At 41.3% G+C, this 72089-nt stretch overlaps 1 protein-coding gene across 4 annotated transcripts; it reads left to right on the forward strand.

The window, feature by feature from the left end:
- Positions 1 to 2965: 2965 nt before the first annotated feature.
- OGFRL1 (opioid growth factor receptor like 1) lies at positions 2966 to 55585 on the forward strand. 4 transcript variants are annotated; one of them, XM_073626758.1, is made up of 8 exons: positions 2966 to 3415; positions 29544 to 29633; positions 32918 to 32996; positions 36968 to 37046; positions 39555 to 39621; positions 41658 to 41804; positions 45431 to 45576; positions 50536 to 55585. In XM_073626758.1, exons 1-8 carry the CDS (start codon positions 3230 to 3232, stop codon positions 51305 to 51307), a joined length of 1566 nt encoding a protein of 521 aa, XP_073482859.1. In that variant the 5' UTR covers positions 2966 to 3229; the 3' UTR covers positions 51308 to 55585. The 4 variants fall into 4 exon arrangements, with proteins under 4 accessions (XP_073482859.1, XP_073482858.1, XP_073482861.1 ...); XM_073626757.1 differs by having other exon boundaries at positions 2967 to 3415; positions 32915 to 32996; XM_073626760.1 differs by lacking the exon at positions 41658 to 41804 and having other exon boundaries at positions 2969 to 3415.
- Positions 55586 to 72089: the final 16504 nt, after the last annotated feature.

Raw genomic sequence — 72089 nt, forward strand, 5'->3', positions numbered from 1 at the left:
GCCTTCTGAACTACAGAGATGCTGAGTGGATGAGTTCAGGAGGCAGAGTCAGTACAGGAATCGGTGCTTGCAGGCAGTAAGGTACCATGGGATATGTAGTCCTTACAAATCGAAACAGCAGAAGAAGCTGCAAAACATGCAGGGAATACAAGAAGCTATGGAAAGAGATAGCCAGCAGACTGGCAGAACTCACAATATGAGAGGAGATTTTTCAAGAAAGCTTATATTGGATTGTCAATGATAACTCTTGTTTGTATTGATATTACAGCCCTGGTGTTATAAAATGAAAGTGTATGCTGTGATCATAGATTTCCTTTAAAGTGGTACTAAACCCAGGACCCTGCATTCACTATATATGGTCTCCCACAGTACACAGAACATGGAAATGCAATTATTTAGTAAATAAAAATGGCTAAATACCTTTTCTCATCAGCAGTTATAGCAGTCTTGTGACTTTTTTTGTTTATATAAAAACAACTCTCTAGCAATACACACCAAACTGAACAGGTGCAGCTTGTCCCAAAGGAGATGATTTGGGGACTGTGGAAGACGGGAGGATCAGAGAAGACCGGATCATACAGGCTTTTTACACAATGCAGAAGATTAACCCCGTAGATTCCACAGTGAGTATAACAAGCATGGTTTACTGCATATACAGACTGATTTTACTGTTGTGGGTTTAGTAACACTTTAAGGAACATGCTGTGGCATTTGTCTTATTTCAGTCTTGACCATTTCAATTTAAGCACTTCAGCTCCGGAACGTTTACCCCCTTCACGACCAAGCCATTTTTCACGAAACAGCACTGTGCGGTCGTGCGGTGCTGTACCCAAATAAAATGTATGTCCTCTTTTTCCCATAAATAGAGCTTTCTTTTGGTGGTATTTGATCACCTCTGCGGTTTTTATTTGTTGCACTATAAACAAAAAAAGAGTGACAATTTTTGAAAAAAAAAATATATTTTTTACTTTCTGCTATAAAACATACCCAATAAAAAAAGTAAAAAAAAAAATCAAATTTCTTCATCAATTTGAACCAATATGTTTTCTGTTACATATTTTTGGTAAAAAAAATCCCAATAAGCATATATTGATTGGTTTGCGCAAAAGTTATTTACAAGTTATTACACCATTCTGCCTGTATTAGGGCCAGTTCACACCACATGCATTCCAGTGCGTTTTTTTTTTCTGCATCAAAAATGCATAGAAAATAGATTATATGGTTTTCAATTGCATAGTTCACACCAGTGCTTGCAGTTCCATTGCGTTCCAGTTCCAGAAAAAAAAAGTAGAACATGCTGCACTTTTCCTGCACTGGACTGTACTGGAACGATGTAAAAAGCATCAAAAACGCACTGGAATGCACCGGAGCACACCAAAAATACACTGAAACACACGTGTCCCTATTTAAGATTAACAAAAAAGAGGGGGGGGGGGGAAATGTACTGGACTGCATGAAAAAAGCACTGGAACGCATCAAAAACGCACATGCAGAAAAGCATCTGGAACGCATTTGAACTGCGTTTCTAGGTTGTGAACTGGCCCTTATTTAGGACCAGTTCACACCACATGCAGTCCAGTGCATTTTTGTTCTGCATCAAAAACGCATGGAAAGTAGGTTTTATGGTTTCCAGTGGCAAAATTCAGACCAGTTCAGTCAGTTCCAGGGCTTTTCAGTTCCAGAAAAAAAGTAGAACATGCTGCATTTTATCTGCACTGGACTGTACTGTAACGCAGTAAAATGCTTTAAGGGCCAGTTCACACCATAGAAACGCAGTCCGGATGCGTTCCAGGTGCTTTTCTGCATGCGCATTTTTGATGCGTTCCAGTGCGTTTTTGATGCGTTTTTGATGCAGTCCAGTGCTTTTTTTCCCCCCTCTTTTTTATTAACCTTAAATAAGGACAAGTGTTTTGCAGTGCGTTTTTGGTGCGTTTCGGTGCATTCCCTTGAGTTTGTGATGCTTTTTACAGCGTTCCAGTACAGTCCAGTGCAGAAAAAATGCAGCATGTTCTACTTTTTTTTTCTGCAACTGGAACGCACTGGAACTGCAAGCACTGGTGTGAACTATGCCATTGAAAACCATATAACCTACTTTTCATGTGTTTTTGATGCAGAAAAAAACGCACTGGACTGTATGTGGTGTGAACTGGCCCTAAAAACAAACTGAAAACGCACTGGAATGCATCAAAAACGCACTGGACCCTAGTAAAGTTAAAAAAAAAAAAAAAAAAAAAGGTAAAAAGAAGAAAAAAAATGCTTCTGGAAACGCATCAAAAACGCATCAAAAACACATTAAAAACGCGCACGCAGAAAAGCATCCGGAAAAGATCTGAAGTGTGTTTTTGTAGTGTGAACCGGCCCTAAAGTTAAGATTAAAAAAAGGGGGGAAAAATGCACTGGACAGTATCAAAAACGCATTAAAACACGTCAAAAACGCGCATGCGGAAAAGCATCTGGACTGCGTTTCTATGGTGTGAACTGGAAGTAAGGAGAACAGTTTCTTGTGAAAGAAAGCTCTGTCTGTCTCAGAAAAGGATATGAAATCTATTTGATCCCAGTGTTGCATTCGCGAGTAATTGTAAATGAAACGATCAGAACGCTGCCAATTGAAGAATGGCATTTGGTACACCATGCCGGTATCGAGGTGGTTAATGTGCATAGTAGATGAAGCGTCTCATGCTGTATACGGCTACAATCACATCAAGTATGCCGTATATGAAAAGGGACATCCCCGGCGTCCCTCCAGATGTGCACACACCAACAACTGTCTAAACTGCACAGTAAATGAAATGGCTCGTGTGCGGTCTATTTTTGTGGGACCCCCAACCCAAAGGAAAACACTGCACCCAGGGCAGCTGCCCCCCTTGCCCCCACGCCTGGGACATAATAGCCTACCAGGGAAGTGTAACTAAAATCTGTTTTCCCCAATGCTGATTTGTTACAATGTTCCCGGATACAATAGGACACATCACTGTGGGTGGAAAGTCCAGACAGCTGACTGGGGAGGATTGGCAGAGTAATCCCCAGTCAGGGCTTTTATTGCTCCTCCTCTGATCAGGGGCTGATTAATAAAGGAGGGGATCACCTCTCTCCTCTACTATCTGTGGCAGCTCAGCACATACAGTACTCAGGAGGCCAGTGTGTGTGTGTGGCCTGGGGGCTCAGCTACAGCCGCACTGTGACATGACAGTCCCTGCTGGGCTGCCACAGTACTAGCACTGCTCTGCCAATGGGGAACCTCCTGAATGGGGTCAGCTTCAAGGAACCCACCACTGTGGAGGACTGTGACTCCACCTGGGAGACGGACTCCGGGGGAGACGAGGAGCAGGGGGACGAGGATGAGGAAGCGGACAAGGATGGCTTTGAGGACAGCGGAGCCGAAGAGCTGGGATCAGAGGTTACGGACAGCAGCCAGGTAACATCCCATAGCAGCATGTGCACAGCATCCATGCACTTTTATACATATGTGTAACCAGTCCTGCGTAGTCCTGCGGACGCTTGCCTGTGTATATACTACAAAGCCTGAGCTTTCTAATATGGAGTTATGTGGTTAGAGAGCAGAGCAAGTAATAGGCTACATAGATGAGTACAGACATGTATTGGAGAGGGGGGATCATTCTATAACTAATTCTACATCACTAATATTAGGCTATTCATCAGATCTTTAGCATTGCCTGGATTTAGCGCCTGCCCATTCCTTATAACCCGTCACTTTCCCTTTGTGTTTAGAGTGCACATGGCTGGATCAATAAATATACATGTGTTTTACCAAAACATCACAAACAATGGCAACATTGGGCTTACCAAATCCCCCCAAAAATGTCTTACCTAGCCTAAAATCAGCTCTTTGATGTCAGTGGAAACACCGCCACTTATGACAACATTGATTATCCTGTTTTATTACTACAGTTATTAGTAGATTGATTGCACATAATAAATGTACACCGACAAACATTGCTTGCTGCATTTCTTTTCACCGATGATAACATGAAACGTTTCCGCCTGCTATTAAGACTTTTTTTTTTAATCATGTGATTAATTGTTTGGACCTTATACGATCTTCAGTTGTTCAGGTGGATCAGCGCCAACTTTTTGAAACTGATCGTTATTGTTACGGTGGGTTGGAAGATCAGGGGGTATTGAACACAGCTCCCAGATTGATGTATCTATGATTTCCTACACAATATGGGCAGACAGCACCTCCCTGGACCACCTGTATCTGTCAAATGTGCCCATCGCTGTGGATAATTAAATCCGTGGCAGCTCAGGCTTTCTGTTGCCAAGAACACCGGGCAATCTGCAGACGTATGGGTGATCTGGCCATCCTGACATGTTCATTTGTCTATTTTGTGAGCAGCATTACATAGTTCTCATTTTTTGGGAAGGAGTTCCTTTAACATTTTTAAGCAAATGTATTGTGTGGTGTGTGGGGTTTTTTTTTATTTTATTTTTTTTTTAGTTTTTGTACGAGGTCAGGGACAGTCACAGAACATCTAAGTTGAATAGGACATTTTAAGTGACACTTTAAGCAATATAGAAGATTTCTGTACTTTCAACTATATATAAAAACTGTTTTATATATATATAGATATAGATCTATATATCTATATATAGATCTATATCTATACATAGATATATATATCTATACATATATATATATAGATCTATATATATATATATTGATATATAGAGATGACAGACCTGAAAGCAATGCTCTGTTCACATCTGCACAATCTTTTTGCTTTGTCAGTACTTTCGACATAGTCCTGCTTGCTGCACTTTTGATGTGGTTTTCAGAAAAAAAATATGTATTTTGTTGAATTAAATAGTAATGTACAGTATGTAAAACACTTCCAAAACACATCTGATCTGCACGTTGATGAATACAGCCTTAGGCCAGATTCACGTTTCCATGTTGTGGCAACGCATGTAACATGCGTTACTGCATTGCGGTGACATTCATTTTGATTGGTACCCCAACTCGCAAAAGCAATGCACAGTAGTCAGTGCATTGTATTAAAAAAAAAAAAAAAAGTGTGATATGCAGTTTTAGGCACGTTGAGGTGTACTGGCTGCCCATTCATTTTTGTATTGGCTGCCTTAATGCAATGCACATTATAACCTAATGTGCGTAAACGCACCGTAAAGAAATAGATGAGCCCTTAATGTTACTATTGACAGTGGATTACAGTATGTTATGGTCTTGTTATCATGGTCTTGTTATTGATAATGTTGATTTTTACCTGTTTTAGAATAGCTGTGCAGGCAAAAATACAGTATTTTACAAAAGTGAGTACACCCCTCACATTTTTGTAAATATTTTATTATATCTTTTCATGTGACAACACTGAAGAAATGACACTTTGCTACATTGTAAAGTAGTGAGTGTACAGCTTGTATAACAGTGTAAATTTGCTGTCCCCTCAAAATAACTCAACACACAGCCATTAATGTCTAAACCGCTGACAACAAAAGTGAGTACACCCCTAAGTGAAAATGTCCAAATTGGGCCCAAAGTGTCAATATTTTGTGTGGCCACCATTATTTTCCAGCACTGCCTTAACCCTCTTGGGAATGGAGTTCATCAGAGCTTCACAGGTTGTCACTGGAGTCCTCTCCCACTCCTCCATGACAATATCACGGAGCTGGTGGATGTTAGAGACTTTGCGCTCCTCCACCTTCCGTTTTGAGGATGCCCCACAGATGCTCAATAGGGTTTAGGTCTGGAGACATGCTTGGCCAGTCCATCACCTTTACCCTCAGCTTTTTTAGCACAGCAGTGGTCATCCTGGAGGTGTGTTTGGGGTCATTATCATATTGGAATACTGCCCTGTGGCTTAGTCTCTGAAGGGAGGGGATCATACTCTGCTTCAGTATGTCACAGTACATGTTGCCATTCATGGTTCCCTCAATGAACTGTAGTTCCCCAGTGCAGACAACACTCATGCAGCCCCAGACCATGACACTCACACCACCATGCTTGACTGTAGGCAAGACACACTTGTCTTTGTACTCCTCACCTGGTTGCCGCCACACACACTTGACCCCATCTGAACCAAATAAGTTTATCTTGGTCTCATCAGACCACAGGACATGGTTCCAGTAATCCATGTTCTTAGTCTGCTTGTCTTCAGCAAACTGTTTGCGGGCTTTCTTGTGCATCATTTTTAGAAGATGCTTCCTTCTGGGATGACAGCCATGCAGACCAATTTGATGCAGTGTGCTGCGTATGGTCTGAGCACTGACAGGTTGACCCCCACCCCTTCAACCTCTGCAGCATTACTGGCAACACTCATACATCTATTTCCCAAAGAGAACCTCTGGATATGAGGCTGAGGACGTGCACTCAGCTTCTCTGGTTGACCATGGCAAGGACTGTTCTGAGTGGAACCTGTCCCGTTAAACCACTGTATGGTCTTGGCCACCGTGCTGCAGCTCAGTTTCATAGTCTCGGCCATCTTTATTTAGAGCAACAAGTATTTTTTTCAGATCCTCATAGAGTTCTTTGCAGTGAGGTGCCATGTTGAACTTCCAGTGACCAGTATGAGAGAGTGAAAGCGATAATACCAAATTTAACACACCTGCTTCCCATTCACACCCGAGACCTTGTACCACTAATGAGTCACATGACACCGGGGAGGGAAAATGGCTAACTGGGCCCAGTTTGGACATTATAACTTTGGGGTGTACTCACTTTTGTTGCCAGTGGTTTAGACATTAATAGCTGTGTGTTGAGTTATTTTAAAGGGGACAGCAAATTGACACTATTATACCAACTGTACACTCACTACTTTACATTGTAGCAAAGTGTCATTTCTTCAGTGTTGTCACATGAAAAGATATAATAAAATATTTACAAAAATGTGAGGGGTGTACTCACTTTTGTGAGATATTGTACATAAACTGCCACTGCCCCCTTTCCATCTGAAAATGCCTAGCTCTCATGGTAATCCAGTGACTTCAACATTTGAACACGTATGCAGATCAGGAGTCCTGACTTCACTAAGATTTCATTGGCTGCATGTTTTTCTCGATAACTGACTTAAAAGAGAATTGTGAAAAAAAAACTAAATCCAAGGACATGCTGGTAGGTTAATTGGCTCCTGTCTAAATTGACCCTAGTATGTGTATGCAAGAATGTGAGTTAGTGACTTTAGATTGTAAACTTCTTGATTGCAGGGACTGATGTGCATGTACAATATATATGTAAAAGAGCTGCATAAATTGACAGTGCTATATTATTATTATACAGGATTAATATAGTGCCAACAGTTTGCGCATCGCTTTACAATATAAAGAGAGACAATACAGCAATAATACAATTCAATACTAGAGGGTTAGGAGGTCCCTCCTCCTGGGAGCTTACAATCTAATAGGGGGCTGGTGGAACAAAAGGTAATAACTGTGAGCGATGAATTGATGGGAGAAATAAAAGATCTGGTTATTAGCTGAAGGCAGGATAGGCTTCCTTAAAGAGATGAGTTTTCAGGGATTGCCTACAAGTGGACCAAAAAGTTTGGTAGGAGATAGCTGGACAGATTGGGGTAGGGAGTTCCAGAGGATGGAATAGGCTCTGGAGACGAGCATAGGAGGAGGAAACAAAGGAGCTAGAGAGCAGGCGGTCTTGGGAGAAGAGGACAGTTTGGGTGATATTTGGATACAAGATTGGTGATGTAGCTCAGGGTAGAGTTGTTAATGGCTTTGTATTGTTAATGTTTTGAATTGTATTCGTTGGGCAATGAGAAGCCAGTGGAGGGATTGGCAGAGTGGGGTGGTGGACAATGAATGGTTGGTAAGGTGAATGAGTCTGGCAGCAGCACTCATGATTGACTGAAGAGGGGATAGCCTGCAAATAGGTAGGCCTGTGAGGTGAGAGTTACAATAGTCAAGGCGAGAGATAACAAGGAAGTGAATAGGTTGCTTAGTGGTTTAATGGATTTAAAAGAGGCAAATTTTGGACATGTTACGGAGGTGAAGTCTACAAAATTTGGACAGCGATTCGATTTGGGGCTGAAAGGACAGGTCAAAGTCCAGGATTACACCTAGTACCCTGGCATTAGGGGAGGGACTGATATGTGTATTATTGATCTTGATGGAGAAGTCAGGGGAGGGGCACAAGCAGGGGGAAATATTATGAGCTCAGTTTTTGAAAGACTGAGTTCAACGAAGTGGTGTGACATCCATGCTGATATGTCAGTTAATAAGTTGGTAATACAAGAGGAGATCGAAGGAGTGAGGTGAGGAGTAGAGCGATAAATTTGGGTGTCAACGGCATGGAGATGGTACTAAAAACCATGGGAGTTTCTCAAGTGACCAAGGGAGGAGGTGTAGGTGGAAAAGAAGAGGGGTTCAAGGACAGAATTTAGGGGGACCCCTACAAAAAAGTGGAAGTGGAGAGGAGGAGACAGAGAACATCGCCGATCGCTCGGTTTTCACAGCTCCGTGAGCGGAGAGCTGCAGACTGTCAGTCACAGCTCTCTTCTCCCTCCTCGCTCATTGGAGCGCTGAGCTGTGGAGGGGGCAGAGGGACCATCTCAGGCTCTCAGCCAGTGTTGCCAACCGTCAGTATTTTTACTGGCAGCCAGTAAAAAAATGGCACTTTTTCTTTTGCCAGTAAATGCCAGTGACGGGAAAAGGTTGCCAGTAAAAAACATGGCTGTGACGCACTGTTCAGAATTGCGCGTTCTGATTTGGAGCCCACTGAGACCATCCATGGGCCTGCTTTAGTGTGTTTGGGCAGTGCCAGCAGAAGTGGGTCTGGCGGAGGCAGTGTCTGAGCGTATGGTGTGATGTCATGGTGCAAGGGAGCTGAGAGAAGAGGCCAGAGCCTCGTGCGCGGGTCTGTAGGATGGGAGCAAGGCAAACCGGGAGCAGGACTGTCAGTGCCTTTTGGACTAAAATGGACTGAAGGGACCACCTGGTGTAGTGGGAGACTGTCACTCTTACTCAGTAGGGAACGTGTCATGTCGGTGAGGTGTCATCATTGTCTGTGCTGCTGCTCACTGCTGTCAGTGTCACTGTGAGAGTCAATTTCCTGAGTCCTGTCCCTGAACTGCTTACTTACTATATCGATAAAAAAGAAAGAAATATCCTTTTTGTCTAAATATCTACCTTAAATCACATTGCTAATTGCATAATGTACTTGTTTGTAGTCTAAATACTAAAATTTGCACTTAAAACTGTAATTTTATAACTTGCTAGTAAAAACTTGGCTGTGCCAGTAAATTTTGGGTGCCGTGTCAGTAAATTTCAATCTGGTAAGTTGGAAACATTGCTCTCAGCGGCTCAATGAGAGGCTGAGAAGGGTGTCAGTCAAGGCACCTGGCGGATCCAGACTCTGTGGTTGGGATGACGTGGTGCCTGGTCGGACATTGGTGACGTCAGCAGAGAGCGGACCTCAGTTCACTCTCTGCTGAAAACGGGTCACAGGAGTGCAAAACGAATTGCACTTCTGTATACCATAGGGGAAGTACAGCTAAACAGGCTTTGGCTATACTTCTCCTTTAAGTTGTTCAGGATGGAGGGGTCCCGTGAATGCTTTTTAAGTATGGGGTGATCAGCGCATGTTTTAGATGGAAGGGGAAGGTGCCAGTAGAAAAGGAGGGATTGAAGATGTGAGTTAGCGAGCAAAGGATAGAAGAAGAGGGTGACCGTAGCAGTTGTGAGGGAACAGAGTCCAGCAGACAGGTGGTAAGGCGGGCTTCTGAGAAAAGTTTAGCGACTTCTTCGGTAGTAGTGAGGTCAAAAGAGGAAAGTGTTAAGGGTGGATTTGTACAAGGTATGTTACATGGAATAGATATTTATGCAGTGTAGATGCCACGCAAATTGCATCAATCTTGTTTTTGGAAGCGGTTAGTAATCTCTTGAGCAGTGAGTGAGTTACTGGGTGGAGGTGATGGTGGAGAAAGTAGAGAGTTAAAAATAGAGAAGAGATGACAAGGACTGGATGAAAGAGTGTTAATGAGAGTGAAAAAGTAGGTTTGTTTAGCAGCAGGGAGGGAGGGATTGTATTTTAAAGCAGAACTTCAGTAATTTTTTCATCTTCCCATCTATTAAATCTTCTGTCCTTGTTGTTTTAACTTTGGATAGTAAAACATTTTTTTCTGCCAGTAAATACCTTATACAGCCCACTTCCTGTTTCTTGTCTGGTAAAAAGCCTAGGCTTATGACATCAAGCACAGCTCTCTCTCACTCTTGTGAGAGTTTGTCAGGAATGGAGGGGGGTGAGTCATAAGAGGACCAATGAGAGCTGCAGAGCTGGAGGGGTGTCTGTGTAAATCCAGGAAGTGAACAGGCAACTTCAGCTGCCCACAGTTAAAATGGTTGCAGCCAGACACAGTGGGGGGAGATTTCTGCAGCATATTTGGTACAGAATCACAGTATATATAAAATAATATGCAAAGTGGTTAGAGGGAAGCTTCAGAATGGCAAAGATGTTTTTATTACAAATTATGTGAGCAGACTGCAGTTCCTCTTTAAGAAGGCAGATTTATATAGAGTGAATACTCGCTAGGATTTGGTTTTGTGCCACAATCACTCCAGAGCACGGCTATGTCTCTAAAGATTTCTGTTTATCATCTGGTATATAAGTACCTTTAATAAATGAATAAAATAAAATAAATTTAAAAAACCATACATATTCCCCAATATGGCTGCAGGGCTGTCCCCTGCTGGCTCTAAAACTGAAAACTGAGCTATCACATGACCGCTGATTACTCAGTTCTTAGTCTTCTCTGGACATAGAGTTGTAACTGTCAGTCACCGCCTCTCTGCTCTGTCCCTCCAGCGATAACTGAAGCACCAAGCTGGGGAGGGGGAAGGAGCAGGGTGCTGAGAAGTGCCAGTCAGGCATCTGGATGAACGCAACCTTAAAGTGGCTGTAAACCCTTATAGACCACATTTGATTACATGTAAGCCTATACTGAGGCTTACCTGTAGCTACCATGGATATCTCCTAAACCTGCACAGTTTAGGAGATATCCCCTGTATCTGCATGAGCCGACGTCATCAGCACATGCGTACTGAAGCAATGGCACGTACGTGCTGTTTGCTTCAGTGAGTGTGCCGTTACCGGTGGCTCCCGTGCACATGTGCGGGAGTGATGTCTTCGTGGCTTCGGCCAATCACAGCGCGGGAGCCGCGATACCCGGAAGTAAGAAATGTCGCCAGCTGGTGCTGTGTACAGGCACTGCATTGGGGGCTTCGATCTCAGGTGAGTATAACATAATGAGCTAGTATGCTATGCATACTAGCTCATTATGCCTTTGTCTTGCAGGACTTTTTTTTTTTTTTTTAACTGGGTTTACAACCACTTTAAAGAGGATCTTCAGTCATTTAAAAAAAATTCAAAGTCAGCAGCTACAGTACAAATACTGTAGCTGCTGACTTTTAATAAAAGGACACTTACCAGTCCGGGGATCTGGCGCCATCCATACCCAGGCCAGTTCTTTGCCAATTTATCAGTCTCTGGCTCTGCCATGTTGACTAAGTGAAGCTGGCTGTGTCTCTCTGCAGCTTCACAGCTGGCTCCCCACTGCATATGTGCATACTGATAGAAAAAAAAGACTGCGCTGGAAAAATAAAAATCCTAATAGTAAGCTGCAACACAAAGTGAAATAAACACAATACAAATGGGAACAAAATATGGTTGCGCTCTAAACCCTTAACCTTATAAAACGTGATAATGAATGATCAGTTAGTGAAAACGCCAAAGAAACAGTCCCAAATAAAAATATATAAATAGTTAACTCTGTGAATAATTCAATAACTGTAAAATGGTCCAATGACGGTAAATCAAACTTTCAATCAAAAAATCCTTATCAAATGGTGAGTAAACCAACGTGTGAACAGTTCAAAGAAATTGGTGTGACTTTTGCTTGACAGACACCATGAATCCACCACTGTAAGAAATGTGCGCTTACCAGCTGCACAGACAGGAAATGCCTGTGGGCTGTGGCTAACACCCAGCCAAGGGCCTTTTCCTCAGTAATGTTCCGACATCAGTCCAGTCACCGCATCAGAGAGGCATCTAATCCGGACTGTAGTTGGACGAATCCTCCACTCCAGGCTTGTGCACAGCTCAATATATGATGTTACGAACGTGGTTCAGAGAGAAATAATAAAAGTGACCATAGGTAAAACCCGCTTGGTGCCCCATGACGACATCAAAACTGTGACGAAACGCATCGGGAGGAGCGATGTACTGACGTCACCGCGCGCTACGTCCCGTTGTTTGTTAGCACAGGCGTGTGTATTGCTGCCGGCCGGCCGCATATTTTAACTTTTTGTGATTTACGCCTTACTGGCATCTGTGTTTTTAATATTTAAATAAAACCAAGCGGATTTTACCTATGGTCACTTTTATTATTCCTCTCTGAGCCACATTAGTACCATCATATATTGAGTTGTGTACAAGCCCGGAGTGGAGGATTCGTCCAGCTATGGTCCGGATTAGATGCCTCTCTGATGCGGTGACTGGACTGATGTCGGAACATTACTGAGGAAAAAGCCCTTGGCTGGGTGTTAGCCACAGGCATTTCTTGTCTGTGCAGCTGGTAAGTGCACATTTCTTATGGTGGTGGATTCATGGTGTCTGTCAAGCAAAAGTCACACCAAGTTCTTTGAACTGTTCACACGTTGGTTTACTCACCATTTGATAAGGATTTTTTGATTGAAAGTTTGATTTACCGTCATTGGAACTTTTTACAGTCACTGAATTATTCACAGAGTTAACTATTTATATATTTTTAGTTGGGACTGTTTCTTTCGAGTTTTCACTAACTGATCATTCATTATCATGTTTTTTAAGGTTAAGGGTTTAGAGCGCAACCATATTTTGTTCCCATATGTGCATACTGTGCTGTACCCTGAGAATAGTCCTGTAACCTCATGGGACCTGTGACATGTCCCAGGAGGCTGCGAGCGGTGAGGAGGGGCCAAACTTCACTAAAATAGCCTAGATCAGCGGTTCTCCACACCTGTCCTCAGGACCCACCAACAGGCCAGGTTTGCAAGATAACTGAAATACATCACAGGTGATATCATTTGTTGCTCAGTGATTGCAGCATTCTAGTCTGCATTTCTCCAAGGTAATACTTAAAATCTGGCCTGTTAGTGGGTCAGGAATTGAGAACCACTGGCCTAGATGATCCCATTGGAAGCTGTAGTGGGTACCTTTCAAAACTAGGTACCTGCTCCCCAAAGATATAAAAATATTTGCATTAGTGGCAGGGGGAAGGAATAGCGAAACTTCCAATTTTAACTCTTTTTTTAACCAATTTTATTGGTTGAACTAGATGGACCTGTGTCTTTTTTCAACCAGACTAACTATGTACTGTAACTACTGTATGTAACTGATGTTCTGCTTTAAAGTTGGGAACAGAAAGAGCCCGGCATCCCTCAATTTTTTCAGACAGGTGAAGCATGTCTGCCAAGCCAGGTGATGCATTTCCAATGCTACCTACTATGCCATGGGTCGCCTTGAACAGGCAGCAATATGGTGGGTGTGTGGGTATACCCAGCATCCACAGATGTCTGGAGTGTAAATGGTGGAGCATGAAGCAGTAGGCAAACCTGGGCCTTCTCAGGAGTATTACAGCAGATATACAGTAATTTGGTCAGCAGTGCTACTTCATGCAGTCTGATTCCATCACGCTGGCTTCCACAATTCTGGTAGATTTGGACACCAACAGCTCCAGGGTAAATTAGCTTTCTTTTTTATAGCTCTCCTTCCTACTATAGATATACTAACAAACAACTGGCCATGGAATCCCACAAAAAATGATTCCAATGCTTGTATATAAAAAATATGTATAAAATATAATGGTGGGTGTCACCACAAAAAGTTATTATTATTGGGGAAGGGAGAAGTGTTTTTTTCTCAGTAAAAATTATGATTCGGTAGCTTTAAGTTGGCATCTCTTGCCACATTTTCTCTCTAATTTTGTTACATCTTCCTACTATACCCATACTGTGGGGAGGCACAGTCAGAAGGATATCCTCTCTTTAGGTGTTGGTTGTTTTGGTTAGGCGTGTTGGCATGTATTTTACAAGTGCAGCTAAATGTGTTGTGTTTTCCCATTTTACATTGGTATGGCAATTGGGAGTCAGGGGCTGAAGCTGTAAATTCCTCTTAAAGTGGTCGTAAACCCTTACAGACCTATAATAAGTAAATAATAAGTAAAGTAAATAATAAGTAAATAATAAGTAAACCTATAATAAGGCTACCCAGGATATCTCCTAAACCTTCACTGTTTAGGAAACACCCCCTGTATTTGCATGTGCCAACGTCATCGGCACATGCCCACTGACACAAACTGAAGCAACAGCACGTATGTGCCGTTGCTTCAGTGAGTGTGCCGTTACCGCGCGCATGCGTCGGAGTGACGCCATCGCGCCTCTGGCCAATCACAGCGCCGGAGCCGCAATACCCAGAAGTAACCCCCAGGAGTGATGTCGCCGGCCGCTGCTGTGTTCTCTGTGTGCTCTTGTTTTCAATGGGAAGGGGCGCTTTAGGAGCGGTGAGTACACCGCTCCTATAGCGCTGCAAAGGACTTGCAGGACTTTTTTGACCATCCTGCAAGCGCACCGCTCCAATGTGAAAGCCCTCGGGGGTTTCACATTGGAGTGGATTGAGCGGCTCTTTCAGGGCGCTTTACAGGCGCCTGCAAAGCGCCTCAGTGTGAAAAGAGCCTTAACTTACAGGCTCCTTGGGTAAGCCTCTATAGACAAACCTGTGTTTAATGATTGCTCGTTAACACATGCAGGTGTTGGAATTCTGATTATTGCACTGATTAAACTTCCAGGCTCATGTGTTTGTCACCTTCTTTATGGGTATCAACAGCTTTAATGGCTAAGTTCACAATTTTTTTTTTATCTAAATTCCTGTTTCCCTATGTACCAATATACTATTAATGTACCATTGCAGAAAATAAACTTTTTTCTCTGTCTTCTAGGGCAGGCTTTACCTTAGCCTCCAATGTCTCATATAGAAAATGCTTCCATTTGTTCCTGCTATTTGTTCTGCTATTTGTAAGGGAGAAACTGTTAGGGTCATTTCACACGGGCGGTCCGCCCGACGGACTCAGTTTTGCTCAGCGGGGGATTGATCTGTTGATCCCCGCTGAACAGGCAGATGACAGGTCCGTCTCCACTCATTGTGCAGAGACAGACCTGTCAGAGCTAGGGTTGCCACCTCATCCCTCATCAATGGGGGATTGCTCTGCTGATCCCCGCTGAGCAGGCAGATGACAGGTCCCAGTCTCGCTCTCCTCTATGGGGAAATCGGATGAAAACAGACCGCCATCCTTTTTCATCCATTCATATCTGATCCGCCAGACGGATGGAAAATAGGACCACCATCCGTCTGGATTTGGTGGACAGGATTGGATAGCGGAGGATGTCAGTGGACATGTCACCGCTGACATCTGTCACTCCATAAGGGAGATTGGAGGGTCCGATCGGGTCCACCTCAAAAACTGACAGGCAGATCTGATCGGACAGCCTGTGTGAAAGGGGCCTTAGTGAGGCTTTATTTCAAAAAGTTCTGCATGATTTGTTTTTTTTTGTTTTTTTTCACTTGTATGAATGAAATGCAACACTGGTCTTGTGTATTATACAGGACACTTTAACTTTATGTATTATTTTACATACTTGACACTAGAGTCCGATCTGTCTGCCGCAGTGTCGCAGTCCAGATAAAAATCACAGATCGCCGCAATTACTAGTAAAAAAAAAATAATAATAAAAATGCCATAAATATATCCCCTATTTTGTAGACGCTATTTTGCGCAAACCAATAAATATACACTTATTGCCATTTTGTTTACTAAAAATATGTAGAAGAATGCATATCGGCATAAACTGAGGAAAAAATTTGGGTTTTTTTTGTTTTTTGGAAATTTATTATAGCAAAAAGTAAAAAATGTGTTTTTTTTTCAAAATTGTCGCTGTTTTTGTTTATAGCGCAAAAAATAAAAACCGCAGAGGTGATTAAATACCACTAAAAGAAAGCTCTATTTGTGGGGAAAAAAGGACGTCAATTTTGTTTGGGTACAGTGTCGCAAGACCGCGGAATTGTCAGTTAAAGCGACGCATTGCCGTACCGCAAAAAATGGCCTGTTCATTAAGGGGCAAATCTTCCGGGGCTTAAGTGGTTAAAGACTTGATTAACTGCTCTACGTCAAAAGTCATTTATATGCTTACCCGTCCATGTCAAAAATCCTATGTTGGCAAAACTAAAAGACCGCTATGAGTAAGGATTGGTGAGCACATGAATGAAATGAAAGAAAATGAACCAAAAAACCCCTAGCAAAACATTTCAAGGCAATGCATGGGGGTAAAATTGATGCCATGAAGGTAAAAGGTATCTATGCCTTCAGGTTACCACCCAGAAGAGGAGACTTTGATAGAGTTATCCTCAAAAAGAAGAGTGGTGGATCTATAAACTTGGGGTTCTTGTACCCCAGGGGTTGAATTCAGATCCCAATTGCCATTTTTTTGGAGGAATAAATAAACAACTAATCAGACAATTGATTTAAAGAAATGAAGGCTAATATGAATCTCTCCATCTAATCAGATATGTTTTAATTTTAAAATTTTTATTAATTTACACTATCATGTTTTTATGCATTTCTAGCTGTATTAGTGGTAAGCGCATTATATGAGAAAATTAGGAAAGTAACTTCCTATGAATAAGGAAATCTAAAATGCTCCACTTTTGACATCAACTTAATTACAGCAATGCAGCCAACTTCTCTAGTTTAAGAAAGACAGCAATGTCACTTTAAGACAGAAATCTACGACAGGTCCCCTCCTCCTGGGCCAAGCCGGGTATTTAAGGCAAAGGAGAGGTGCGGAACGTCATCCTGATATAGCTACGCATAAAATAGCGAAACGCATTGACGTCACCACAGTGTCACCGGCGCGAAAACACTGGACGCCAGATGGACATGCGCAACAGCTAGGGAGTCTTATGCCGCATACACACGGTTGGACTTTTCAGCTACAAAAGTCCGACAAACTTTCGACGGACTTTTGGAGGACTTTCAACCGACTTTCTAACGACCGGACTTGCCTACACACGATCACACCAAAGTCCGACGGATTCGTACGTGATGACGTACACCGGACTAAAATAAGGAAGTTGATAGCCAGTAGCCAATGGCTGCCCTAGCGTCAGTTTTTGTCCGTCGGACTAGCATACAGACGAGCGGATTTCTGGGTCCAGCGGAGTTACGACGTAAAGATTTGAAGCATGTTCCAAATCTAAAATCTGTCAGTTTTGCGACTGGAAAAGCCCGTTGAAGGTCCGGTGAAGCCCACACACGATCGGATTGTTCGCCGGATTTGGTCCGTCAGACAAGTCCGGTCGAAAAGTCCGACCGTGTGTACGCGGCATTAGGAATCCCAGATTAACGGCATTGCACAGTCTACACAGCTATATACAACGCGGATCTGTGCTGAGACAAGCCGTGTAGGATCAACTGCTCCATACAGTCTTGCAATCTGACTCCATAGGAGCTACTTCTCATACAAGACAACGCACAAATCATTGCAGTCTCCAATGAATGCAAGGAGAAACTGGAGCCAGTGGGAGACCAGATAACCTCTATTCCGAGGTGGAAGATATAAGGAGGTCGTTCAAAGCATGTATCGGGAGGCTATCCAAGGCCTAGGTAAGCACAGCCAGCTCCGTATACTCCCTGATCAGCATATAGACTGACACTCTATTTTTCCTTACAATGACCTAAGACTTTCCTTAGCAGTGCCATATCCCCTAATCAACTAACTGGGTGTTATCAATCAATTCTTGTTGGATAAGGGACTCTTACCTGAGCCAGGATTTTCCATATTTTTTGCTGATTGATTTTTGATATCTGCATTTTGATCTTAAAGTCATATTGGAACTGTACATTTGTCAGTATCATTGGCAATATATTTCCAACCAGAGACACTCAACGTAGGGAGTATTTAGGTAGCCATAAGGTACATGTGAGTTGCACACTCGACATTGTACACTATTGCGGGGTACCGCACTAGATGTGTGCATCCGCATGGACATTTGGACCGGGTGACTTTAGTGTGACATTGTTTTTATTTTTTATATTTATCATAATACCATCTATTTAATAAAGTATGTTTACAACTAGCCAGCAAGTTCAGTTTTCTGCCGTATTAACTGCTTGGTTATCCACAGGGGACGCTCTGCTTCCACCATTTGGTGACCACCCTTCCTTTTTCTCTACATATGTTTAGTTACAAGTAGTGCTGGGGAAAAAATCGATTTAAATCTTGAATCGAGTTAAGAGGTCAAATCGATTCAAAATTTAAGCAAATCGATTTTTTTAGATTTTTTTTTTTTCACTGCGCCGGTCCCGAGGCGCTGCGGGCATGAGTTTTTAGGTGAGGCTGCAGCTACGGCCGGACGCCGCGGACTAGGCCGAAGCCGCGGCCTCGCCTAAAAACTCATGCCCGCGGCGCCTCCGGACCGGCGCTGACACCGCGCCGGGCCTGAAGAGCTGCGGGCAAGGAGTTTTTAGGTGAGGCCGCGGCTTCAGCCTAGTCCGCGAGGCCGGACGCTGCGGACTAGGCCGAAGCCGCGGCCTCGCCTAAAAGCTCATGCCCACAGCGCCTCAGGTTCGAATCGTGAATCGAGTTTTTTTTAAGAGAATCGAAGATTTTTTTTTTTTTTTTTTTAAGAAAATCTCCCAGCCCTAGTTACAAGGCAGTACATCTTATTAAGGTGTTTGGACACTGGGTGTGAACTATAATTACAATTATAGTATTCCAACCCCCTTTTTTTGTCACAGAAAGATGTATTGGTACTCACACATGGCTAGGCCAAGAGCAATGGACCCAAATTACCAGCGGCACTTGAGGGGGGTAGCACTACATGTGGGTGCTCCTCCAGGATTTCTCTGCTTGATGTGCCAGTGAGCCAGTTAATGAGCCAGAAGAAGGTACCATGGAGCCTACAACCACTGCAGAATGGTTTCAAGAGCAGAATGGCCAACCTGAGCTATGCGGTGGTTGCTTGATATACTTGGGAGCCCCTGGTCTAAAGAGCAAGTGAGACAGGCATTAGCAGCGGTGGTTCCAGGTCACTATGAAGTTGATTTACACTTTTTTTAAGTGTAATTTGCTCTCTCAACATAACACACTTTCTATAGCCTTACTGTCACCTAGCGTACATACACGTTTGCTTCTTACATATCATTCCCTAGAGGTATATAAATTTTGTAATATTCTCTGTGCAAAGTAAATTGTGTAATAAACCCTCTAAACCTTGGCCTTTTTTTCCCATTTTGAATGCAACATTTATTCCTTCAGTGAATTGTATTGCTCTAGTAAATATGAATTAGTGGGAGATCATCTTGCAAATCATCATGTTGTACAGATTCCTTTTCCAAGTACTAACGCTCTGTGTGCGTAGTGTTTTAGGTGAACTGCTGTTGGTGATCTACAATAGTACACCATGAGGTTGATTTATTAAAAGTAAATGTTCACTTTGCAAGGAAATTTTCCCAGAGCTTGGTAAATGAGATGAAGCTTTGCTGATTTCCATCAGCCAGTCACGTGGAAGCAAAAGTGCTATATATAAGTATTTTTTCCTTGCATGTGATTGGGTATTCTTTGCAAGTTGGAATTTTACCACATGCACTAAGCTCTGGGGAAAGTTACAAATGCAACTTCTTCGGTAACGTTATATGTTTAGAAAACAAGATTCCAAGAACAGTATGCAGCTACAACCTTTTCTGGTTATTGCCTACTATCCTTAAAGTGTCTGTCTAGGCATTACCCAAATGTACTTCCAAAGCTCCACTCCCACACCCAATCCCCCAATAGATTGATTTGTGTACAACCAGCCTGTTTCTCTGGCAGGGCTGATCTGTGTATTCTGACAGTAGAGAAGTCTCTCAATAAGTCTACAATTACTCAGCGTGAGGGATTCCTTTATCCAAATCAAATGTGTGGACGGGGGAATCAAGTAATTTTCTTTTGTTCAACCAACTGGTTGAATGAAAAAAAAAATGACTCATGGCCAGCCTTAAACATGCCCCAGAACTCTTGATTTTGACATTCCCCATGCCATTTCCCTACACAAAGTGTGTGGACGGGCTCCTGGGGGTCAAGGCAGCTGCATTGTTTTGCTAGGAAAAAAATGCATGCATGTGCAGTAGGACAGTGAAGGGTGTGAAACAAGTGAATGTCTTTAGTCCAGCAGGCAGGGCTGATCATGCTGCCTGGGATTTCAGTGCAGCTAAGGCTGGCCATACATAGTCAAATTTCGAAAGAATTTTCTTTTGAAAATCTGAAATTTTTGTTCATTTTGTGATCCGATGGTGCCACCATTGATTTTGAAATTCGACCAACCAAGCATTCAATTTCACCTCATGTTGCTACAGAAAATAATTTTCGTGGCTTGGAATCTTCTTTTGTTGTACATGCGCATTTCTTTTTCGATTACATTTCTTGCACAATTCTCCCATCTTTGTTTAGAAAATCGTATGTTTTTAAAAAAAATTCCAACATGGCCGATTACTCAAATTCGATAGCCACACAAAAATCTGCTGTTGCTGCAGCCCACTAATGGTGGGAAATTAGAACGAAATCTCTTAAATAAGATTTTTGAAAGAAAATTCTTTCGATATTCGACCCATGTATGGCCGGCCTAAGGCACTATGTTGTGGGCTTTCTGGCAGATCATTATGTGTTTTTCTTTATTTGCAGTGTTTTTAAAGGGATAGAGCATGGTGAAATGTACACACTCTATCTTATTCTTGAAATGTAATGCCCAAACACAAGAAAGTGTCAATTTCTACCTCTTTTAGCCACTTTGTACCAACCAACATTGGTACAGTGGTGATACTAAACACACACTGTTTGATTTACATTGCCCCTTCTATTTCTGTATATGGATGATGGCACTGCAATTATTTTAATAAAAAGAAATCTAAGCACCTTTTTTTCTAATCAATATACAGCTGTCACATGACCTAGCTCTTTCCCAGCCTGTCTGTAGGAAAACATAAGCAGGAGGAACTTCTAGTCCTCTGCTGCTGGTCACATGTTCAAAATAAAAAATAACCTTTGGAATACAGAGTAAAAATAAATAATTTATATAAATAAACCATTTTAAATTGTCATAAAAATATATATTTGAAATCAAACCTTTATTATTTTGGCAATAACATGGTGTGGGTGGATTTCTACCAGTCACAGGCTGTGTCATGCCCCTCCATCCTGTGTTTTAGAAGAAGAGGGAAGTGAAGCCTCCATCAATCTACATGTAATATCCCTTTCCCATTGTGTTTAGCTTGTTAGTTGGCATGAAGGAGGAGGGAGGGAGTGGACTGTCATTTACCACTGTGTATATGCCCACATATGTAACTCTATAGTCACATGGGCTGCTCAGATGTGTTAGGGAGGAAATGCGCAGAATAGAAACTCACTGAAAACTGAGCATGTGCAGAGCTGCCAACACTGCTCTGCAAAATCCCTACCTGAATTGGAGACTTAGACAAAAGGGGGAGATTGAGCAGGATCAACCAGGTTTTTTTGCAGAATACAGAAAACTAATCTCATAGTGACTGAGTGAGTATGAACAGCATGTAATACAGAATTTATTCATAGTCTTTTATGATACAGGTTTAGTGACACTAATCTTTGCTTTGTTTTTTTTTGCATTTACAATTTCATTGGGTAGAATGGCACAATGCAAAGATGACGTTTGTCACATTACTGCAAACCATCACAGTTTTAGAGGATAACTGTAAAAAGTGTTTGCCATGCTCTTTTTTCATCCACAGACTTTTAGAATAGGCCAATTACCAGAAACTGCTAATGTAAACAAAATAAATAGCATGCATCAACATGGTTTGTGTCTGGAGAATTCATATAGCCGTCGATTTGATACTGGAGATTAGGTGAGGGAATATTTGAATCACGTAACCTATTTAACACTACATTGCTGATAGAGTGCTAAAGAAACATGAAACCATGAGTCAGTTAAATAAACAATGCTATTTATGCAACCAATATACAGTATGTGATATATGGCATGACCCATCTAAGCAAAGAAACTATTAGCATTTGAAACTAGTACTCTATGCAATTTTGCCAAAGTAAAACTATTACACTATTTATATTGTATGTGTTAGTCAAAGAGATCTGTAAAAAAAATATTATTTGTTTAATTAGGTGGGAAGCTCATGGATGAACTTCCATCCTACCTTTCATTTATGTATCATTTTTGTTGTGAAAAAAAAATGTCTTTACCAGATTTCACAGACCATTGGCTGCAAAAATGCCTATCATCCCTTATAAAATTTACAGCTTAATTACCGTATATATAGGATTGATTTCTTCTTTTTTTTTTTTGCTACTTTATATCCTACTTTTAGGGGGCAGATATGAATTAGAGGCAGAGATGCATAGCATAAAGTAAAGTATAAAATAAAACACAAATACATAATAAAAAATGATATATACTGTATATTAGCAGTATACAATAGGTCCATCTCAAAATCACTTATAAGGAATGACCTGATGGTCACCAGAGCACCCTGGAAGGGATGATGAGTATTGCTGCAGATGGCTCTCAGGTTGCTGCCCTTGGTGGCACTTGGAGAGGTACAGATGACAGTAGGCACAAACAAAACATGGTACAAAATCAACACAAAGTTGTGGTCTATAAGGCAAAAGGTCAGGGCAGGCAGATAACAAGAATCATGGAGAAACAGGCTGAGGTCATAAATGGTACAGAAGCCTGGGAACAGATATTCAGACAGGTCTTTGCTCCATGACTTTCAAGTGCGCTCAGTAGGTTTCAATAGATTTCCTGGGCATGACCTCAGAGGATGTGTCCAGCAGCACTTCTTGCTAAGAACCATTGGGGAATGTGAAAAAGTCTAAATACTGGAACCTGAAAAGAACTCTTTGAAGTTCAAATGTGGTTGCACCAATAAACAGGCATCAAGCATGGGGCCCAGTTGCAAAACAGCAGACTGATCCTGCATAGAATCAGCAGCCACATGAACAGCTGGTTTTGGAGACCATGACCTGTGACTCTCATGTATAAGGACAATGTACATTTCCAGTAGCTCTGGAGGTGGTGTTTTTTTCATCTGAAAGTTATTAGAGGTCATAACACTCTAACGTGGGCCTTGAAAGCAGATCATATCATAAAAATAGATACATCTTGGTAGTCATTGTTCAAAAAAAGCTTATTGATTTCTTTCCTAATGGTTTCCCTTAAATTCTCATCAACTGATCGCTCAATCTCCACATTCCCAGGTCATAGTCCAGTGAAGAAGTAGTGTATTTAAATACATAGATAAAATACAGTGGTAAATCCTTGGAACAGGAGTACAGTCAGATTTGTCAATCTGAGTAAATACCCTATTGCTACTTAGGAAAAAAAATACATGTATGAGTATTGGATACTAGAGAGAAGAAGGAAAAGCAGGAACCCAATGGATGCAAAGCTCTCCGGGATTTGGCAGGAAATATTTGATCCATAGTATATGGAAAGACTTTTGTGCCTTTCAAAAGGAGAAATATGAATAGAGGAATAAAAAAAAGCATTTTCCTTTTAAGTTTTTTATCACACCTGTAATATGCATATGATGTGGAATCTTCCGTAAACAAAGACGCAGTGCTCTATGGGTCCAGCATAAAGACTTGTAAACCTATAGCCAAGTAAAAAATGAATTTATTTGTTGCACTCTTGAGAAAAAAAAAAACTGTCAATGATAAAAAATTTGTAGGGATTTGCAGAGGCAATCATAAAAACAAATAGTCATTGTAGATATAATGTGAAAAAATAAACACTGTACCACTATGACATCCAGGTGGAGAGGGGTTAACATCAACATTCACTTCAACTATCAGCCAGTGGTCAAACTGAATGGATTTCTGGGATGAACCACCTGGGCAGGGAATCCAAATTCACAGCTGTCAGCACGGTAGCTGATCGCGGGTGTCAAACCCGCTGTGCTTCGGGAGGTGTATTGTAGTATCCACCGCTGGGGAATAGAGCCAGAAAAGCCGACCAAGCTGGCTGGGGCCGGGCACCTAAGATGACGTGGATGTCGCACCGGAAGAGGAAGTAACCAGGATGTCGATTTGTCAGGGTGGACCGCATGCTCTAGGTTGCTGTGACGACCATGGCTTACATGTTTTGCACGCCCGTGCGTTATCAAAGTTGACTTTGATCGTGTTTATTTTTTCACATTATATCTAGGATGACTGTTTTTATGATTGCCTCTGCAAATCCCTACAATTTTTTTTTTATCATTGACAGTTATTGTTATTTTCTCAAGAGAGCATCAAATAAATACATTTTTTATTTGGCTATAGGTTTGCAAGTCTTTATGCTGGACCCATAGAGCGCTGCTTCTTTGTTTCAGTGTTTTGTTATCCACCTTTTCCAGTGGTTGGCGGCTGCACTGGGCTTTAGCTCAATTTATATTTTCCAGGATACATACATCCAGGGCTTTTTTTCTCAGAGAATAGGTGCAGGAACTCCCCCCATCTGAGTCACCCCTTGTCTCTGCCCCCTACCCACCTCTGACCACCGTCCCTTAATTCCACCCCCTACCCACCTACCAGTACTGCACCTTTTAGAGAATACAGAACCAAGTATCATTTTGTGATGCTAAATCATTTGTATGGAACATGGTAATGATAAAAAGAAAAGCAGTAAAATAGATCCCCTGCAGCCAGCAACAATAGAATCCCAGCAATAGATCCCCACACAACAATAGACTCCCCAGCAACAATAGACTCCACCCCAACAACAATAGATTCCCTGCAGTAACAGTGAACCACCCACAACAAAATATCACACCCTGTAACAAAATATCCACCCAAACAACATTAGACCCCCCCCCCCCCCAGCAGCAACAACAGATCTCTCAGCAGCCAGCAACATAAGACCCCCCAGCAACAATCCATTCCCCATCAGCAACAATAGACCCTCACACAAAATCAGATCCCCACCAGTGACAATAGATCCCCCAGCAGACAACATCAATAGACCCTCCAGCACACCCACACCCCATGATATTACATACATTCAGTGTTGGAGGTGCCAGAACTGCATTCCCCTGCGTTCCCGGTGAAAAAAAGCCCTGCATACATCTACATAGATGGCGGACAGTTTATAGCGCTCAAGGAACTTTTGTTGTGTTTGTGGGTACTTCCGGACATAGCATCTGATATATATTTTCATGACACATGCATGCAGGTGAGGTAGAAGGTCAGTGTTACACTTGTGGGATGCAGTCATCTGCACTTCTCCCCAAAAAGTGCTTGCACCATTTTTGTTCAGGCATCATGTGGGTTTGGCTAAAATCCACCTCTCATGTTCCAACTAACTATAATACAGGTACAATGTTACAATAAGCCATCTTTGAGTGAAAGGGAGCAGCAGACTGAACAAATGTCACTCATTATAATCAAACATTTTACCACACACTGTTAGTGTTTATGGAAAAATTTGAAATGTGAGACTTCGCTAAAATCCTGCAATCATATGCAACTTAGTCTGGTGCTAAATAACGGCAATGTTTGTCTCACTTAGAGGATTAAACTTCCAGTATAATGCTGCAGTATAATAAATGTTTGCTTTTGGGCTTAATAACGTTTAAATATAATTTTAACATTTACATATTTGCATTTTGCATCCAGTTAAAAATTTGTGTATTTATTATTGTAGTAAATGATGGATTGTTTGAATCACACGCAAGTTTGGCAGGAACTGTGTTGCCTTACTACAGAGCTGAAGACAGCCAAGAAACGGACGGGAGCCCTGCAGCTGCTTGAGAACTTCTGATTGCTATCTACGCTGCCAGCCACCAAGAGTCAAAGGGTTTTCCACTATGTAACTGAAAGTGAAAACCCCCTTTAACATATATTTGCTTATATGCTTTCAGCACTTGAGCATAAGCTCCCTAAGGGAAGGCCCTACAACATATAAACTGTCAGTAAAATACTTGGAAAGAATCCTTATTAATTAGAATATATGCTAATCTTGTATGTTTTCAGTGGAAGCCTTTGTGGAGTTATGCTTTAAGGTGTTCAATTAAACATTTAAACTTGTGGAGTTAATGCCTCAAGCTCATGTCTAATAGCTGTTTGATTTATTGTAACAAATGCGACATATGAAGCAGATTTCCTTGCAGCATATGCAAGTCTATATATTCTTATCAGAAATTTCTCTGTGCTAAGCTGTATTTTTTACTTATCATTTCAACTTCTGCTAGTCTCAGGGGATAGAGTGACTCATTTAATATACCATGAAGGATTTATATGTACGAAAGAGAACTGCACTTTTGTAGCGTAAATCATAGATGCATTACAATAAACTGGCTAAGCATTTATAGCATAAGTGCATCTCATCTTTATGATAAAAATTAGATTATCGGTTATGTTGTTGACATATTTGGCTTTTTCAATGTCAGGAACCCTTCAATCATAATTTCTTTAAAGCACATGCCTTCATAAACTGTGCAGAAGAATTTACAACTGAAAATATGTACAGAGCAAAAGGGGGAAAAAAATTAAGTGTTTTCTGTACGTCCTTTTATTTAAAGGAGGTAGGTATCCCCACCATCTCTTTAGAAGTGCTTGCTCCTTGGTCATACCTACCAATCAGTTGTGAGCTAGTCTGTGAAGAATGCAAAACTCATTTTGAAAATATTTTTTTATTGACTGTACAGCTTTATTTTGAGTTTTCTATTGGTGATAATATCTGCTATGGTTGTACTTTATGTGTATTATTTGGGCTTTGCTTACAACCCATACACGTGAATGATGGGACCCTCCATACACCTAAAATAAATTAGTGTATAATCAGAATTACAATAAAAATATGAAAAAAACAATGCTGCCAGCACAGTTGTCAAAAAATGTGTAATACAGTAATTTAGTTTAAATGTTGGGTTTAGATTAAGGACGAAGTTTATGGCTTACAGTAAAGCTCGGTTCACACTGGGGCGACTTGTCAGGCGACCTAGTCGCCTGACAAGTCGCCTCCCGTTCTGTGCTATGGAACCGTTCTAATCGGAGCGACGCAAGTCGCTCCGACTTAGAAAAAGGTTCCTGTATTACTTTGGGGGCGACTTGGGGCGACTTGCATAGACTTCTATGCAGAAGTCGTCTCGCAAGTCGCCCCGGCAGTCGTTTGCAGGTCGCCTCGCTGAGGCGACCTGCAAGTCGTGCCGCCCATGTGTGAACCGAGCCTAAGTGTAATGCCCCGTACACACGATTGGACTTTCTGACAACAAAACCGTGGATTTTTGTTCGAAGGGTGTTGGCTCCAACTTGTCTTGCATAAACACGGTCACACAAATGTTGGCCAACAATTACGAACGAGGGTTTGATATGCCTGTCTTGCCACGATCGATGTAAGCGCTTATTTTATTCCTTTTTGCACCCGGTCTCTATTTTGTCTTAGGAGCCAGAGTGCTTTTTATTATAAAACTTTTTATGAAAATTTTTTTGAAAGCTGATTCACACTATGCGGAAGTTTTCTTTTTAATCTTTCAATCTGAGGGCCGTATCCTCTCTGTGAAGATTTCTAATTGGATTGACATACAGTCCTATACTATGGAGAATGGAAGCCAGTGAGACTGGATTAGGGTGACCGGTGAGTGCTCCTACCGCTTCTCTATTTGAGTTTGGATACAGTGCTGCATCTACCAGCTTCAGCCACTCTCTAAGCCTGTTCAACTCTCAGCCGCTGGCTAGTGAGTCCATCGATTCCGGTAAGGGTATTTTCACCTGTCCTTATCTACACCACAAGTCTGGTCACCAAACTACACCGAAGCCAGTCCTAGCTACGAGAGACCCATAAAACAAGTTCTAGTGCAGGCCATACTGGTCATTTCCCTGATATATGTTTCAAGAACTTTCTATGAACTTTTATTTTAGTTTTTCACTTTGAACACATATTTATTTTTAAGTTATGATTGTAACACCATTCATATGTATGTATATCATTTTTGATAATTTTATTTGAGTCGCGCATAGTGACTTACAGTTTATGTATCATTTGGTTGCTCTTATGCATAATTAGATATTCCACACATGGGACTATTTCACAGATACACAGGTTTTATTATATTACATGTGACCTCACATGTAGTTGGTAGAAGCTTTGTTTCATTAAACACTTTATTGTGCATTGTATGACCTCCAGACTAATATTTTGGTGGGTCTTGCTCAATAATGAACATTACGTTCTTTTTAGCGCCACACTTTATTATATTTATGGATTTACAATTGGTCTGATTGTTGTGTCTGTTGCTTCACATACTTTGGTTGGCGCAGTATTATTTTTTTGATATTTCAACAATTACGAACATAGTGACGTACAAGACGTACCTGATATCTCCATTACGAACGCTAGTTATATTTCCAGCTCGTACTTGATTCCGAGCATGTGTGGACTTTTGTCCGACAGACTTGTGTACACACGGTCGGAAAGTTAGACAACAAACATTTGCTGGTGGAAAATTTGGGAACCTGCTAGCCAACATTTGTTGGCGGAAAGTCCGACAACAAATGGTCGATGGAGCATACACATGGCCAACAAGCTCACATCCAAAATTTGTTGTTGGAAAATACGATTGTGTGTACGGGGCATAATTGATGGTTAATATTAAGTATTACTTTGAGTGGCTAGGTTAGGGGTTAGATTTCGTTTTTATTTATATATTCTTGGGAGCCACCCTTGTTGTCTTCCATCTAAGAATATTAGTTTCCTGTCTGTGTGTTATTTTTATAGTTTCTTTGACCCGGAAAAGGTTCACAGGTTAGAATAAATAAAGTCAGAACTCCTAACCTACATACTTGCCCTTTCTCAATGTCTCATAAAGTATTGAAGCCACTGGAGTAGCATGACAGCCAGGCAGCTAGCATTTTCAAAAGAGAGGTCAGGAATGTCATTACCTATATTTTCTCGTTGCTTTTCATTGATTTATACAAGCATGTATTATTTGAAATAATTGTGTGCTGTGTAATCTGTAATGTGGGCACATCAGACTGGGGACAGTGTTGATAAGGTCTGCCAGTACAGAAGACGGGGTTCCAATGTAAGCCTCTACTTGGACTGTATACTGTTGTGAGCCATCAGGTAGACAGTATGGCATAGGAAATGTTTGTACAGCACTGCACATAAAGACTGCTGGGAAAGATACTAATTGTTCCCTAGACAGATCTCACTACACTCCTGCTTTCCTCAATGTACCTGTGTCATTTGCATTATTCTGAGTCATTCAGTCTAACATCATGGGGGATCAGACAGATCCCACTGTTTTCAATTTAAATAGGAAGACACACATATAATGAGAACTCCCGTACAGAAAACCAGTTCAGGAGACATGTGGGGAATATTTTGTTCAGTGATAATGATCTGTGTATATTTTCTTCAATGGGAAACCATATTTAAACCTTTAGGTAAATGTGTTGCTTTCCCACAGTGAAATCTATGGGGTTTTTATTACTATGCTTTTAATCTTTCAATCTGTATTTTTCAGAATGACAGCAATGCATTGGAACAGAACATCAAACCAAAGAGAAGCTTTTATGCAGCAAGAGATTTGTACAAGTATCGACACCAATACCCAGTAAGATTTCTATGACATCCTTTTCCTCTATCCATTTTTTTTTTTCAAAGTGTCTTCTTTGTGTTAAAATAGAACTAAACAGAAATGGTCACAATTGTTCATTTGCAAAAATCATAATTTCAGCTCTTGAATTGTTATAACATGTACCCTTACCTCTCAGGGACTATTTAAACAATGACTCCAACCTCCCCACTTTTAGGATGTGTTCACACTGATGCCAATTGGATGTGGGTTTCCCCGCATTCCAATTTGCATGTCAGGAGAGTGTGACCGGTTCTCAATGGAGCCGGTTCACACACCCCCGGGGCGGTCACAGTCCGAATTGCAGAAGGGTCCTGTACTTCTTCTGGTCCATATCAGGTGAGAATTCAGCCAAAAATTCAGACCTAATTCACACCTGAAACAGTGAACAGACACGCACTGGACCCCTGCTGTGAGCCACGGCCGCAGCTAGTGTGAACCCAGCCTTAACCTCCCTGGCGGTATGATTATGTCGGATTTTAGGTGCTGAAAGCGTTACAATTATTTTGCATGGAAATTTGGCGTTTTATATTGTAGGCCTGTAATTCTTAGCAATAACACACTTAAATCTGTCCAAACAAGAGTCTAGTAGCTATCCTGGGTATGATGAAGTTTGAAACACAAAATCATAAATTATAATATAATAAATAAATGTAAATAATTAAAAAAATAATAATATAATAATAATAAAATAAATTTCCTCACAATTCACTATCATTCAATTCTGCAAGTGTTCTAATTTACTATCGCTGTTTTCTAGCTGGTCTAGAGCCACTTTTGACGTAAAGGGACACTTTTTTGTTTGCCGTGGACAATCTCCAGTTTCCAGGCAGAAAGAACAGTATATATCATATAAAACTGCATGCAGGGCACTGGGCAAACCACTGGGGACAAAAGGGATGTGAAATTATTTCATACAATACTGTAATCTGTAAGATTACAGTACTGTATGTGTTATGATTTTTACATTTTCTGACACTCGCAGGGAACGGAGCCTGGCACAGAGGAGGACAGAGCCCACGGACACCGCGGGGGGACATCGCAGGATCCTGGGGACAAGGTAAGTAACCTGCACCAGGATCCTGCAATGCAATCCCAAGTGTGGCTCGGGGTTACCGCTAATAGTGCTGAAATTTAACCCCGAGCCACACTCAGGAATACCTTTCAGGGAGGCTACAATATCTGAGTTTTGCATCCCTTCAAATCTCAGGCCCTGTCTTTTTTTCTTTTGAGGAGACTTAGGAGTTTATTTACTAAAACTGGAGAGTGCAAAATCTGGTGCAGCTCTACCAGAAAAAGCAATCAGCTTCCAGGTTGTATTAGAAAAGCTTAGTTGAACAAGCTGAAGTTAGAAGCTGATTGGCTACTATGCACAGCTGCACAAACTTTTGCACTTTGCATTTTTAGTAAATCAACCCCTGTCATTCTCTGAGGTTGATTTACTAAAGGCAAAAAGACTGAGCACTTTGCAAAGTGCAGTTACACTCTGCAAATTGCAGTTGCTCCAGAGCTTAGTAAATGAGGTAAAGCGTCACTTTGCAAAGAATACCCAATCACGTGCAAGGAAGATTTAAAAAAACAGTCTTTTTGTTTGCATATGATTGGATGATGGAATTGAGCAGAGCTTTTCCTAATTTACTAAGCTCTGGAGCAACTGCTCTCGCAGAGTGTAACTGCTCTTTGCAAAGTGCACAGTCTTTTTTCCTTTAGTAAATCAACCACAGTTAGTGTGTAAAGCTAGCCATAGGCTAGTAGAATTGTATTTACATTTTTTCATGTTTGGAACGTTCGTTGGGTTTTCTAATCGTTAGGGGGTCAAATTTGCTTTAGTTTTCAAATGCAGCGAAGAGAATATTAGCAGGATGGAAATTTTTTCTCGGGAAAGTCCATTCAATCCAAAACCAAATGTTAGAAGCAAATTAAGTACTTTTCTTTTTTCCAAACAAGGTTTATTAAAGAAAAATATTGCATATACAGTTATATAGTTTAACAATATCTTAGCCGTACAATTGGTATGGTATGAGATTCAATATAAGGGATATCACAAATATAACAAATTGCAACAAGCTTCCATCTTAAAAAAACGATGAAAATGAAAACAGTGTATATCGATCATCTGTAGCATCAAGTACTGTATCTGGGTAAATCCCAGTCTAATAACAGGGAGGATATATGAATAATTCATAAGAAAAAAAATGGCAGGTGGCAAGAGTGGGGAGCACAAAGCATAAGTACTTTTGAACAACATTCGTCAAATCATCATATGTACTAAGAATTTTTGTACAAATGTTCAAATTTTCGTATGAACGTTCATTTAGATATCTACTAGTGTATAACCAGCTTTAGTATTATAATAATCTCCATTTTATATGGTTTCTAATTTATAGGTAATTTGCAATTTCTTGTAATTATGAGACAATGATTAAGGTTTAGGCATTGGGGGTTATTTACTAAAGGAAAATCCACTTTGCACTGTAAGTGCACTTGAAAGTGTACTGAAAGTGCACATGGAAGTAAAGTCGCTGTAGATCTGAGGGGGGCATTCAAGGAAAATAAAAAACAGCATTTTAGCTTGTACGTGATTGGATGATAAAATCAGCAGAGCTTCCACTCATTTCAGATCTTCCCCTCAGATTTAGAGCGACTGCACTTTCAAGTGCACTTGCAGTGCAAAGTGGATTTGCCTTTAGTAAATAACCCCCATTGTGTTTTCTCATATATGTTCTTATTGTCAGACATAATCTGCGTGTATACTTATAGCAAATTGTGGAATGGAGTTATCTTTCTGATAGACAGTATACAGTGGGAAAAATGGTTTAAATCTAACCTGTTAAGATATAAATATGGAAGCTGCCAATGGCAAAATGTTATGGTTAAGGTGGGGGGGGGGGGGATTTGTGGCTTTCATCCTCATCCTTGCTTCACCATTTGAGTTTCTGACCTGAAATAAGTATGCAGGTTTAAGAGTTACAAATGTATTAGCTGAATACTTTTTCTTTGGTCATTGACTTACTAGAGTAGCATAAAATGGATGGCAATGATAACCCACCCATATGCCATTTAAAAGCAAGTCAGCATTGGCAATCCCCAAACTTCTATTCTGACAGGATCTCCTTCTGCAGTAATGGTAAAGAATACGCAGTACTGATATGCAGTAAATGCTTCATTTACCCATAAAAAATGGCTACCGATACATCCATTGTTAATGATGATACTTGGTTCAGGCAGAATATCACTAGGTATCTTTCTTTGTTTTTCAGCAGAATTTTAAGGATCTACGTTGTCAAAATGACTTGTGCAATCTCAGATTTTATATGAACAAGATACCTTTTAAGCCTGATGGTATGTTAATGGTGGAATTAAGTTTACATGCATTATAAATAGCATGAATGGAGAAAAATTAGATAGCTGCATTTGTATTAAAAATGCTAAATGAGCATCGGTTGAGCAGTAGTAGTAGTAGTAGTAGTAGTAGTAGTAGTAGTAGTAGTAATAGTTTAAATTAGAAACCATAAAGGTTTTGGGTCAGTGTTATTTTGTTTTTGTATGTTTTTTAAATGTTTTGTATATATTTTTTTTTTTTACTATTAATATAAAATATTTATATTATATGTGAATTTAATATAGGGTGTACTTATGGCACTGGTGTCAAAAACTGTTAAAAAACATTATACTTAAGAAGAGAAGGCACAACAGAAGCTGTTTGTGTTCAGTCTCTCTTTTATACAGCCCAGTGTGAACAAAGTGTGGCTCTCCCCGTTTTTCTCTCCCTCGGGTAGCTACTTAATATTTTCTTGGGCTTACAGTTACCTTCTCAGTGTCCGTCATAGGGGAGACCCAAAATAGATGTTCATTTGAAAAACATTGGCTCAAACACTTAGTCCTTTTTCCAAGTTTTATTGAAGACACAACATATGCAATAGCAGGATAAAAATGTGAACGGATTCAGGTATATTGAAATATTGCGGTTAGAGGTAATTTCTAAGTCCAGCGAGCAGCACTTCCCCAGCTGGATTCAGCAACCATCGGATAGGTTTCTCTCACCAACCTAGCAGCCGATGCAATGCTCGAGTACAGTCTCTGCCACAGACCTGACAATCCTGAATAGACAAATTATTGTTTGCGATATGGTCTCTGCCACAGACCCGACAATCCTGAATAAACAGATTATTGTTTCCGATATGGTCTCTGCCACAGACCCGACAATCCTGAATAAACAGATTATTGTTTCCAATATGGTCTCTGCCACAGACCCAACAATCCTGAATAAACAGATCCCAGATGCGTCTCCAACTGAGTTCCCAGGCTCTTCTCCAGCCTTATGCTAGATCCTCTCCTGAAGAGTCCTCCCCTGGTTACTTCAATCCCTTGCTTCTTCCCGCAGGCCAGACAACAAAGAGACCATCCTATGGACCAATAGACCCCTAAACGTTGGGCCTTCTTCTGGTGGATGAGCCTCGGGTCCGCCGACCCCAAGGCAGAATTTTAAGTAGCAGTAATTTCCCCAGGCCAGGAGGGCCATGAGGTCAGGAAGCACCAACCCTTCTAAAATTGTGTCTGCCCCTTAAATACTCCTACCCAAAATGCACGGTGGATGAACCACTCCCACCGATCTGTCTCTGAGCAGAGAGTATTCAATATGTCCAACCAGACTGTATTTACAACAGCCACCAATGGTAACAGCACTACCCATGGTCGGATGGAAATTTGCACAGTCCAGTCAAACTTGTACAGAAACCAATACATTTAGGTAATAATAAACTGAGCCTGAACTGTAGCTTCAATTAAACTAAATTTGAAAGAATAGCGTCTGCTCTTAAGGAGCAGGGCGCTACAAAAGTATTTACAAATTTAGGAAGTGGGAATAAGTCAATTCTATGGCATATTTGTATGTATGTACAGTAGGTAAACTTCAGCTTAAAGAATTGAGCTCTGTAAACAGTCTTTTTTTTCTTTTTTTTCTTTTTTTTAACAAAGCAGCTAGGAAAAGACATGTCATGTCTAGATGCATACGGGAAAGAAATATGAATATGCATTATTTAATGTTCACCTGGCTATACAAAATGAAATGAAAAAAGATACTACAAACTTTTATTTTTCAACCTTGAAGATAATAAAGACAAAGTGTAAAATGTTATTCATAAACACTCTCTGTATTGAAAGTCCTTTAAATATCTGTGTATATGGGTCCTAAGTTTGGGGAAGAGCTTCATAATCTTTTTTTCTTCACTAAAAGTTAAATTTTCACATATGTTGTGATCAGGGGCTAAAGAAAGGCCAGTGAAAGTGGAAATTCATCCACTGTGGGTCCCTAATTGTGATATTGCTGTAGTTTTCCTTTGAACACATTCAGCTGCTGAATTTTTTACATTTTTTAATTTTAATGAAGAATTTAGAGAGTAGAGTCACTTAGATTTTAAAAAGATCAGGCAGTGACTGTAGCATAGCCTAGAACCTTCAACTAACAAATCATAATGCTGAATGGAATTTGAGAGGGAGACTAGAACAGTTTTTTTTACAAGTTTTTTTTTAAGTTTTAAAAATGAGTTTCTTTATTCATGATAAAAATAAGGTTTGAATGTAGGGTAAGCCCTCATGTTTTGCAGAGTTTTAGAACTCCTTTTGTGGATATTCTTCTCCAGCTAAAGCAGTTGGAAAACCTAGTTGCTACTAGCAGCCACCATTTTTTGGTAGAAAAATCCTTTCTATATAGTATCTACATACAGCATATTTCAAAAGTATTTAGTCTCTTGCCTTTGAGAAATATTTGTTATTCATTAAAATGAGAATTGTTTAATGGTCTGAACACCCCTACAAGACATTACTGTATATTCTATATATCACACAGCATTAATATTTACAACATTTAAACTAGCCATACTCTAGAAACATTTTGTTTGACAACTTTAGTGTCTGAAATGTGTGTTTGATTTTCGAATTGTTAGTGTAGTAAAACTGACGTTTGTTTTCAACTTCAGTGACGAGAATACGTAAAGGAGGAGGAAGGAAAATTTTTATTAAACACATTTAACCGTGAATGTGACTTTTGTTTGGAAAATTACATTCATTCTAAGATCTAATTTTAAAAGTAAATGAAAACGTGAAGTACTTTCAAAATGACATTTGTCAAGTCATCGAATGTACTGATAAGAATTTTCTTTTCCAGTGACTTTTATTGTTCCGAGTTTGGTAATAGGAAAAGAAATTTTAACATTAAAGTATGTAAACTTCTGTATAAGTCACATCAGAAACAATGGTTAACATGTTGTTTGCTATTGGTTACAACACAAAATCGAGCATGTAAAGATGCATGTTATAAACTGATATGAATTTTAATATGAATGTTCGTACAAACATTCATTTGAAAATATACTAGTATACCCAGCTTTCGAAATACACTTGAAATCATGTTAGTTACAAAATGACTTGTTCTCATGTAAACATGTTCATTTAAAATGCTAGCAAAACAGATGTATTTTTACTGGTTCTCATATTAACCTGGTACCAAAAAATGAAGATGTAAAGACCAGGAAAAATGCATGCACACAGATAAACAATCAGTTAAAGGACAAAAAAAAAGTTAGATGTAAGTATAATATGTTCAACAAGGATCAATTCTAGGTCCCGATCATTTCAGGCTTTTCACTGGTAGATTGAATAAGAATTATTTCTATTGATGTAGATCAGGATTGGTGATAGATTATGGAAATATGTCAACAAAATGGCAAAGCAAAGAATTACATTTCAGATAAAATAAAGTTGTTTGGTTTAAGGTTTTTCACTTTGGTCATGTTAGCATTGCCCGCTGTATGTTTAGGGCTGAATCACACTTTTGCTGTGTGTTATTCAAGTTTTGTTGCTTGTTTTTTTTTTTTTCATGTGACAAGCAGGCCGTTACATTTACTGTCAGTAAACCACCTTGCATAGGTGTGATGTGAAATAATAATGTGAAGGGGGCCCTGAAGACAGTGACGTATAGGGGGGACTGTAATGTAAAAGGGGGCTCCGATGTGTTATAGCGCAAACATGAGATTTGGACCTTTGCCAGAAGAAAATGTTATCAAACGGACCCCTGTGAATTTTAACCACTTCCTTATCTGGCCATGGTAATATGACGTCAGCAGGAACATCTCCTCCCTCCGGGTGGACGTCATATGACGTCCTCCGGTTCTCGCCACTCCTGCGGGTCCCTGGTGGCCCACAGCACATTGATCGGGGATGAGGCGTGTCAGTGTAAACAGCCGGATTGTTTTTGTTTTGTATTTTGTAAGTGTTTGGTTCTGCTAAATGAATGCTGCTTTGTTTTCATGCAGGAGTATATATTGAAGATATTCTAAACAAATGGAAATCAGACTATGATAAATTGGAACATAATCATACTTATATACAATGGTAAGTGCTGGCGCCTGCTCTCACTAATAGATGCCTGTTATAGTGGAACTTTAGGCAAGCAGCTAACTACACTGTTGAAATAGATATGGTTACTATTTTTCCTGCCATGGGAATTGTAATTCTGCACAACCAGTCTTGTAATTTGCACACCTCTCCCACACTGCACACTCTTCTTCCTGGTTCAGCTTTTCTGCTTCCTTGATTACCTCTTTGTTAGTAGGACAGAGGTGATGATGACAACTCTATGACCAATGAACAAACTGAAGCCAGACAGATGTTATTTGAAGGTGAATTGTTGAACAGGGAAAATTAAAGGATAAGTTCACCTTTTCGGGAAGAATTTCACTTTTCACATGGCTCCCAACTGTCATTGATTTCAAGGGACTGTCCCTGATTTGGAGCAATGTCCCTCTGTCCCTCATTCCTCCTCATTTGTCCCTCATTTTGGTCTGATCTATATAGATGTATATAAAATGCACCTATTATCTATCAAAAAGTGTTTCCCAGTGCTAAACCTTTCATCTGATTTCTAAATTGCTGCATTTGTAAATTCCAAAAGTTAATATTAAGAAAAAGTAGTGGTAAAAAAATGACTTGCGGGTTTAAGCAATCTTGTTTTTTTGTACAATTCTTCTTTAAGGGAGCGTGGCAAGGGGTGTGTCCTATGCCTGCATACTTTTTCTGATAGGTGTCCCTCATTCCCATCTCAAAAAGTTGGGAGGTATGTTTTCATAATAAATAGAAGCGTTTTCAATGTGATTTCTGGCCCAGCTATCTCAATGTGCTCTTCTCTCACTTTATCCACAGGAGATTTAAAATCTTTTCAGTTTATTTGAATTTTTTTAATGATTTTCAGATTCCATCGCTTCCTGTAGATTCTCTCAGCTTTCACTTCCTGTTACGTCATGTCCCAGAAGCTTTCATTTCCCTGTTGCATCACAGAAGAGGGTGTGATAGGGTGTGTTCACCACTCTGGACCACACCTCCCTCATTCCAATATTCCCTTCCACCCACTTCCTATACAGTCTGATTGTACAATCTCTTTTAGATCTCCCATAAGCTATGTAGTACAAGGGCCTGTCTTATTTGATACAAATTGAATGGATTGGTCAGGTGTGTCTTCCTTTTCCAATGTTCTGGTAAATCTAAAGGAAATTGTACAAAGATTGTACAATCAGATTGCATATTGTATGGCCATCTTTAAACAAGTACATAGGAGGGAGGGGACGCAACAATCAATTGTCAGGCCTCGTTCACTTCTCCACGTAGCGAAAACTCATATTCTCGCATGTGTTTGTTTTGGAGCGTTTTCACTCATCACGCATAGGGCAGCCCATTCACTTGAATGAGCTTCCCTACACGCAGCAATCACCACAGAGAAGCTCCAGAACATTTTTTGGATTGAAGCATGGTGCGTTACCACAGTTTTCAGTGCGTTTGTCGCACTTGCGGTTCCTTTAACATGTAATGACAACACAAGCACGATGCACATTTGCAGAATTTCTGAAATGCATGGTAAAGTGTGCATTTTCTGTGTGGTTTGCCATGTGTTTGGAAACATAAAGATGTGAATGGAGCCTCATTGTTCTTGTGTAAACACACCAATTTCACTTTCACTTTCAGGCCCTCATTCACACCTAGAGTAGTGGGAGCGCATGTTTTGTTTTGTTTTGCACATGTTGTGTGTTTGCTTCTGTGTTTGGTATGCCGTTAACAATTAATGACACTGAAAGCGTTTATAACTATATAGCAAAACTATATAATAGGAGGACACACCATCTATCCAATTACTCTGTATCCAATCAGGCGGGCCCTTGCACTACATCGGAGGTGTCCCGTAGGCTGCATGCCCCAGGAAGTTTAGCAGGCAGCCTGAGCCCATCTGGGGAAGCCAGGGAAATGCATGTGTGGAGAAATGCTGGTGATGCTGTGAAAACTTAGTTGATGGGTGAAGGTGCACTAATGAGTTCAGCTGGTAAACTTCTTCCTGTGTCTTACTGGTGTCTCTGTCTGTATACCAGGAAGTCACTGAACCTTTCTAAGAAATATAGCAAGGGCTAAGGGAAGGCCTTGTTCTCAAAATCAAAGAAAGCTTGTATTTTTTTGCAAACAAGGTACATTAATGGTATACTGGTACATCGGGGAGCTGGATCTTAGAAAAAAAAAGGTGAACTTAGCCTGTAATCAGTAACTTCATGTGTTACATGTCTGGCTGTACAAGGTCGAAAATGTATGTTAGCTGTTTTGGAAGATAAACATTAGACTTACATGTACTTAAACTGTATATTTATCTGTTTGCCTGGGATTCACCTCTAAAACCTGTACCGTACAAGTTTGTACTGTGCATTATATCCTGTGACCAAGATTGTCTTCAGCCCACTTTGCCTCATTAATTATGTGATTATCACCTAAACCTGTAAAATAACAAGTATTTTGAAAAAAGACACCTAAATCTAGGCATTTTGATAACACTCACACTGCAGTGTTTTTTTTTTTTTTCTTTTGCAGGCTCTTTCCTCTAAGAGAGCAAGGTTTAAATTTCTACGCCAAGGAACTGACCTCATATGAAATTGAGGTAAACCAGAATTGTTTCTATCATTTTTATGATTACTGGTTTCATAAGGAAATTCATAAAGATTGAAAAATTGTGCAGCCTGCATTTTATAATACTCACTTGTGAAGACAGGTGTTTCACACAACATATTGTGTACAGTTCCAACTTGAAAGGTGTCTAAATAGGCTTTTTTTCCCCCCCTCTCTCTCATCGCTTTGAAGGCTGACATTTGTTTTCATGGATTTGTGAGAAACCGAGTAGGAGACATCTTTGATGTTCTCAGAAGTGCTTGTGTGACATCTATTAATATATCAAGCTCTAAGAAGATTTTAGATGAGCAAATGACATGGGAAGACTTCCCTATGCTGGCTTTAATAAGCTGTCACTTTTTTAAAAACTGTTTAGTGGCTTTTTACTAATGAGCACAGAGATATGCAAAACAAGGTCTCCGGCTGACGTGCTACCCTCAGATCTATTAACTAAACAATGAATAGTAATAGAATGCTTGTGGAGATCATTTATAATTATCATATTATATTCATGTATTTTTATAAAAACATTCTTAGCAATCTTGTATATTTATTTTCCTACATATTATTATTATTTGTTTTATGGTAATTTCCTCTGGAAATTTTTTATTAAAATTGAGCAGTATAATCTGTTTTTGTAGCATTACCTTGGTAATATTAAATTGTCTTAATAATATTCTGTTTGTGATTGTCTGTCTTGTATAATTAAACAATGTGTTTAAGAGTCTAGACAGTGATCTTCTTTCAGTTATCATGGATTTGGCATAAATATTTTTCTATCATTTTAATTTGCAAATTAAGTCCCACACTCAACATGTGTTTTCAAATCCATTATTTTTTGATGGTTGTGCTGCACAATTATGGTTACTAAAAGTTGAGAGGCTGGTAGAAAATAAGCTCCAGAGAGAAAAATGAACGGCTTTTGTTCTTTTCTCCAGCTTTCTGTCTGCAGTTCATCTTAGTTCCAGTCATCTTCATAGATGATCAACAGTATAAATTCCTAGAGCTGTTTTCACACCATTACACATGGGTTTAGAACATTAGTAATGTTGCTGAGTTTAAATTGATCATCTAATGTAACATTTAAACCTTCATACATCAAAGTATCATGTACACTACAAATTGACAAGCCTACATTAAAGTGGAACTTAAAGTGGAACTTTACTTTTCTTGAGAAAAAAACACTCCCCCCTGGATGATCTATGTGCATTGCAGGGATTTTAACAAACTTTGTTGCAAATTCCTACCTTTTGTTATTCTGAAGAAACAGCTGTTTGTGTCCATGAGCACAGAAAATGTAAATGGAAGTGGTTTTATAATTATCAATCAGCTACTGCACTTGCAGGGTTCTAATGAGGAGACTGGCAGGGTCTGTAACCCTTTAGATTTGATTTCCCTTTGGGAGTATCTCACCAAACATGACTTTTCTGCTACAGGAAATGCCCAAAATCTAGTATATCTTAGTATAGATTTCTGGGAAAATCAGAAAGCTAATCACACAAGCAGGAAATTACATTTCTGGGGTGCATTCTGTACACCATATGTTAAAGAACGCCTCTAGGTTGGCATATTGCATTGCATTTTACAGAAAATTACAGCAAATTACACTATACAATATGACAATATGACTTGTGTAGCAATTGTATATGTTTTATTATTATTTTTTTACATGCTATTTATTTTCCCAAAAAGTGAAGTTACCCTTTAGCTGTATCTGAGCACCACATCCAAAAAAATTATATTTAATTTATTTTTAATATTCAGAGCAAGCTCACCCATCTCTCCATGTGTCCATGCTTTATTTTGTTTACAATCACTTTAAAAAACACCCCCTAGCATTTCTGGCCGGGGCCATCTTAAATAAGGGCAGATGGTTCATGTGGCATTTTCTTCCTGGAATCCATCTGCCCTCACTGTGATAACAACCTAGAAAATCTTGTGCATGCCCAGTACAATATACAGTATCTCACAAAAGTGAGTACACTCCTTGCATTTTTGTAAATATTTTATTATATTATTATTATACAGGTTTTATATAGCACCAACAGTTTGCGCACTGCTTTACAACATGAGGGCAGACATTACAGTTACATTACAATTTGGTACAAGAAGAATCAGAGGGCCCTGCTCGTTAGAGCTTACAATCTAAAAAGGAAGGATCAATTTATACAAAAGGTAATAGCTGTGGGGGGATGAGCTGATGGAGGAAGTAAAACTAAGTCACAGCAATATTTCAGCCAATATAAATCTGCCCTCCAAAAATACCATTCCTGCCTGCACACTGCCAAACAGACCTACTTTAACACTCTCATTAACACCCTCTCATGCAGTCCCCGTCAACTCTTTTCTACCTTTACCACTCTACTTCGTCCTCCATTACCCCCATCCACTAACTTACTCACTGCCCAGGAGATTGCTAATCACTTCAAAAATAAGATTGAGACAATTCGTCTTAAGATCTCCGCTCTACAGACATCTCCCTCACTTTACACTCCTTGTCCTCCTGCAAAATCAATACTTCCTTCTTTTAACCCAGCTACTATAGAGGAAGTCACTAAACTTTTTTTTCAAATACCACCAAAAGAAAGCTCTATTTGTGGCAAAAAAAGGACGTCAATTTTGTTTGGGAGCCACGTCGCACGCCCGCGCAATTTTCAGATAAAACGACGCAGTGCCGTATCACAAAAAGTGCTCTGGTCTTTGGCCAGCCAAATGGTCCGGGGCTTAAGTGGTTAAATGTGTCCAAGGTTGGAGAGCACTGAACAATGTGTGTAAAGGTATTCAAGCGGTGAAGTTGTAGCGAAGTGTGAGAAAATTATTAAAGAGGGGGTGCAGGTTACTTTTGGGATGGTATCTGGAAATACTGTATGTGGAGATGCCAAACTACATGTGATACTCGAAAAATTAGAATATCATGCAAAAGTTCATTTATTTCACTAATGCAACTTAAAAGGTGAAACTAATATATGAGATAGACTCATTACATGCAAAGCAAGATAGTTCAAGCTGTGATTTGTCATAATTGTGATGATTATGGCTTACAGCTCATGAAAACCCCAAATCCACAATCTCAGAAAATTAGAATATTACATGCAATCAATAAAACAAGGATTGTACATAGAACAATATCGGACCTCTGAAAAGTATAAGCATGCATACTGTATGTACTCAGTACTTGGTTTGGGCCCCTTTTGCAGCAATTACTGCCTCAATGCGGCGTGGCATGGAAGCTATCAGCCTATGGCACTGCTGAGGTGTTATGGAAGACCAGGATGCTTCAATAGCGGCCTTCAGCTCTTCTTCATTGTTCAGTCTCATGTCTCTCATATTTCTCTTGGCAATGCCCCATAGATTCTCTATGGGGTTCAGGTCAGGCAAGTTTGCTGGCCAATCAAGTACAGTAATCCCATGGTCATTGAACCAGATTTTGGTGCTTTTGGCAGTGTGGGCAGGTGCCAAGTCCTGCTGGAAAATGAAGTCAGCATCCCCACAAAGCTCATCTGCAGAAGGAAGCATGAAGTGCTCCAAATTCTCCTGGTAGATGGCTGCATTGACCCTGGACTTAATGAAGCAGTGGACCAACACCAGCAGATAACATGGCTCCCCAAATCAACACAGACTGTGGAAACTTCATACTGGACTTCAAGCATCTTGCAGTGTGTGCTTCTCCATTCTTCCTCCATACTCTGGGTCCGTGGTTTCCAAATGGACCACTGAGCAACAGACCAGGTCTGGTTTTTTTTAGCCCTGGTAAGACGCTTCTAACCTTGTTTGCTGTTCAAGAGGCTTGACAAGAGGAATACGACATTTGAAGCCCATGTCCAGGATCCGTCTGTGTGTGGTGGCTCTTGATGCACTGACTCCAGCCTCAGTCCACTCCTTGTGAAAGTCCCCAACACTTCTGAATGGCCTTTTCCTGACAATCCTCTCCAGGCTGCGGTCATCCCTGCTGCTTGTGCACCTTTTTCTTCCACACTTTTCCCTTCCACATAACTTTATATTATTGTGCTTTGATACAGCACTTTGGGAACATCCAACTTCTTTTGTAATTACCTTTTGAGGCTTTCCCTCCTTATGGAGGGTGTCAATGATGGTTTTCTGCACAACCGTCAGGTCAGCAGTCTTTCCCATGATTGTGATTCCTACTGAACCAGACTGAAAGACAATTTAAAGGCTCAGGAACCCTTTGCAGGTGTTATTGCTTAATTAGCTGATTAGAGTAGGACACTTTCAGCCTAGAATATTGCACCTTTTCACAATATTCCAATTTTCTGTGATTGTGGATTTGGGGTTTTCATGAGCTGTAGGCCATAATCATCACAATTATTGAACTATCTTGCTTTGCATGTAATGAGTCTATCTCATATATTAGTTTCACCTTTTAAAGCGGAGGTTTGCTGAAAAAAAAATATTAAAAGCCAGCAGCTACAAATACTGCAGCTGCTGACTTTTAATATATGGACACTTACCTGTCCAGGGAGCCCGCGGTGTCGGCAGCCGAAGCCGATCCGTCCTTTGGCTCTCGGCTGCTGCCACCGCCATCCTCGGTAAGGGAATAAGGAAGTGAAGCCGTGCGGCTTCACTTCCTGGTTCCCTACTGCGCATGCTCGAGCCGAGCTGCATGTCCTCACAGGTCCCTGCTGTATTCTGTGTCTCACAGAATACAGCGGGGGAGGACGGGGTAGGCGGCGGAAGTGGCGTAGGTCACCGCAATCACCGCGGTGATCTATGCCAGGAAGTGGGAGCAAATACCTGTATTAGACAGGTATCTGCTCCCTCCTCCCCCCTGAAAGGTGCCAAATGTGACACCGGAGGGGGGGAGGATTCCAAAAAGTGGAAGTTCCATTTTTGGGTGGAACTCCACTTTAAGTTGCATTAGTGAAATAAATTAACTTTTGCACGATATTCTAATTTTTTGAGTATCACCTGTATAGAGAGCTCTGTAGGTTATAAGTGGACACGTTATTTGGATTCTTTGAATTGTTAGCCAGTGGAAGGGCTGACAAAGAGGAACACCATTGGGGAGAAAGGAGAGATGTTGACAAGTCAAGCAGCAGTCATTAATGGATTAGAGTGACTCCAATAGCTAAAGATAAATAACAAGACTTTGATCTAATAAAGGCAAATGGGTTGTTTGCTTTCCAAGGGAATTTTCATTTAGCTTAGTGCATAAGGTAAAGCACTACTAACCTATGTCATGCAATCATGTGCAAGAAAACATAACATGTTTCTTTTTTTTTTTTTTTTGCACGTGATTGGGTATTTGTTGTGAGATAAATTTTCACAACATTCACTAGCCTAAGAAAAAATTCCCTTGCAAGTGAACAGTTTATTAGCCTGTATTAAATTAATTAGGGGAGAGATATTTTATAGTTCAAAATTGAATGAGAAGGGTAGATGTGAAAAAGATGGTAACTAAAGAGGGTGGAGGGGTCCAAGAGGGTTTTATGAGAAACTGTAGGTTTGAATCAGGAAGAGAAAATTCCAGTAAATAGGCCTAGGTTAAGGAGATATATAAAGCAGGAATATAGGAAATAGAGGAATGAGGATGAAGTAGGAAATTGAAGGTACTGAAAACCTGTTTTGGGTTTTGGAAGTGTACAGACATGAGAGAAGTATGATTACTTATTAAATGAGAGAACATGCCTGAGCTCATGTAGAATTTTTGTATGACATACATTTCTCTATTTGATTTTCCTCCAGCACCTCACTTAGGCGTCATTGGATATTCAATCTCTTTAATTTAAAAGCATTCAAATGTTTTTGTTTGTGTATTAACATTGTATCTTTTTTTTTCTAAGGAATTTAAAAAAACAAAGGAAGCAACCAAAAGATTCATTATGGCATACAAGATAATGCTGGATTTTTTTGGGTTAAAGTTGGTAGACAAGAATGGAAATGTTTCCAGAGCTGCAAACTGGCAAGATCGATTTCATCATTTAAATGAGTATGTCAGTTCATTCTCACACTAACTAGCATGCAAATAAGTCTTATTTTCTTGACTTAAAGTTAATGTAAACCTGATTCATGAAATTTAAGTTGGGCACATATATCTATAGTGTTTTCTTATCTCTCTCCAAAGCACTGTGTCCTGTGTGTTTCTTCTGTCCTGTAGCTCTGTTATCAGCCTGATCACTTCTAACAAGTTCTCTGTCATAGTTTGTGTCGTGGGAGGCTGTTATAAATAGATTAGTGGAGTGTTTTGCTCGATTCAGAGCAGAGCTCTGCACAATACTTCCTTCCTTTGCCAATGTAGGTGGGGGGTGTGCCTTTCCTCCAATCAGCTGTCTTGGCTGAATGCCAATAATCCACTCCCAGTGCTGAACAGGAAGAGAAAATCTGTAACTTGATGAGCACTTTCTAAAGGATATATAAAGATAGGGAGATTTGTTTCTGTGTATTATCTGAGGCTGTTCACTTCACTGGGTATATGTAAGGGTTTACATCCACTTTAATCCTTTGTACCCAAACTCACTTATGTGATCTAAAGTTTTTACCTTAATGCATTGCCTGTATTCAGGTAAAAAACATTTGCCACTTGCTGTGCCCTTCCCCGGAAATATCATTGCACAGAGCAGAGACGCATAACATGTTATTTTAATTTTTAAAAAATTGCCTTTAAAATCTTTTTAAAGCCTAGACAGCCTAGATCATTACCAGAAATTAGCCGCTGCAGAGACTTGATTGTGTATCGTTACAAGACCCTGGCCAGTAGATTTAAAGTGAGCCTTACCTTTACTACTGCTTTCCCTAAATCCACCCCTCCCTCCAAGCTACCCTGTTTCCCCGAAAATAAGACCTAGCGTGATTGTCGGTGATGGCTGCAATATAAGCCCTACCCCCCAAATAAGCCCTAGTTAAAGTCCTTGTAGGTCTTATTTTCAGAGTAGGGCTTATTTTCGGGGAAACAGGGTAGGGCTTATTTGGGGGGTAGGGCTTATATTGCAGCCATCACTGACAATCACGCTAGGTCTTATTTGCGGGGAAACAGGGTAAACTGTCTTAACTCCTCCCTCACTTCACAGCTGCTTATCTGCCCAGAGGCCTGGGCAGCTGTACTGGGCCTCAGTTAACCCTGTCTGTACTGTGTGGACAGATCTTTATAATGAACTGTAACTAAATTTGAACAATGTCTGTTCTATCAAAGCGTAAAGGATACAGAGGCTGGTCTTCTTGCATTGCATTGTATGTTTTTATGAACAGACTTGGGACAGGCTCATGTTAACATTGTTCAAATCATTGCAGCCAGCCATGACACTTCTAAACATTTAAAAGCTAAGAATTATATATAAAAATAAAATGTGAAAAAATTAGGCATGCTGTGTGAGTGGGTACACGAAACAAACATATAGTGGGGTTTTCTCAAATCTGACTGCAAAAGTGTAATTATGCTTTAAGATATTATTACAAAAAAAAGTCAGTTTGCAAATATAACTCTTTACCTTTCCTTCACTCCTGTGAGAACAGCCCAGCCAGTTCAGATCTTAGTCTATACTTTTTCCCCCTCAAACTTTCTGAACTCTGTGTATGAGGAGTTACATCAAATGAAGCATCACCTGCATTTTACGGGTCCTGGCATTGAAATGGCTAAATCAAATGTGTGAAGAGCAACATGTAATTTACCTTGATTTCATCACAAAGATTCTGTAATTCTTTAGAATGAAACCTGTACTGAGTAATGTATTTGGACTGCTATTTCTAAGCTGTCTTTTTAAAAATACTGTTTGCCTGGCTATCATGCTGATACAGTGGCTTTGACATTTTGGGAGAGATTTACTAAAGCTGGTGCACACAGAATCAAGTGCAGCTCTGCATAGTAACAATCAGTTTCTGGGTTTTATTGTCAAAGCATAATTTAACATGCTGAAGTTAGAAGATGATTATTATGCACAACTGCACCAGATTCTGTGTGCACCAGTTATAGTAAATCTCCCCCAATGAGTCATTATCCTGGAGTAAATATTCAGTTCAGTGGTTTTTGGTTTCACTAAGAGTACTTTCACACTGAACCGCCCGGCCATTAGCGCTAAAGTACCGCTCGTTTGTGTTTTTTTACGGCCGCTAGCGGGGTGGTTTTTACCCCCCCAAAAAAGGGTAAAAAGTCCCGTTTTGCAGCGATTTCCAATCGCTTTGCAGGCACTTTGGAAGCGCTGCCCATTCATTGCAATGGGCAGGGCATTTTGGGAGCTCTAAATGTAGCGCTCCCAACCCGCCTCAAAGATGCTGCTTGCAAGTTTTTCGTAATGTCTCGCAAGCGCACTGCCCCAGTATGAAAAGACACACTGAAATGGAAGGAGGTTTTCAGGTACTTAGCAGAGGCTATTTCTAGTGCTAAAGCACCTGAAAACCGCCCCAGTGTGAAAGGAGTCTGACTGCATACTTGTTCTAGGTCAGAGGGTCAGAATATAATGAATCCAAAGCCAGCCAGCAAGCTAGCTAGGTAACTATCATTTTTAAAAGGAAGTCACTAATATTCTGTCAGTATACGTTTTTTATATAACAAATAGACTACATTCAGATAAGCCAGTATGCAAAAGTAAAAAAAAAAAATATTTTTTGCCATTCATTTCCATAATTTTTTTAAAATACAAATTTAAATGAAGTCTCTGTTACAGACTAGTAGAACTTCAAGTAAAACTCATTTGTGTATACACTTGGGGTTCCATGAATAAAGTCTGACCACAGCCATGCAGCTGCTTTTCTAATAAAACCTCATCTGGTACTACCTAATAAATGTGGCTTGCTTCGGAACACTGATGCAAGTGAAGACTCATCCATTCAATGAATGAGGGAAAAAGTGTGCAGGATATTAAAAAGACAGGAGTTTGGACACAACAAAAAGGATATATCCTATACTGAACACTTATTACTGGTATCAGAATTTCCATCTGTGTTTCTATTTCTGAGGGTATATGAAAACTCAGTATTTAAAAGTAAAATGGTCAGTTGATCATGGGTTTTGTAAATTGAACATAAGAAATTTCTTATGATAATAAACACATCTAACTTTTGGACCAGGCCTTTTTCTGACATTTGTTGTCAGAAGTAAAAATCTGTATTTTTTGCTAGAAAATGACTTAGAACCCCAAAACATTTTATATATATATATATATATATATATATATATATATATATATATATATTTATATTTAGCAGAGACCCTAGAGAATAAAATGCAATATTTTATGTTGCACAGTGGTCTTTCAAAAACAATTTTTTGGGGAAAAAATACACTTTAATTAATTAAATAAATAAACTAAACAGTAAAGTTTGTCCAGTTCTTTTGTATAATGTAAAAGATGATGTTACGCTGAGTAAATAGATACCTAAGATGTCATGCTTTAAAATTGCGCACGCTCATGGAATGGTGACAAACTACGGTACTTAAAAATCTCCATAGGTGACGTTTTAATGAATGTTGCAGGTTACCTATTTAGAGGTACAGAGAAGATCTTGTGCTACAATTATTGCTCTCCCTCTAATGATCGCGGTGATACCTCAGATGTGTGGTTTGAACACCATTTACATATTCAGGCACGGCTTACCAATGCGTTCGCTTCTGTGTGCAAGCTCGGAGGGATGGGGTGCTTAAAAAAATGTTTTTCTTATTTATTTTACTTTTCATTTTTACACTGTCCCTTTAATTTTTTGTATCACTTTTATTCCTATTACAAGGAATGTAAACATCCCTTGTAATAGGAATAAGCATGACAGGTCATCTTTATTGAGAGATCTGGGGTGAAAAATACCCCAGATCTCTCATTTACCTTTAACAGCAAAAAAAAAGGTCATTTTGACTTTAAGAAGAAAAAAAATCTCTTTAAGCCCGAGAGGCGAAAGTGACGTCAGACGTCGCTCCAGTCCTCCAAGGGTATAGAGCCATCTTGCCTTCACTTGACTTCCTGCCCAGCCACTGATTGGTCCAGAATGCTCCCAGGTTCACCAACGGCTCCGGTAAGCCCGGAAAACACCAGGAAGCGGCGGGAGGGGGCACCTCTTCCGCCGCCTATAAAAGTGATCCAGCAGCAAATCCACCACTGGGACCAATTTTATCGGAAAGCTGAACGCCTACTGTAAAGATATTGGGGTTATGGCAGCTAGCTACTACCATAACAATGGTATTTAATATCAAAGTAATGACGTATATTTATTTCCAGCATGTTGTCTGTAACGTATCCACAATCAATTAATGGCCAACTCTACAACATGTACCCCTCATAGGAAAATCAGTGGTAGAAATTGCAACAGATCTCATCAGTCTGATGAGGAAGATCATGGACAGAACTCTCACAACTTATTTTTAGCAAGAGGAGATCTACTGCAATATAACCAGAGACATAGGATGGCAGTTTGATATTCAAATGATATTGAGACAGAAAACAAATCTCCCTTTCCATCCAACAACCTAAGAGACTTGCACACTCAAATTTTAGAGACATGCATTTTTGTTTGCTATATAGACATCCACTACATCACTTTTATCTCAAGGGGACAAAAGCCGTTAGGCTGAAACATTCCAAATTCTGAGTCTGTGAAGCAAATACATGTTGACAAGGTTGACATAAAGTTTATATCTTTTTCTAAATCAAACAGGATATGTCCATCTAGCTGAAAGTAACTTGCATGTTTGGTTTAATTAGTGTAAAGGCATGGATATAGTACAGAAATGAATGGAGAAGACTTTTGAATGACTCAATACTTTTATATTGTGTATCAACTATTTGCTTTGACTCATGTGACTGTAGCTGAACCACAACACAAATATAATGGGCTTCTATCATATTAACATCTATGTCTGGAATGGTGTATTTTGTGTTGATTCTGCCTTTGAACTATGTATTTTGAGGAACTTGAATATTCAGTATTTAGGACACAAATTACTCTGGTTATTTCTTTTTCTTTCCAGATCTCAGCACAACTACTTGAGAATCACCAGAATATTGAAAAGTCTTGGAGAACTTGGATATGAACATTTCAAGTCTCCCTTAGTAAAAGTTTTTCTACAGGAATCCATTGTTGAAAACACAATCCCAAATATGAAACAAAGTGCTCTGGAGTATTTTGTTTATACCATAAAGGTAAGGAGAGAGAGAAGACGACTTTTACGGTACGCCTGTCTTTATTACCAGCCTCCTGAGCACTTTATCTGGGGACCCCCAACAAAACAGAAAGTTCAGCAATGCAAATTGGTTAAAAAGACCACAGCTTCAAATAGACAACTGAAAAAACATTCACAAAAATCTAAGGATGCTAAGACTGAGCAAGAACCTGAAACAGCAAGAATTGATTCTCTTGAGGAAAAGTTAACAGGAAATGCTCAAGTAGAAGAGACCAAGCAGGAAACTGCAGAAGTTCATCCCTCAGATGAATCAGTGGAGGACTTTAAGGACATAATGACAACAGAGACTGACAGTGCCAAGATAGAAAAGTCTAAATTGAACAATTTGCCCACACACATAAATGACACAACAAGTTCTTCTCTTAAAGTAGATAAATTGATGGAACAAAACACAGAAGATCTCAGCAATGAAAGCAATACAGACAGAATTTTAATAGTTGACACAATTGATGAAAGTAGTAAAGATTGCTTGTGCAGCTTGTCACCTGGCACAACTGCAAATGCTGAAAACATCACACCTTCAGAAAATAAACTTGAAAAGGAAAACAAAGCCAAATGAGAGAAATACAATATATAGGAATTATATCATTATCATATGAAATATTATGGGAAGAAAACTATATAAAACATAGCACTGAAGTCTGAATAGGTTTTATATATTTTCAAACTTTAGATGATAGAAACTAGCAATTTATGAGTCACTTTATTATAAGAAAAGAGAGTACACCTAAAGGTCTCCTTGGTTCCTGTTACTTTTTTTTTTGTGGTTATACAATTCATTATGTACATTTTATATACCGTATGTCAGTCTGCACAAAAGTGGTAAATATCAGAGAATGGGAGAAGCATTAGGTATGCAGCATTGCCAGACAGTCAGACCTGAGGATCAGTGGTAGGTGTGCAACCATGAACTAGTTATCTAATATTTTTGTAACTGTAGCTACAAATGGCAGTTCACAGAAAACCTGTATTTATATCAGATCCAATTTTTTTTTTATCTCCGCTAACATTCATATGGATATTTATAGCAATGTTTGTTAACAGAGAGAATTATCCAACTATCCAAGGGTTACCACAATGAAAGTTGCACAATAGTCTTCTGTAAAGAAAAGTCCAGAAAAAAATTCCCAATGCACACATCCCTATAAATAGCTGCAAGGTAAGTGGGTGCTGCAGCGCCTACCGGTTGGGAACCGGAAAACAGCACAGTTTAGAAGATAAGTTGCCAGCACATCAAGGATCTTTAAAATAACATCCAAACTGTTTATTACAAAGATGCTATAAAGAAAAGGTGCACATTCAAATTGAACCTGTGCCTAGATGTCCAGACTGTGCACATTCTTTACATACTCACAATCACAGGCATTAAAATCAATTTAAAACAAGCCCCCTTTTACCTCTGTAGCTATAGAAACTGTAGAGAAATGCATCTTCAAACTTCACAATAGAAGCACGTTAGTTACATATGCTTTCCCCTCAATTACAGCTCATTACTACTTGTGGACTGACAACCGTGGATATACGTCGCTACTTTGCCTTTGCATACCAGAGTTATGGCAGCAGATAGCTGTCATAACCCCGGTTTTTAAACGGTGGGCGGTCTGCTTAAACAAAAGTAGTCTCAGCGGTGGATTTGCCGCAAGATCACTTTAATAAGCGGTGGGAGAGGTGCCCCTCCTCCCGCCGCATCCCGGTGGTCTCTGCGCCTACCGTTGGAAACGATCTGATGGATGGGCAGGAAGTCGAGTGAGGGCAAGATGGCCCACGCTCGACTCTAGGCCCTTGGAGGACACTCCTGCCCTCCGGTCTTAAAGGGACCATTTATTTTTGTATTGCTTTGAAGTGTAAATGTGAGATCTGAGGTCTTTTTGACCCCAGATCTCACATTAAAAAGGCCCTGTCCTGCTTTTTTTCTATTACAAGGAATGTTTACACTACTTAAACATGAGTCTACCAAAAGCTGCTGACACTGATCACAATCCCATATGTGTAGAAAACCATAAAACAAAAATGTTCAGCGCTATATTAACCTAAAACACAATAAAATCCAAATATAAAGTACATAAGTGCTGTGAAATTATTCCAAACAATAATACAAAACAATACTCAATAATCAATAATAAATGCAAGATATAAAAATCAGATCTTAAGCTGGTTAGTTGTGGTGGTCGCATTACTTCAGGTGAGAATACTCCTGGAGGGGAGGGGGCACCTGCGGTGATTTATATCTGCACCAACTTTGAGCACTAAAGGAGTGGATTGAATTCAAGCACTATTGTGGAACACTTTCTTGGATCAACTTTTTACTCTTTATTTATATATTTTTTATTTTTTGCATGGACACTATTTTTCACTTCCTAATGATTTTTATATCTTGCATTTATTATTGAATATTGTTTTGTATTATTGTTTGGAATAATTTCACAGCACTTATGCACTTTATATTTGGACTATATTGTGTTTTAGGTTAATATAGCGATGCACATTTTTGTTTTATGTATTTCATACTTACTAGAAACATACAAATATATTACTGGATAAAGAAAAGAAAAAAAGCACATACATGTCTTTAAAACAATATTTAAACTATAATTCAACATAATATCTTTAGTATCTGCTCACAGAATGCAAAAAAACAAAACAAAATTAAAACACCATGATATTAATGAAAAATGTTTGCTTATTTAGAGCCCATTCACACTTGTCCATTCTGGTATGTTGCATCAATGCACAAGAAGTATATTACTGTACATGTTTCTGGCTGATGCGATATGCAGCCTATTCAAGTTAATGAGCTTTCAATGCAGCAGAATGGAAAAAAAGAATCAGACAACGCAATGTTTTTTTTTTTGCTAGACACAGCACACCACAATGTGTGGTAGTGTGTTGCTATATGTTCTGCTGTGCTGCAAGGTGTGTGTTGGAGGTGCATTGGAGATCCATTATTAATTAATTGGCATTACAACATTGTTGCTGAATTGCTGTGTGTTGCATGTTGTAGTGAAATGTATGCCTGCATCATTTTATCACATTATACCCCAACTCAGTGCCTTGGTGCAAAGAGGCCCGATACAAAGCAAGGCCTTTTGCCTTTTCTTTGAATTGGGACTAGTGTGAATGAGCCCTAAAACAGCCTAGCGGGCTATTGATCTGTACAAAAAGTCATTCTGTTTTTGTAAACTTGAATTTTAAAGTGGAAATTCATCTAAAAAAGGGAAGTTCCGCCAATCCTCCTCCTAGCGCATGTTTTGATAAAAAAATTTGGAGCGGGTACCTATTTGTACCCACTTCCACTTTTGCTGTTCTGGTCTAGGCAAGCAGAATAGAGCCAATTAGAAGCCAGCTATGAGCCAGTAGGAAGTTCACAGCTGGCTTCCCACAAGAAGATGGTGGTGCTAGGGACGCAAAGACCGGTGAAGAACCAGCCCACATGATGACAGGGCTGGATCCCTGGACTGGTAAGTGTATGTTTGTGAAAAGTCAGCAGCTACAGTATTTGTAGCTGCTGAATTTTAATTTTTGTACAAATGCCCAAAGTTCCTCTATAATTATTGTGTTCCTTTTAAAACATCAGCTGTTAAATAAGTCTATGTATTCTGTAACAGCAAATTGTGTGATGCCCCACTTTGGTGTCAAATAAGTTATATCTGACACCAAAGTTATTCTTCTTTTAATTTGAAAAAGGTGGTGATTGTCCAAAAGGCAAGAGAAAACAGATTTGACTTACAACAGTGTGAGATGACACACTGTGACAACAGAAAGAACTTTTATTGATAACTTTTGTTGGCACAAATGTAGATTGTGCTGAAATTCTGACCAGGATCTTTCTTTTGCAATGAAGAGGTAGTTCACAGCCAACAGGTACCTGTACAATGTGCCCTGAGTAGTGAATGTTCATGTCTAATAAGGGGTTAAGAAATGCTTTGACCATTTGTAAATGAACAGCCTCTTCTTCTTATGTATAATAAATCTAAATAAGCAAATATACAATTTGTTAATTGCACAAGTGGCCTGGTATTTGATTGCACACTAGAATGCTCTGTTTGGAGCTGGATATTGTTTGACACTTACGCTTTTGTAGTCAACTGTGTAAAGTGCAAGCATGATGCTGAGGTCCAATCAAAATTTAACTTTCACAGATATGACTCTTAGTAAACTGAAATCTGGTAGCTTTGAGCTTTTGCACAAAACACTATTTCTGTTTTGCACTTCCTGATTTGAGAAAGCGATCTCAGGGTGGCTACCAGAAGTGGTGGACTGTAGTATGTAATGTGTGGAGTATCAATCTTTATTGTAGTGTTAAAAGTAGCAAATCTGGTTTGCATTCACATGTGTACCACAGCAGAGTTATGTCATTGTTGGTACTTGGGTTATTGGATCATATGTCATTTACAAATGTATGGTCTGTGTAAGAGTCCATTGCTGTACATGGACATTTTACTACGATTTGTATGTGGTAGAGCTGGATTTCTACAAGACACCTTTTATAAAGAACACCATCATTTAAAAAAAAAAACAATAGTTTGTGTTGCTTATCCTGTATTTTTAATATTATGTAAACAAGGGTGTATATTTAAAGTTGGTTTTGTGTAAATTTTTTTTTTTTAACAGCTATATTTAAGAGATCTTTGTATAGAATAAGGTTTATGAGGCATACAGTTATCACTTGTGCTGACAATTGTATTCTCAGATGTCATGCTGTGTATTCAGAAACCATATATATATATATATATATATATATATATATATATATATATATATATATATATATACTGTATAAGTCTGATGATGTCTTTATTCCTGTCCCTTTTTTGTTTTTCAATAAAATATTTTTACAGAGATCTTTGCACAGAGTATTCATAACGTCAACCATTTTTATGTTCCTAACAGTCTCGATATGTAGACAAACGTGTCTTAAGAAAAGGAAAATTATGGGTTTTGGTCAACTGACTTTTTTTTCATTTTGGTTTTGGATTAAAAATATAAGGACTCTTGTCAGTTTTTTTTTTTCTCCAAAGCGGTTATTCTTTATGCCTTGTACACACAATGAGAATATCAGATGAATGATTGTCCGTTTTTTTCTTTATGCATGCTATCTCATATCGAAAGCACATAGGTTACTAAGGTTAAGAAAATTCTCGTAAGACAGAAAACAACTTCGGAAGTGATTGTATTGTATTGTAATGTATTCTTTTGTTTCCATGCATACGTGATCTTGGCCACTTGATTTTTTTTTTTGGAAAAAAAAACATGCTAATACACAAAAATCATCAATTCTGTTATCTTACTAGAAACATTTTCATGCTTGTCCCTTTGGGTATTTTTGCATGAACTGCCATGATCAGCTCTTGAAAGCTGTGTACTAACGATCAGATTATCGGACGATCGCTCCAAATGCGTTTTTTTTTTTTTTTTTCATATAAGGAGAACTTTATATGAACCTTTAACCACTTTAAATGAACAGCCCACCTAAGGCCATGCTTTACAGAATGGGGGTTATGGCAGATGCACAAACACAACATAGCTAGCAGTACCCATTATTTCAGACACATACTGTATCTATTAGTATTTTTATGACTATAATTCAGTAGCTTAGGTTTTTTTCCTAGCGGTGGAGAGGTCCAGGATGGCCACGGTTGCAAGAGATTCACCTGAGTTAGGTAGCAGTGTACAGTCACTGAATTCTTTGAACTACCAGCATCCTGCAGGCTGCCAAATGGAACCAGTATGTGCTAGACTGACATCTGACCACTTTAGTAATTATTTCTGTGAAAACGTCCTTCTCGTATGCCAGCATTAACCCCTTCTGCATGTTCTACACAAAATCATTCATTGCCAACATAAAAGGTAGGGTAGAAGGTAAATAATATCACTTTTATTTTTATACAGTTAAAGAGAAAGAAAAAAAATATATGTCTATATAGATCTATAGATATAGATCTATATATATATATATATATATATATATATATATATATATATATATATATATAGATCTATATATTTTTTTATTTGCCTTTGCTGTTTGACATTTGCTAGATTTTAAAATTGATTTTCATTTTCATCATTGCCCCTATTGTAGCAGATCAATATCCATTGAGTTCATTAGATTAGCATATATCAAATGCCTAAATATGGAATTTTTGTGTACACGCTTGATTGTTTCACTTTAATGCATCCAGATGGATGCCTTGTTATAGCCAAATTACTAAAAACATACTAGACCTAGTAAAGTATATTAGAAGGATGCCATTGCTGGAGGGAAGGGACAGAAGGACTGTTACCCTTTCCCTCAAGGGGCAAAAGGCTAGAGACTACTGAGTATTTCCTCACATTGTCATAAGAGCGCCATCACAGTGGATCCCACATTGTAATCATGGTCTGATTGCAGTTAATTGATGGTTACATAACATCTTAATCCTTTTGGATTCCAGAAAATACATTTTTCGCTAGGAGAATTCTGTCTGATTTCCAGATAAAGGTAAATGTATGTTATTAAGAATAATATATAGTGTTCTGTGCACTTACAATATAATCTCTTGTCTGCCAGAACAATGCTTTATTTGAAGGTGTAGCAGAATAAAAATGTAACCATAGACAATACTAATCCAGCTTGTTCCCAAAATGCAATTACACTTGAGTGAATTATTTCTAAGGCATTATATAAGAGCTGCATTTAATAATTTGTAATGAGTTTGACAGAAAATAGGGAAATATGCTTAGCCAGTATTTCTATAACAATGCGAATCTCTCCCTGCGGACTGCATAGTTGCTAGTGCTGATGATCTGTATTATAAATGGACAGCGTGCTGCTTTCTACCTGTAATTGCTTAAGTCTGACACTTCTTTGCTAAGCAAATATGCAGGTGCTGCTCAATTACACATGCACACAATCCAAAGAAGGCCCAACACATCTTGTTCATTTTATTTCAGGTTTGTAATGGAAAATTTTACTTTAAAGATTAGTCAACCTTAAAATTATAATTTATGCATGGGTAGAACGAGGTGGGCTCAATCAGGTAAGTGTCCTAAAAATAAAAGTCAGCAGCTACAGTATTTGTAGCTTCCGACTTTTAATTTTTTCATGGGGCGTGTCGGAACTCCTCTTTAAAGTGTTACTAAACCCACAACAGTAAAATCAGTCTGTACAGTATATGAAGTAAAGAATGCTTGTTATACTCATTTTGGAACCTAAGGGGTTAATTCTCTGCATTGTGTAAAAAGGCTGTTTGATCCTGTGTGCACAGATCATCTTCTTCTTCTACTAACTCCAAAACAGGTCCGGATAAGACTCTATGGAGTCAGGCTACATATGCTCAGTTTGTTGTGTATTGCTAGATAGTTTTTTTTTTCTTGGCAGAGTGCATGTGATCAGCACAGGGCCAATCATCACTGTCCAGACAGAGGCATCCTGATAGGACTGCTCAGTGCAGTATGAAAACTCCTCCTACAAGCTTTAACACGACACTGATAGAAGTCACAAGACTGCTATATACTGCTGATGAGAAAAGGTATCTAGTGGTTTATATTTACTTAAATTATGCATTTACATGTTCTGTGTACTGTGGGAGACCAGATATAGTGAATGTAGTAACACTTTAAGGCCATTTCACACCATTTTTTACATTAGAAATGCTTTTATGGGCGCCTCATGGTGACTTGCCCTCAGGCTATCCAAATCTTTACTGATGCTGTACTGTGAGATTTGATGATTGTCCATGAGCAGTTGTATTCACCTGGTGCACATCTATTCAACTGTAAATAGGGTAACTGTGACTGAGCAATTCAGTGCAAACCCCATTAAATCACTTGAGTGAATATCTATTAATTATTCGTTAAGCAAATTGCTCAGTTTATCATTGCTAAGTATACCCACTAGTATATAAAAAGTTACCTAACTAGCATTTAGCAGTAGTAAAATGGAAGGCTTGCTTTTTAGCACAGTCACTTTTCTGTGTTAGATTTGTGCTCAGCTTACCTTTAAATGTCACACACAATAAAATAAATATTAATTTCAAGCAGGGGTGTTGCTAGGTGTCAAAAAGACCAGGGGCTTCAGCCCGAAGTCCAAGGCTGGCACGGGGGGAGGGCCTCTAGTGGCGCTGGGTTTTTTTTGGTTGGGCGGAGGGGTTGTGTGGTTGTGTGGCGGGGGGTACGCTGACTTGCTGGTTGCTGCCTGGCTTACCAGTGCCCATCAATGCTGACCACTAAACTGACCTACCTACCTGACATACACTGACGTACCTGACATACACACACTGACCTACCTACCTGACATACACTGACCTACATACACTGACCTACCTGACATACACTGACCTACATACACTGACCTACCTGACCCACACTGACCTACCTGACCCACATACACTGACCTAGCTGACATGCACTGACCTACATACACTGAGCTACCTGACTCACACTGACCTACACTGACCTACATACACTGACCCACCCACACTGACCTACCTGACCCACACTGACCTACATACACTGACCCACACACACTGACCTACCTAAACCACACTGACCTACCTGACCCACACTGACTGGGTTAGACACAGGCAGGGGTGGTGAGGGGGGGTTAGACACAGGCAGGGGTGGTGAGGCGGGTTAGACACAGGCAGGGGTGGTGAGGGGGGGTTAGACACAGGCAGGGGTGGTGAGGGGTGGTTAGACACAGGAAGGGGTGGTGAGGGGGGGTTAGACATAGGCAGGGGTGGTGAGGGGGGGTTAGACACAGGCAGGGGTGGTGAGGGGAGGTTAGACACAGGAAGGGGTGGTGAGGGGGGGTTAGACACAGGCAGGGGTGGTGAGGCGGGTTTAGACACAGGAAGTGGTGGTGAGGGGGGGTTAGACATAGGAAGTGGTGGTGAGGGGGGGTTAGACACAGGCAGGGGTGGTGAGGGGGGGTTAGACACAGGCAGGGGTGGTGAGGGGGGGTTAGACACAGGCAGGGGTGGTGAGGGGGGGTTAGACACAGGCAGGGGTGGTGAGGGGGGGTTAGACACAGGCAGGGGTGGTGAGGGGGGGTTAGACACAGGCAGGGGTGGTGAGGGGGGGTTAGACACAGGAAGTGGTGGTGAGGGGAGGTTAGACACAGGCAGGGGTGGTGAGGGGGGGTTAGACACAGGAAGGGGTGGTAAGGGGGGGTTAGACACAGGCAGGGGTGGTGAGGCGGGTTAGACACAGGCAGGGGTGGTGAGGGGGGGTTAGACACAGGAAGGGGTGGTGAGGGGGGGTTAGACACAGGCAGGGGTGGTGAGGGGAGGTTAGACACAGGAAGGGGTGGTGAGGGGGGGTTAGACACAGGCAGGGGTGGTGAGGCGGGTTTAGACACAGGAAGTGGTGGTGAGGGTGGGTTAGACATAGGAAGTGGTGGTGAGGGGGGTTAGACACAGGCAGGGCTGGTGAGGGGGGGTTAGACACAGGCAGGGCTGGTGAGGGGGGGTTAGACACAGGCAGGGGTGGTGAGGGAGGGTTAGACACAGGCAGGGCTGGTGAGGGGGGGGTAGACACAGGCATGGGTGGTGAGGGGGGGTTAGACACAGGCAGGGGTGGTGAGGGGGGGTTAGACACAGGCAGGGCTGGTGGGGGGGTTAGACACAGGCAGGGGTGGTGAGGGGGGGTTAGACACAGGCAGGGGTGGTGAGGGGGGTTAGACACAGGCAGAGGTGGTGAGGGGGGTTAGACACAGGCAGGGGTGGTGGAGATGAGATCAATGGTGCTGACACTTACTTTCTCTCAGTGTCAGCCGCGCCTCCAGCGATCCCTCTTTCATCAGGGGGTCTCAGTGCACAGCAGGAAGCTCCTCCCCTCCGCTGTTAGCCGTCAGCTCACTTTCTCTTGTCCCGACATGTCAGCAGCAGTAGGGGGGAGCCGTGGAAAGGATGGGCGGCGGTCCGCTGTGCGGGTATAGTAGCAAGTTCTCTGCCGTCACCTCTAAAAGCAGCGGCGCCGCCCAGGCCACCCTCACAGCGGGATAAGAAGTGGAGCGATCGGCGGGAGTTCCGCCACCATCTTCTTAGGCATCAATGTGCCGCCCCTCAGAACATGCCGCCCGGGACCCATGGTCCCACCAGGTCCCATGGTAGGGCCGGCCCTGCCCATGAGCACTAGCGCGGAGGAGGAGGAAGTGCAATCCTCCTCCGCTTTCAATGCTGGGAAGTGTGAGCACAGTGGGCAGTGACGTCACTGGTTGCTAGCCGCTAAGCGGCTATAGCAACCAGTGACCAAGAGTAGAGTCAGGCGGGGGTGGAGGCGGAGCTGGAGCCGGAGCCAGCGCTACCACGGCGCAGTCCGCCCCTGTCCCCGGCATTCTAGGACCGGGACAAGAGACTCGGGGCTATTAGCTCCAGGCTCGGGGCTGTTGCCCCAATAGCCACCCCCTAACGACGCCTCTGATTTCAAGTATCATCTGCCATACTCAAAGGCACATCTTAGTCACAATTTATTTCACAACAGAATACATTGATACAAAAGTTGTTTTCTTTTTTATTTATTGCCAAGCACTCTTTTAATCTGTAAATAAAATGATTTAAAACTCCTGTTTTCAATTTTATTTGCATCTTATCTGTTTTTACTAATTGTCTCCTTTTACAAGAATCATTTTTGATGACAGAAATATTGCAAATATAACGTAGTAATGTTAACCAGAAAAACAGAACAAGTCATACAATTCAATTTATAGGTCAGTAAATCTTTATAGCATACCTTTTAAAATGTTGCAATCAATTACACATGAGGTTGGATCAGCATTTCTAAGCACAGCACAATTGCAAGCACTGTACATAAGGGTAATAGAGCTAATAGATCATTGTAACAAACCTAAATGTTTTTTATAAAGTATTGGGTCAGCTAAAACATTTTTACTATGGGGTTGCTAAAAGAAGTTGAAATCCAATACCTTTTTAGATTAATTCAGAAAGCAGCCAAAATCTAGCTCTGCAACCTACGGTTCTAATGTGATGTTGTGAAACATTTTATACAATCTCAAGGATTTATTGGATGTATACAACTTTGCTGTTTGTGAATAGAAGTGTTCAAAGGATCAGGAATGTATTGCTAAATGTGATGCTTATGCCCTATGTTGTAACCTAGGGTAAAGGTTTCCAGTCTGTTAGAATGCTACCACCTACATATGGACAGGATGGACATATGGACAGGATAGAAGAATATCTCCAGCAGCTCCCACATATACCAAAACTAATTCGGCCCCAATATAAAATGAAAACCAGCCACAAAAAGAAATGTAATTATTCAGAGTTCATACAAAATGCAGCCTGTGTGTATGGTAAAGAAATAAAGGAAAGGTAACCTTCTGGGTTAGCCTGTACTTTTTTGATACTTTGAATATTCTGGTCCTCGCATAAACCCAAATGTGACAGCATCCTGATTAGAGAGATTTGTTTAAACAGTCCATTGGGAGTCCACCTGAAGAGTTGGTCGTGGGAAGCAGAACAAGGACCAAGACATGCAAAGAAGTAATCTTTGAGGCTCTAGCATCTGGAAGCTTCCCATTAGAAGGACGCAAGCAAGGAGAGTCGCGGGAGTAAGGATTGCTTGGGATATAAGACTGTGGCAAACCCCTAAAGGCATGGGCTGCTCACCGACTTGGCTCTCATCTCAGAAGATCAACTGTAAAGAGTTAAAAGGCTTCTGTTATGTGGACTGCTATTGGGGTCTACTGCCATAAGACCCAAGGAAGGCATAGGATGGACTACTGTGATACTAGTTAGACCAGGCCTATGGCCTCTGCGCGTGGCGGAGAGGCCATTTACAGTTGATCTTCTGAGATAAGAGCCAAGTCGATGAGCAGCCCCGTGTGGAGGACATGCTCTCCAGCACGCAGCTAGGCTGTGGCACCACATTACACAATAGTACTGCTATTTCTTTTGACAAGTGTATTTCAACTTCAACAGCACTTACAGTTACACACTACAGCAAAGTCTGCATGAAGAACTGAACAGTTGGGCTGTGCTTCCTGCATGTCACAAGGCTTAAGCTGGTATAGGATAAGTTCAGCTTTGGAACATACAGTCAGGTCCATAAATATTGGGACATCAACACAATTCTAATCTTTTTGGCTCTATACTCCACCACAATGGATTTAAAATGAAACGAACAAGACGTGCTTTAATTGCAGACTTTCAGCTTTAATTTGAGGGTATTTACATCCAAATCAGGTGAACGGTGTAGGAATTACAACAGTTTGTATATGTGCCTCCCACTTTTTAAGGGACCAAAAGTAATGGGACAGATTAACAATCATCCAAACTTTCACTTTTTAATACTTGGTTGCAAATCCTTTGCAGTCAATTACAGCCTGAAGTCTGGAACGCATAGACATCACCAGACGCTGGGTTTCATTTCTGGTGATGCTCTGCCAGGCCTCTACTGCAACTGTCTTCAGTCCCTGCTTGTTCTTGGGGTATTTTCCCTTCAGTTTTGTCTTCAGCAAGTGAAATGCATGCTCAATCGGATTCAGGTCAGGTGATTGACTTGGCCATTGCATAACATTCCACTTCTTTCCCTTAAAAAACTCTTTGGTTGCTTTTGCAGTCCATTTGCACTGTAAAGCGCCGTCCAATGAGTTCTGAAGCATTTTGCTGAATATGAGCAGATAATATTGCCCGAAACACTTCAGAATTCATCCTGCTGCTTTTGTCACATCATCAATAAATACAAGAGAACCAGTTCCATTGGCAGCCATACATGCCCAAGCCATGACACTACCACCACCATGCTTCACTGATGAGGTGGTATGCTTTGGATCATGAGCAGTTCCTTTCCTTCTCCATACTCTTCTCTTCCCATCACTTTGGTACAAGTTAATCTTGGTCTCATCTGTCCATAGGATGTTGTTCCAGAACTGAGAAGGCTTTTTTAGATGTTGTTTGGCAAACTCTAATCTGGCCTTCCTGTTTTTGAGGCTCACCAATGGTTTACATCTTGTGGTGAACCCTCTGTATTCACTCTGGTGAAGTCTTCTCTTGATTGTTGACTTTGACACACACACATCTACCTCCTGGAGAGTGTTCTTGATCTGGCCAACTGTTGTGAAGGGTGTTCTCTTCACCAGGGAAAGAATTCTTCGGTCATCCACCATAGTTGTTTTCCATGGTCTTCTGGGTCTTTTAGTGTTGCTGAGCTCACCGGTGCGTTCTTTCTTTTTAAGGATGTTCCAAACAGTTGCTTTGGCCACACCTAATGTTTTTGCTATCTCTCTGATGGGTTTGTTTTGTTTTTTCAGCCTAATGATGGCTTACTTCACTGATAGTGACAGCTCTTTGGATCTCATATTGAGAGTTGACAGCAACAGATTCCAAATGCAAATAGCACACTTGAAATGAACTCTGGACCTTTTATCTGCTCCTTGTAAATGGGATAATGAGGGACTAACACACACCTAGCTATGGAACAGCTGAGCAGCCAATTGTCCCATTACTTTTGGTCCCTTAAAAAGTGGGAGGCACATATACAAACTGTTGTAATTAATGCACCGTTCACCTGATTTGGATGTAAATACCCTCAAATTAAAGCTGAAAGTCTGCAGTTAAAGCACATCTTGTTTGTTTCATCTCAAATCCATTGTGGTGGTGTATAGAGCCAAAAAGATTAGAATTGTGTCGATGTCCCAATATTTATGGACCTGACTGTATTACATGTTCCACCCATTTTTAGGGTGGAACATATTACACGTGTTTTTAGGATGGAACATATTACATGTTCCACCTGTTTTTAGGGTGGAACACGTAACATGTTCCAACATCTGCAGCCTCTCCCTCCCCGAAACCCCCTCCCTGTGACAGCTGGGTGAGTGATCCTCTTCCCGCACCCGCTGTCACAATTTGAAAATAGCATGGCCTGTGTGGGGCTCCCACACAGCCACGTCATTCATTTACAATTTCCTGTGTATGAATGCCTACAAGTACCGTCAGCCATCGCAGCTGATGGCTCACATAGTAGTTCTCAGTGAGCGTCTTCGTAGTTCATTTAACTTCCTGCTCTCAGGTAACTGCCTGTCCATATGAGATACCAGCAGACAGTTATCCATAGTTAGAGTCTGCAGGAGCCAGACATTGCACCCCCTATCTGTTGATCGTGAGTGCAATGTTCTGCAGGTTACATAGAAAAAATAAAATAAATGCACATTTCTTTACCTGCAAAAAATTTGCATGAATAATTTTTTTTTTTCAGAAGGTGAACTTATCCTTTTAAAGCCTAACTTTTAAAGATATTTTAGGTGCGTCTGAAATAACTTACAGTCCTTGCTGTTCTTTCTTTTTCTTGACGAATAATCTTGTCCCATGAGCGCTGGTCCTGACATCCCCTTTCGGGGTGGCTCCTGTCCATTGCAGGGTTCAATGAAGCCACCTGTGCATGTGCGCTTTTGGCTCGTTGTCAGGAATCTAGACAGGAGATGACCAGATATATGTAGCTACTAGCTACACAAGGAAACTGGGACCAAACAATGTATAATGAAGTAAATTTATTAACAGCAAGCAAAAAGACATGCACACACCATGACCCAGTGACCCACAACCAAAAGTAGCTGAATCATAGCAAACTAACTATATATAATATGTACAAATATATGCAATATGGGAAGCAAGGTTAACAGGGGCAATGCAAGAAAAAGGGAGAATCAGGACTGGGTACAGGAACAAGGAGCAGAAGTAAAGCAGCAGGGTACAGGATGCAAGGCTAGCTCAGGAGCAGGTTAAACAGGCATAAGGATCTGCCAGCAAGCATGGCAATCAAAACACTGAAGGAAAGTTGCAATAGCAGAGGTGGGACTTAGGTATCCTCCCAGCAGCTGGGGCCAGGTAAAACTGATTGCAGGAACCTGCTGGCTCCTGGGAGACACCCATTGGTGGTCACTGGAACTACAGCTTTCAGCCCAGAGACCCACAGTCCCACCAGCAGGTGAACCAGGTACTGACACTCATACTGTGGAAGGGTGTCCTTGCAACCACAGAAAGAGCCCTGACAGCAAGCCACTCCCACCTCCTCCCTGGAAGTTATTGCTAGTAGCTGGAGCCTGTGCAATCCCTAGTGCACTGTGCATGTGTGAGGCTCTTAGGGGGTGTGCTTCACTACCCAGAAGTTCAGTGAAATTGGCGCCAGGAATGGAGTGGACCTGGAGCTGGCAGCAGTGAGCAGCGGAGTATGTATCATTTGGACACACGCATGCAGTGCAAAAAAATGCAGTGTCATGTTTCGCTAATTACATGTATTTAACTAAAAACGTTGTGTGTTTAATAATACTTTAAATTTAGTTTTGGCTTGAATGTGATTTTAGGGCAATGGGTGATTAATTGCAGCACCAAAGACTCGTAAAGACTCAAACTTTTTTTTACCGTGTAATGTAGGGTAAAAAAACCTACTGTGTGCAGCAGCTCCCCCCCCCCAATACTTACCTGAGCACCATCTCGATATAGCCATGTGCGTGAGAGCAGCATCGCTCCTGGGTCTCTTCCTCCTCATTGGCTGAGACAGCAGCGGGAGCCAACGGCTCTGTCACCCGCTACAGTCAATGACAGCCAGTGAGCTAATGAGGAGAGAGCGGGGGTGGGTGCAGGGCGGAGCCACATTCTCTGTGTGAATGAACACAAAGAGCAGCAGCTCAGGAGCACAAAAAACTACTACTATGGCTCTGTGTCCTGTGATGTACGATAAGAAAATAGGATTTTTAAAACAGCTTACCTTTAAAATTCTTTTCTTTGAAGTACATCACAGGACACAGAGCCATAGTAATTACTATGTGGGTTATAGGCCACCTTCAGGTGATGGACACTGGCACACCCCAAGACAAGAAGTCCACTCCCTATATAACCCCTCCCACTACTGGGAGTACCTCAGTTTTGTAGCAAAGCAATACACGTGTATACCAAAAAGAAGGGAGGGACCTCTGTGTCCCGTGATGTACTTCAAAGAAAAGGATTTTAAAGGTAAGCTGTTTTAAAAATCCTATTTTCTTATCGTACATCACAGGACACAGAGCCATAGTAGTTACTATGTGGGATGTCCAATAGCAATGCCAACTGAAGGGAGGGTGGCACAACAAAAGTAGGGCACCATGAGACTAGAGGATTTATGCTGCTGCCTGCAGTACACTGCGCCCAAAGGCGATATCCTCATAAACCTTTTACATCTACTTGATAGAATCTGGTAAATGTATGGACTGAAGACCAAGTTGCGGCCTTGCAGATTTGAGCAATGGAGGCTTGGTGATGCACTGCCCAGGAAGTACTAACAGCCCTGGTGGAGTGCACTTTAATATGAAAAGGTAGAATTTTTCTCTTTAAAACAGAAGCTTGAACAATCACTTGACGAATCCATTTAGAAATAGTAGATTTCGATGCTGCCTGTCCTCTCTCAGGACCTTCTGGCAACACAAACAAAACATCTGTTTTGCGAATCTGAGCAGTCGCCTTCAAGTAGACCTTGACTGCTCTCACCACATCATGAGAATGTAGTGACCTTTCTTCCGCAGAACGAGGTTCTGGAAAAAATTAAGGCAGAACAATATCCTAGTTTAAATAAAAACCTGACACTACCTTTGGTAGGAAATTAGGATGAGGACATAATACAACCTTATCCTTATGAATAATCAAATATGGCTCTTTACAAGAAAGAGTAGCCAACTCTGATACTCTTCTTGCAGATGATATGGCAACCAGAAAGACTAATTTCCTTGTCAAAAGGACCAAGGTAATATCTTGTATAGGCTCAAAAGGCTGTTTCTGTAATGCCGACAGGACTAAATTCAAGTCCCAGGGGTTCAGGGGTGACCTAACTGGAGGATTAATCCCCCTTGAATAAAGCTACGAACCAGAGAGTGCGAAACAAGTGGTCGTTGGAAAAATACCGATAAGGCCGACACCTGGCCTTTGATAGTACTCAAAGCCAGCTTCATTTCTAATCCCATCTGTAGAAATACAAGGATCCTACCTATGACATACTTCCTGGGGTGCCAACCCATGGATTCACGCCAGGAGACATATGCCTTCCAGACTCTATAATATATGACTCTGGAGGCCGGTTTCCTAGCATTAACCAAAGTAGAAACTACTGAACCTGACAGCCCAGGTCTTTCAAAATGTGGGTCTCAATAGCCAAACCGTTAAATTTAGCGTTTGTAAGGTAGAATGGAATACCGGCCCTTGCGAGAGAAGGTCTGGCCGTGGTGGTAGGGTCCATGGGTCCCCTACCGCCATCTTTACGATCTCTGCATACCAAGATCTCCTGGGCCACAAGAATCACCTCCTTTCCTTCCTGCTTGATCCTGCGAAGAAGGTGCGGAAGCAACAGAACAGGAGGGAACGCATAGATCAGTGAAAACTGATCCCACTGAAAAACCAAGGCATCTGTTCTGCATGCCAGCAGATCCTTTGTCCTTGACACAAAGTTGTTGATCTTTTTGTTGAACCTGGACGCAAACAGATCCAAGTCCGGAATTCCCCATCTTTGACATATTGATAGAAAGATGTCGGGGTGAAGAGACCATTCTCCCGGGAACAACTATTGGCGACTCAAGTAGTCCGCCTGCCAATTCTCTATTTCTGGAATGAAGACTGCCGATAGGCAAGGAATGTTGTCTTCTGCCCAAGGTAGGATATGATTCACCTCTCTCTGGGCCACACGACTTCTCGTGGTGGTGATTGATATAGGCCACTGCTGTGGCATTGTCAGATTGGATCCGGACAGGACAATTCCGTAATCTGAGCATCCAGGTTTTCAGGGCCAGACGAGCTGCCCGAATCTCTAGAATATTGATGGACAAGGTCATTTCTGATTTGGACCATCTTCCCTGGACAGACGCTTCTTCTAGGACTGCTCCCCAGCCCAGAAGGCTGGCATCTGTTGTTACCACTCTCAGGTAACTGGTAGAAAGGATTTTCCTTTTTGAAGGGGGCGCCCTCTGCCCCCTTCACATCTCTCCCCATTGCAGTGTTCTCTGCCCCCCATAGCAGTGTTCTCTGCCCCCTCCCACCACAGTGATGTCCCCCCAAAGCAGCATCCTCTGCCCCCTTTACATTACCCCTCCACTGTAGTGCCCTGTACCCCCCAAAACAGTGTCCTCTGCCCCCTTCACATCACTCCCTCACTGTAGTGTTCTCTGCCCCCTTCACATCACCCACCCCTCCTGTAGTGTTCTGTACCCCCCTATGCAATGTCCTCTGCCCCCCTTCACATCACCCCCTCACAGTAGTGTCCTGTACCCCCAAAATAGTGTCCTCTGCCCCCCTTCACATCAACCTCACCCTCCCCCCCACTGCAATTTCCTCTGACCCCCATAGGAGTGTTCTCTATCCCCTAACTATAGTGTCCTGTACCCCCCAATAGAGTGTCCTCTGCCCCCCTTCACATCAACCCCCCCACTGTAGTGTCCCATACCCCCCAAAATAGTGTCCTCTGCCCCCCTTCACATCCAATCCCCCTGTAGTGTCCTGTCCCCTCCAATGCAATGTCCTCTGCCCCTTCACATCAACCCCCCCTCTGTAGTGTCCCATACCCCCAAAATAGTGTCTTCTGCCCCTTGACATCACCCACCCCTCCTGTAGTGTCCTGTACCCCCAATGCAATGTTCTCTGCCCCTTCACATCAACCCCCCCACTGTAGTGTCCCGTACCCCCAAAATAGTGTCTTCTGCCCCCCTTCACATCACTCACCCCCCTGTATTGTCCTGTACCCCCCAATGCAATGTCCTCTGCACCTTCACATGTACCCCCAAAATATTGTCCTCTGCCCCCCTTCACATCACCCCCCACTGTAGTGTCTTTTACCCCCAAATGGTGTCCTCTGCCCCCTTCACATCATCCCCTCACTGTAGTGGCCTGTACCCTCAAAATAGTGTCCTCTGCCCCCCTTTATGTCAACCCCCCTGGAATGTCCTGAGCCCCCTAATGCAATGTAATCTGCCCCCTTCACATCAACCCCCCCATAGTGTCCCGTACCCCCAAAATAGTGTCCTCTGCCCCCTTCACATCACCCCCACTGTAGTTTTCCGTACCCCCAAAATAGTGTCCTCTGCCCCCCCTCACATCACCCCCCACTGTAGTGTTCTGTACCCCCCAACATAGTGTCCTCTGCCCCTTCACATCAACCCCCCCTCCAAAGCAACATCCTCTGCCCCCTTTACATTACCCCCCACAGTAGTGCCCTGTACCCCCCAAAACAGTGTCCTCTGCCCCCTTCACATCACCCTCCCCACTATAGTGTCCTGTACCCCCCAAAATAGTGTCCTCTGCCCCTTCACATCACCCACCACTCCTGTAGTGTCCTGTACCCCCCAAAATAGTGTCCTCTGCCCCTTCACCCCCCCAACTGTAGGGTCCTGTACCCCCCCTCCCCCAAACTTCTGCCCCCCTTCAAATCACCCACCCCTCCTGTGTTCTGTACCCCAATATGCAATGTCCTCTGCCCCCCTTCACATCACCCTCCCCCTCCCCCCCCACTGTAATGTCCTCTGCCCCCATAGCAGTGTTCTCTACCCCCAACTGTAGTGCCCTGTACCCCCAATAGAGTGTCCTCTACCCCCCTTCACATCACCCACCCCCTGTAGTGTCCTGTACCCCCCTATGCAATGTCCTCTACCCCCCTTCACATCACCCTCCCCCCACTGTAATGTCCTCTGCCCCCATAGCAGTGTTCTCTACCCCTCAACTGTAGTGCCCTATACCCCCCGATAGAGTGTCCTCTGCCCCCTTCACATCACCCACCCACCTTTAGTGTCCTGTACCCCCCAATGCAATGTCCTCTGCCCCTTCACATCAACCCCCCCCACTGTAGTGTCCTGTACCCCCCAAAATAACGCCCTCTGCCCCATTCACATCTCTGCCCATTGCAGTGTTCTCTGCCCCCCATAGCAGTGTTCTCTGCCCCCTCCCACCACAATGATGTCCCCACAAAGCAGCAGCCTCTCCCCCCTTTATATTACCCCCTACTGTAGTGCCCTGTACCCCCCAAAACAGTGTCCTCTGCCCCCCTTCACATCACCCCCCCCCACTGTAATGTCCTCTGCCCCATAGCAGTGTTCTCTATCCCCCAACTGTAGTGTCCTGTACCCCCCAATAGAGTGTCCTCTGCCCCCCTTCACATCACCCACCCCCTTGTAGTGTCCTGTACCCCCAATGCAATGTCTTCTGCCCCTTCACATCAACCCTCCCACTGTAGTGTCCCGTACCCCCCAAAATAGTGTCCTCTGTCCCCCTTCACATCACCCCCCTCACTGTAGTGTCCTGTACCCCCAAAATAGTTTCCTCTGCCCCCTTCACATCTCTCCCCACTGTAGTGTCCTCTGCCCCCCAAAAGAAAAAAAGAAAGATGTTATTAGACAAAGGCAAGCCAACAACATGTATGTTCACACAGCTCAGCACACAGGGTAGTTAACAATCAGGGGAGAGAAAAGGGTGGACATAAATGGGCGTAAAAGCCCCTCAGATAAGCATAAACAATACCACCCTGAGCACCAAACAAGCAATGAGTATATGTTATACAATGATACTAGGGCTATATCCCCTGCGTGTCCTAATGGTGGTTGTGCTAGGCTAAGACTGGTTGGGGAGAACACAATCACTGTTAGACAGCATAAACACCAAGAAAAGGAAACAAATAAAGGGGATTATGTTTTAGCAAGAGGAGCAGTCTCTAGGAAGGTTCTTCCTCTGGCTAACATTGGAGCCTTTTTAAATGACCGTTGGTGCACTAGAGGTGTTGCTTATATTCTGTGGGCAGTCAGATGCAGTTTAACTAGATAATACAGAACACTCATTAGGCAGGTAGGTACACTGTAATGTTACTGCACCCTTTAATTGCAGTAAGGGGAGATTAGGTTATACAATAGAAATCTCTGGTGGGTTTTGAGTACAAATGGCCCAGCAGCCCAGTCATCAACTCTTGCTGAAATGGTAGAGTCTTGGGGTGGAAAGGGGGCCTCTCTTAAGCTGGTCCTAACATGGTGGTGTCTCAACTTACTGTTCAGCTATTTTAGAGGAAGTGCAGGTCTCTTGGCTAAAGACAATCTGTGCACAGTGTGGGTAGCGCTTCCAACCCCTGCAACTGGAGTTTACTCCCAGGCCTCCTTGAGTGGCTTTTTCTAACAGGTCTGTACTGCTAAGATCCACAGGATGTCAAGAGTGCAGGCTTTTCCTGGGCAAAGAATATAAAGCCCTCTTGGCGCTTCCTGCTGCACACAGGCCTAAGGGATTTGTAATTTAGAAAGACATTTGCTTCATTAAAATGTCCGTCATCTTGACTACATTCCAGGTGCTCTTTATTAGAGTCTATAAGCTTGAAATTATTCAATTCTCCCCTTGCTAACCATTGGAGAATGG

This window comes from Aquarana catesbeiana, linkage group LG04, assembly GCF_042186555.1.
Source record: "Aquarana catesbeiana isolate 2022-GZ linkage group LG04, ASM4218655v1, whole genome shotgun sequence".
Lineage (NCBI taxonomy): Eukaryota > Metazoa > Chordata > Amphibia > Anura > Ranidae > Aquarana > Aquarana catesbeiana.

What these genes read in the sequence shown, in the direction of transcription:
- OGFRL1 (XM_073626757.1), top strand. Translation starts at nt 3,230, where the DNA reads ATGGGGAACCTCCTGAATGGGGTCAGCTTCAAGGAACCCACCACTGTG. An exon ending in AGGTTACGGACAGCAGCCAG is followed by an intron (nt 3,416 to 29,543) that starts GTAACATCCCAT and finishes TGTATTTTTCAG; the next exon opens with AATGACAGCAATGCATTGGA. An exon ending in CGATTTCATCATTTAAATGA is followed by an intron (nt 45,577 to 50,535) that starts GTATGTCAGTTC and finishes TTTTCTTTCCAG; the next exon opens with ATCTCAGCACAACTACTTGA.